The following is a 72089-nucleotide window of genomic DNA, read 5'->3' as shown; positions in this document are numbered from 1 at the left end:
TGACAAAGCCATCAGCTTTAGAACCTGGTTTCAAATTGTGAAGGAAATTTTGGAAATCCTTCACCTCCTTGAAATGAATTGCAAATGATAAGGCTCCATGGAAGATCTGTATAGTTATCTGTCTGTGAAATGCTTCAGATGAGAAATCCCAAGGAGCAGTCACAACCCACACTTTGTCAATAGGTTGTAATTCAAAATTGTCAACCACGAACTCCAACCAATGAATATCCAACATGGCATGTGTATCTGCCTTTGCAATAACTACACTGGCATTTGACTTATGAAGAGATAGAACTATATTCTTTAATTGATTGACCAGTTTATCCAGGTGAAAAAAATACTCATGTTTAGGTGTTCTCTCTGTGAAGGCTATACAGATCTCTCTCTCAAAAAGCAGATGTGTTAAGGTCTGCACAAATATTTCCCCTTTCTCATCTCCTAGGGCAATTATCCCAACCCATTTCCACTGAAAATATAACAGAAGCTGGACCAGTCCATTCAACTGATAAGTTTCACTAGGAGTCATCTGGTATAAGAAAGCAAGTCGATATTTTTCTCTTACTGCTGGAGAAAAGAAGTTATAGGTGACCTAGAAAAGATTAGAGAGATTTTCATCATTGAGTTAGCAGAGTTTATCCATTTGTTTGACACCTATATTTTTTTCTCTCATTTTCAAGAATTTCAGACATTTTTAAAGAAAGGCAATAAAGACAATATAATGTATCATACTGTATGATGTTGGATTGGCATTGAAGAGATCTAGGTTCTAATTCCTCATCAGTAATCAACATTTATTGGTAACTTTGGGACAATTGTTCTTTTTAGTCACTCTACTTTACAGGGTTGGTACTAGGGGTGGGAGGGTTAGAAATGTGAAATTCTAGAAAAGGTGGAATATATAGTCATCAATGCACACAGAATGTCATCCCACTTTAAACTTTTATTCCCATTTTAACTGAGCATTGGGCCAAAAGACCTTGTATCAAAAAAGTTTCTTTAATATATAGTTCCAAAATGGAAGAGGAATGAGAACAACAGAAATTGTCTCACTTAGGGGGATCTCAGACTTCTTTTCCCTACTAGATTTACCAAGTTTCTTTCCATTTTCTTTTTTCTTTAAGTCATTTTAATCTCCAGAATTCTGAAATTCTAATCTCTTTTCAAGAGGATTTTATATTATGTTATTAGAGAAAGATCAATGCTGGATCATGTTAAATCCCATGAAATAGCTGAATATTTCCAGTTGATCTGTGAGCTGATGTCATTTGAAGTGGGATTTCAGGTGGTTTAAGGTTTAAGGGATGAATTAGATGTTTTAAATATCTGCAAGTCTCAGTGCATCCCTTTTAAACTGAGAGCTTTTGCACCGGAGACAAAATTCTTTGTGTGTCTCATCACACTTGGCCAAATAAAGATTCTATTCTATTCTATTCTATTCTATTCTATTCTATTCTATTCTATTCTATTCTATTCTATTCTATTCTGTTCTGTTCTGTTCTGTTCTGTTCTGTTCTGTTCTGTTCTGTTCTGTTCTGTTCTGTTCTGTTCTGTTCTGTTCTACACACTATTCTACAGGCTATTCTATGTGCCATTCTACACTCTACTCTACTTTACTCTTCTCTGTTGTTGTTAGTTGCGAAGTCGTGTCCGACCCATCGCGACCCTATGGACAATGTTCCTCCAGGCCTTCCTGTCCTCTACCATCTTCTGGAGTCCATCTAGGCTCACGCCTACTGCTTCAGTGACTCCATCCAGCCACCTCATTCTCTGTCGTCCCCTTCTTCTATTGCCCTCAATCTTTCCCAGCATTAGGCTCTTCTCCAGTGAGTCCTTCCTTCTCATTAGGTGGCCAAAGTATTTGAGTTTTAGCTTCAGGATCTGGCCTTCTAAAGAGCAGTCAGGGTTGATCTCCTCTAGGACTGACCGGTTTGATCGCCTTGCAGTCCAAGGAACTCGCAGGAGTTTTCTCCAGCACCAGAGTTCAAAGGCTTCAATTCTTTGGCGCTCAGCCTTTCTTATGGTCCAGCTTTCACTGCCATACATTGCAACTGGGAAGACCATAGCCTTGACTGTACGCACTTTTGTTGACAGGGTGATGTCTCTGCTTTTTAGTGTGCTGTCTAGATTTGCCATGGCTTTCCTCCCAAGGAGCAAGCGTCTTTTAATTTCTTGGCTACAGTCCCCATCTGCAGTGATCTTGGAGCCCAGGAAAATAAAATCTGTCACTACCTCCATTTCTTCCCCATCGATTTGCCAGGAATTGAGAGGGCCAGATGCCATGATCTTGGTTTTCTTAATGTTTAGTTTCAACCCAAGTTTTGCACTCTCCTTCTTCACCCGCAACAAGAGGCTCTTTAGTTCTTCTTCACTTTCTGCCATTAGAGTACTCTTCTCTACTTTATTCTAAAAACTCAGCCCAAATTTTGAAAATTGCAAAATGGAAACCAAGTTTTGTTCCCACCTATTCCAGGCTCATGTAGTTCCTCATTTTCTAGAAGAAAATTCAGGTGTATTGCCCCAGCAACTCTAGCTTGTGTTCCATAGTTAGTTGTGTTCAGATATGTACGTTATCTCTGAAGCCATCAGGACAAGAAGCACTTAGTAGTAGATATTGTTCATCAGTTTATCTAATCCCTTAATAATGGCAGGCAATCTTACTACTCATGATAGTAAATTTTATCATTTAAAAGACATATGAATAGAAGTTACTATATTCAGATCTGAAGCAGGCACTTAAGATGTTTCCTTAAGTTTCCTTAAGGAGCAACCAACCATTAAGCAAGGGTGGTCATGCTGAATCTGAAACATTCTTTTTTCTTCAAATCCAGTACTGCACACTTTAATATAGAAACTATTTTTGTAAAGGCAAAGAAAAAAATCTATATTGTTATACTGTACCTGGAATCTCAGGGGAGACCATTAAATATTGTATAATATATTTTATAAGATTAGGCATTGTTTTCCCAATCTCTACCAAATTTGCTGGAATATCATATTGTTTAGTATCCTTGCCTGAAGATTATGCCATTCAAATGTCCCTGATCATCACTTTCGTAAATTATCAAAAATGGAATGGAATGGCATGGGAAGGAAGGAAGGAAGGAAGGAAGGAAGGAAGGAAGGAAGGAAGGAAGGAAGGAAGGAAGTCTTGTCATTGCCTCATTTCACAAGTTTGATAGGTAAATAGTCAAATAGAAAGAGGGATAGATGGATAGATGCAATTTCTCAAAGTAGCCTGCAATTCTTGCTTAATTTGAAAGTTTTCCATCCAAGTCTTGACAAGGTCCAGCTCTGTTTAGCTTTTGAGAACTAACAAAATTCACTGGGTGCTGCCAGGAGTAAGTGACTCTAGTTTTTAGCTGACACACCAGCTTTATTATTGCCTTTTTTCCAAGAGTTTGATAGGTAGCTAGATAGTGAGATAGAAAGAGAGTGTTGGATGGATACAATTTCCCAAAGTAGCCTACAACCCTTGCATACTTGACAATTTTCCACTCATGTCTCAACAAAGTCCAACTTTGTTTGGCTTTTGAAAGCTAACAAAATTCACTGAGTGCTTCCAAGGCTGAATGACTCTGTTTTTTAGTTGATATACAACTTCAGATTGGATTGTTGCAATGATCAGGATTCTTTTGCAATTCTTTGAAGCAAAGTGGTTTAACATTTTCCCCACACCAACATCAGTTTAAAAGGGTTTATTCTTCAGCTAAAAACCCAAATATTTTCTATTTTTCAATCTCTCTTAAATCTTCCTGTCAAGTGAACAAACAAATTTGAATTGCCATAATAATATTATTTTCAACTTATTACACTTTGGTTTCTCTCAAGTGGACTTTTTATTTTCACACTGGTTATTTTCATTTTACTGATAGAAACCTTCATTATCTCTATCCATCTTACCTGGGAAATTTTGTAGAGAGTTAAGATGTAGGCCATGTGTAGAGTGATTTCAGAATCAAGGCTCCCAATGGCTGCTATCAGATTTCTTTCAACATCACACTTGTAATTGGGGACATTCTTATTATGGTGAGATACAAGGTTCAGCGTATTTTGATTAGCCATGCGTGCACTGAAGTAACTTTCATAGATCTGGAACCCCAAGGTGATGTTGGGTAAAAGTTTTAGGTTCTGATTGATCTCATTCACAGCAAACACCATTGACAGGACATGCTGATAATTCTTGGGCACTGTGCTAGAACAAGAAGAACATTGTATGTATGTACACGAAATCTTGTACAGTTGCTGGAATCATGCTCCTGTTTGACACCCATAATGGGTATACATAACAAAAACAAAATGGTTGCAGCTAGAGGTTGTTGTACTTTAAAATAATTTTGTAGTTTTGAAACATATATTTAGAGTTGTATGGGCAGAATTCTGATGGAAGGAAGGAAGGAAGGAAGGAAGGAAGGAAGGAAGGAAGGAAGATGTGCTAAGGATCAAATGAGTTCCCTTACTGCACTGCATTCTATTCTTCATCAGATGTTATTTAACTAAATGAAGGAATGTCCCATCAGCTAGGATACATTAGAAAATACTGTGTAGCAGCAAGAGTTAACCTAGAGGGTATTCTATTTTTAGAATATAAGATGAACATACAGAACTGTTTTCATATGCTTAATTTATATATTATATAAAAGGCAATGTGAGGAACTATAGATAAAAATAAAAGTCATTGTGAAAACAGAAGTGGTATAAATACATTTTCAAAATTTTAAAGAAGCTTTCAGGACAAACTATCATGGAAGTATGAGAAAATGGAGGATGAAAGGCTTGGACAACAGAAAAGAGATATATCTATATATATATCTATCTATCTATCTATCTATATATATCTATATCTATATCTATCTATCTATCTATCTATCTATCTATCTATCTATATCTATCTATCTATCTATCTATCTATCTATCTATCTATCTATCTATCTATATATATATATATATATATATATATATATATATATATATATATATATATATATATATATATAAATGAATGTAGACTGCCATATGAAGGAAATTGAGAGGTCAAAATGGGAAAGATGTGAGACAAAGATGCACATTCTCTATGTAACTGTCTAACTTATATTTGAAATTGTTACAAGAGTGACAGGATTAGGCATGATGACAGTAGGATCAGACTTTGAAGTTGATCTCACTAAAATTCCTACTTGAGCAGGGGGTTGGACTAGAAGACCTCCAAAGTCCCTTCCAACTCTGTTATTCTGTTAAACAGAAGCAGCAAGCAGTCTCCAATAGAAAAACTGCACCACATGCCATATTTCAAACTGAGAGCAAATGAGGGTTTTTTGGACATATTTGTACTAAGTTTTAAGCAAAACTTCCTTCCTTCCTCCCTCCCTCCTCCCGTCCCTTGCTTCTTTCCTTTCTTTCTGAAAAAAGTGATTTTTTAAAAAAACTTCATTAGGCCAGGCTCATATTTGTTGATGGCTTTGTTTATATGAACAAGGTGAGCTTTGTCTTCTATTAAAAAGCATAACAACACATTCCTTTGTTTCTCATATCTACTTAGGGTGATTATTTAAACTTCAGTCCTTTTTATCAGAAAAGAAAAAAAAACGGTGCAGCCAGACACGTGAGGGAATCGCTCCTCACATCGCCTGGATTTCTTCATCAGGGGACCCCTGTAAAGGGGTTGAAAGTCACCCTGGAGGGGAGATGAGAGGGGGAGAAGTCTCTCCAGTTGGCGGTAGAAGGGCGGCAGCCCTCCCGTTGGCTTGGAGCTACTCTCCAAACTGAAGAAGAAAGGATCGGCCACTCCCATGGCCCATCGTTTAGCCGTTTCCTGCCGAAGCCAAAAGCACAACAAAGCACTTGAAAGCACTTGAAAACTGGGTAAGAATTGCCTTCTTGTTTTCCTAATTGTCTACTTTCCCTGCCAAAAGCTTTCCAAATTTGCTTTCCCTTGCGAGGAGAGAGGGAAGGGATTTCCCCCCCCCACCCTCTTTAATAGCGGCCTTTGTGTACATTGGGAAAGGAAAAAAAAGCCTTGTACTAAATTATACTGATTAATTGGACTTACTGCCTTTCTACCTTTGGCCCAAAGTTCCTATATTTACAGAAATGGGCTATTCTACCTATTAGTCTAAAAAAGGAAACAAAAAAAAGAAATAAATAAAAAGACACCGTCTGAAAAGGATTTGAAGTACTCTGGGGATATCTAGTGAATACTATTGGCAAACAAGCTTGCTTACATTTTGAACTGACCTTGGCATTAACATAAAACCTGAAACAGCTGGAGATGAATTTGGCTTAGACTTATGGAGGTGGACACTTACTGATTTTTGTTTGAAAAATAGCCTCCACCAAGGACTATTTATAATTATTACAAAATGGAGAAGGATCAGCCACAAACCTTGCTTGACTATAACCTTATACTTGAAACAATCTACAGAGTCACTGAGATGTCTATCTCCAGATTTAATAATTTACATGCCAACCTTAAGTCACAAATTGAAACCCAGACTGCAACTAAAGAAGTTACACTTCAGAATATAACAAAATTGGAAGATATTACTGTTGAGACAGAGGAATATAAGCAACAACATCAAAGTACTGAAAAAACTAATATCCAAAACCTGACTTTACTCAAAGAACCTACAATTTTTAGAGTACAAGGAACCACTACTATGACAGACAATGTTAAAGACCAACAACAAACTAGGAAAAAACTTAATACTCAACCTCTGATCCTCTCTAAGGAGCCTACAGTTTCAGAAGTACACTACATGCAATATAGTGATGCCAATATAGAGGAAGCCGAAGACCAACAAAGACAACCTGTGGAAAGCTTGGACAGTCAATTACTAACTATAAAACTGGATAAGATTTTCTATTCAAAACAGATCAACCCAGATGGAAGAAGAACCCAGACTGAACCGCAGACAGAGATGTCAGATCAAATAAAGAGAGTGGAATTAACATGGCAACAATATAATGACTATAAATGGTTCAACCTTTGTATATTGCTGATGGTTGGATGGCCTCCTCTGGTGAAAATAATATACATGTGAGCAAATGAAGACCTACTTGGCAATTTAAAGCCCTGGGTCTGGAAACCTGACTGGCAAAACAAAGAAACCTAGAGTTAGATTTAAAATATGAATTCCTAGAGAATTATCGTACGTCATTTTGTTAGTAATTAGTGACTTATTAGGATCTGAAATAGAAAATATTCATGAGATAGAATTAAAATGTGTTTAAGTATTTACTAAGCTTATTTCAAATGTTATAAATTTATATATTGATATAATGGAAATTTGGCTTATGGATGCTATGTTTGATGTTAAAATTTTGGTTATGTATAAGTAGATTGATAAATATAGACTCTCCAATTGGTAACTTGTGATGTATTAGGATATGAAATAAACAATGTTTATTAGGTAGAAGTTAGCTATTTAAATATTGGGTGTATGTTAGATGATACAATTTTTGGTGTAATAAGATAAGGGAACTTTCAGTTGTGAATAGTATTTGAGATGTTAAAGGTTAAACTTGGATACTATAATTAACATCAAAATTAGACAAAATTTAATAACAGGATGTAGATATACCATCAAAATTGTATTGACAAAATCTTCTTTAATTGACTATGCTATTCCTAGAAATTTGTTAGTTTAAATACATTGTATTGAATGTTGAGGGAAATAGAGAACGATGCTATGATAATGTAACCCGAACTATGTATTGAAAACTCAGTTGATGACTACCCATGATGCTTTCTAAATATATAGGTTGTAATTTGAAAAACTAATAAAACTTGTTTTTTTAAGAAAAGAAAGGGGAAAAAAGGTTTCCTTACGTATACATGTCTTCAATCGTTGTCAGTGGATTCTCAGTGAAGGAAGATGGATTGAATTTTGGCATGAAGAATTGAGAAAAGATTGCACCAATGATGAAGTTTCCGGGCTGATAATACTCATGTTGAATAGGAAGGGAATAATTCACACTACACGAATTAGGAATTGGTTTCCCCTCAATTTGTGGAAATACTAAGAGTAGCCAAAAGAAGAGCTTTGACATCTGAAAGAATTGAAGAAGTACCTTCTCTTAACACCAAATCCTTTTCCTCAATCAAGTACCCAGCATCATATTAAGTGCCACACTTAGTGCTTTCCAGACTTCTGAACAATGTCTTCAGAAAAGGATAAAAGAAACAGACTGAAATGGATTACTATTGCAGGTACCTATAGCCTCATAAAGCTTAGTCAGTCTTTCCAGAATAGAAGATAAATCACAGCACTTTGTGATAATGACAGGAATTACCATCTCAAGAGGACTGTAACCTCCATGGCATCAGATACATCAGAAATGATGAAGAAAACATGTTTATCATATCTTGTTATGGTATAACAGGATAATAGAACAGCAAAGATGGAAGAACTGGTCTTCTTGTACACCCATGTTCAAGTAGGAGACTATGCCATTCTGGACAAAGGCTGTTCTTAAAAACCTCCATCAGAAATGATGAAGAAAACATGTTTATCATATCTTGTTATAGTATCTTAGACATGGAAATCATATCTGGATTTAACATGATGGGTGGGGGAATAACATGGAGTAAGTATAGGATATAGCTAAGAAAAAAGTAACTGTGTTCCAGTATGGTAAGAGGACATATAGTTTCACAGTAAATATTACCGTCAAGATGGCGGACGTGCGGGCGGACGTGTTGGGCAGAGCTCTGCAAGTTCCAGAGATTAGGCGTCCTAGGAGCCCCTCAGGGGTGCCTTATGCCCTCTGTGTTGGGGGTGGTGGTAGTGATAGGCAATGAGTTAGGCAGCTAGACAACTGCTGTCTGCTGCCTGCTAATTTTTACCGTTTGGCGGCCTGCTGGTCTGCTGGTATGCTGGTCTGCCGGCTCGTCGTTTACGGGGTCTTCCTGCCGCTTCGGGCCGTTTTTCGGGCCGTTTTCGGCGGCGGCGCCAGCATCTTCAGGTGGTCTCCGACTGTTTGCGGTGTCGGCGGAGGCGTTTTCGGGCCATTTCAGGCCGTCTTGATGGTCGTTTCGGTCCGCTCTTGGCTACGGCGGCAACGGCACTTTCGGACCATTTTGACGGTGGTGGTGGTGGCGGCGGCGGCAGCGGCGTTCCCGGGCCGTTCTAGGACATCTTTAACAGCGTCTGCTGCGTTTTAGGCCATTTTCGGGCCGCTTGCGCCGGTGGCAACGGCATGTCCGGGCCTTTTCGGTCCATTTTCCTCCGGCGGCGTCGGTGTTTCTGGACCGTTTTCGGCTCCTGCGGCGTTTCGGCAACAACGGCAGCGGTGATGGTGCTTGCAGCGGCGTTTTTGGCAGCAGCAGCAGTTTCGGTAGCTTGGCGGTGGCATGGCTCTTAACCTGTTTCTGTCCCCTGATTGCTCCGCTTACCCCAGACGGCCAGGCATCCTCAGTGCTTCTGGTGGCCCCGAAGGGTCCCGGGTTAGCCGGTTAACCCCGGTGAAGCCCAGTGGAGCCCAGCGGACTCTGGTTGTTCCGAAGGAGCCCGAAAGATCTGTGCTCTGTGCAGCACCTATTGTCAACTGGTTGGTGCCGATGGATCCTGATGGGGCCCGGAGGAAACTAGCAGGCCTGGAGAAGTTATACTCTGCAGACCACGCTCTGGAAGGCCCCAATTACTGTATAACTGGGGGCCCATGGAGCTGTGGCCAGGAACAATCGCCTGGAGTGGTGGAGCGGCGGAGGACCTGGTTATTAGCAGAGTGGACTATCATGGCTTATTATATCTTTGCCTGTACGAACTATTGCCTATTGCCTACACGTCATCCCCAAAGGACTCAGAGGACCCTGGGTATAAGCCACCGTGAGAGGGTGGCTTGAACTTACACCTGCTGCCCCTAGAGGTGAGAGCTCTATGGGGCATGCTGTACCTAGAGTGTGTGTCCCAGACCACCCCCGGGAACAGGCTCCGCAACCGTCGTGAGAGGACGGTGGTCGGCCTGTCCTGGGGGTCTGCCCAGCTTGAGTGGCAGTGAAGCTGGGTGGAGGGTCTGGACACCCATTCATCCTCTGTTTTGGACCCTCCTTATTAATTATGGACTGCCTTTCACCTGGATTTGCTCCTTATGCCTTGTTTTCGTTATACTACCACGGACTTGTTTGCCCTCAGGGGTGCCCCCCCTTCCTGGGTGCGACCCGCCTTTCTAGCCACTTATAATCTCGATGAAGGGCCCGCTTGTTGGGACCCTGAGAGATGGCTGGGCATGGGTAGGGGCCTCCGATATAAATCTAATAAGAGGCCCCTGGTTAGTTTTTTATCTAAATTTTTTGGGGGGTTAGGGAGGGGGGTGGGAATTTCTTTTGGTCGTTTGTATATGGGGGGTAGTCCAACAACCGTTGTTCAGGCCAGGTCTGGGATTGATCGCGGGGGGGAGGAGCGGGGGTCGGTTGCCTCCGGGGCTCCAGGGCAGGTCGTGGGACTACCCATTCCCACGACGTTAGGGAATGGCAGCAGGTGTAGGAACAGAGGGCCGTATCGATCTCAGGGAAGGCCTCTCCGCTGCTTGCAAGCGGTGAGGCACTCCGACCCTCTGTCTCTGCCCCGAGGTCCCAGGAGCGAGGATGTGCAGCCTCCTGAGCTCCGGTTGGTGTACTTGAACACCAGGTCTGTTGTTAATAAAGCTCCTCTTGTCTGGGATCTGGTCGAGGGTGAGCAGGCGGACCTGGCTTGCATCATGGAGACTTGGTTGGGCCCAGAGGGCGGTATTCCTCTGGTCGATCTTTGCCCACCAGGTTTCCGCGTGCTACACCGGCCTCTGGCTCAGGGTAGGGGTGGGGGAGTGGCGGTTGTTATGAGGGAGACCTTGTGTCCGCGGGAGGCCACCGTTCCCCAGATAGTCGGGTGTGAGTCTCTCTTCCTGAGATGTGGCCCTGGTGCGCAGTTGGGCTTGCTGCTGGTGTACCTTTTGCCTAGTCACGCAGCAGCAGCCCTGCCTGAGCTTCTCGATATCTTCTCTGGGTTGGTGATTGAGTTCCCGAAACTTATAGTTTTGGGGGACTTTAATCTACCATCCCTGGGAGGATCATCTGAGCTAGCTCGGGAGTTCATGGCTTCCATGACGGCCATGGACCTGACGCAAGTAATTTCGGGACCGACTCATGTGGGAGGCCACACCCTTGACCTGATTTTCTTATCTGGACAGTGGTTAGATGATCTTGGTGGGGGCTCCCCAATTGTTACGCCCCTGTCATGGACTGATCATCATCTCCTGTGGCTGGTTTTCCGTTTTGCCACTCCCCACCGTGGGCGTCTGGAACCAACTAGATGGTACCGCCCCAGACGCTTAATGGACCCTGAGAGGTTCCAGGCAGCGCTGGGGTCCCCACCTGCCTCCTTCGCTCACAACTCGGCGGATGCCTTAGTGGAAGCCTGGGAAAGGGCAGCCACAGAGGCTCTTGACCGAGTTGTACCCTTGCTGCCCCTGACCCGATGCAGATCCCGTCGAGCTCCATGGTTTTCCGCGGAGCTTCGGGAGATGAAGCGTCGGAGATGGGGCCTAGAGAGCTGTTGGAGATCCAGCCGATCTGAATCCGACCGATTGCGACTAAGAACCTACATTAGGTCTTATCTCGCTGCGATAAGGGTGGCGAGGTCTAATCACTTTGCTACCCTTATCGCATCCGCAGATAATCGCGCGGATGCCCTGTTTAGGGTGACTCGCTCCCTCCTTAATCAAGAGGTGAGGGAGGAACCCTTGCAGGGTCGTGCCGAGGAGTTTAACCAACATCTGTCGGACAAAATCGCTCGGATTCGGACCGGTCTGGACTCTGACTGGGCAGAGTCTGACGATCAGGACACGGGCGGTCTTGTCGATATTACCTGGGAGGAGTTTGATTCTGTGACTCCGGAGGAAGTGGACAGGATTATGGGGAGGCTGAGCTCCACCACATGTTTATTGGACCCGTGCCCTTCCTGGCTGGTTTATGCAGCCCGGGAGAGGACACGAAGCTGGTTCCAGGCGGTTATATCTACTTTTTTGAGTGAGGGTAGTTTCCCCGCCGTCTTGAAAGAGGCAGTGGTGAGGCCTCTCCTCAAGAAGCCTGCCTTGGACCCAGCTGTGTTGAACAACTTTCGTCCAGTCTCCAACCTTCGCTTTCTTGCGAAGGTTGTTGAGAGTGTGGTGGCGCATCAGCTCCCTCTGGTCCTGGATGAAGCGGATTATCTAGACCCGTACCAATCGGGTTTCAGGCCCAGGTACAGCACGGAGATGGCATTGGTCGCTCTGGTGAATGATCTCTGGAGGGCTCGGGACAGGGGATATTCCTCTGTCCTAGTCCTATTAGACCTCTCAGCGGCTTTCGATACCATCGACCATGGTATCTTACTGCGGCGTCTCAGGGGATTGGGAGTGGGAGGCACGGTTTTGCAGTGGTTCTCCTCCTATCTCCTGGGACGTTCGCAGTCGGTGTTGACAGGGGGGCAGAGGTCGACTTCGAGGTCTCTCGTTTGTGGAGTTCCTCAGGGGTCGGTCCTCTCGCCTCTCCTGTTCAACATCTATATGAAAGCGCTGGGTGAGATCATTCGTGGCTTTGGAGTTGGGTATCATCAGTACACTGATGATACCCAGCTTTTTATTTCGACCCCAAACCACCCCAGTGATGCCCTCGACATGATGTCCCGTTGCCTGGAGGTGGTTCGGGTCTGGATGGGGAGGAACAGACTTCAACTCAACCCCAACAAGACTGAGTGGCTTTGCATACCGGCATCCCGGGTTATTCAGTGTCAAGGTAAAAATCACCTTTGTAGAGGGCGACGGACCGTGCTTCAGAGAATGCATGATGTGCGTGCAGGAAGGCAATAAAAACACGACGCATAATCTTTCTAAATACCTTTTACTTACAAAAATATAAAAACTAAATATATATTATAAAGAGAGCTAGCTCACTACATTCTAACGTAACAGACAGTAACAGCAAAGGTGAATAAACAATAAAGATAAACACTGGGAACTTCTTCTAGACATGCACACTAAACAGACTGAAACCATAACATAACTGGTCATATGGGATTCACTATGGTTACCAGATAAGTTATCACAACAGGTGCAGAGAGCAGGGGAAAATGTACAGTTAGAAATGAACTTTCTGACGAACAAAAAAAACGTGCAGTGACATTCAGGATATTCCATCTCTCTCTAAGGGGGGTGAACTATTACCCCCCATAGATAGGGCTCACAACTTGGGAGTCCTCCTAGATTAACGGCTCACTCTGGAAGACCACATAGTGGCTGTGACTAGGGGGGCCTTCGCCCAGGTTCGCCTGGTGTGCCAGTTGCGGCCCTATCTAGACCGGGATGACTTATGTACGGTCACTCACGCGCTCGTGACCTCTCGTCTAGACTACTGCAACACTCTCTACATGGGGCTGCCCTTGAGGACCACTTGGAGGCTCCAACTGGTACAGAATGCGGCCGCGAGAGTTGTGTTGGGAGTCTCCCGATACTCCCATGTTACACCTCTGCTCCGTGAGCTGCATTGCTTGCCAGTTGTCTTCCGGGTGAGATTCAAGGTACTGGTAATGGTGTTTAAGGCCCTACATGGCATGGGTCCAGAGTACCTTAGGGAACACCTGCTGCCGGCATCAACTTCCCTCCGCCCTGTGCGTTCCCACAGAGAGGGCCTCCTCAGGGTGCCACTGATCAGAGAATGTCAATTGGTGGCCCCCAGGGGGAGGTCCTTCTCTGTGGGCGCCCCGTAGCTATGGAATCGGTTACCGGTTGAGCTCCGGATGGCGCCCGACCTTCGCTCCTTCCGTCGCGATCTAAAGACATTCTTATTTGAACAAGCCGGCCTGGCCTGATGGGGGATGGGGGGGTTATTGTTATTTTAATATTTGTATTTACTGTTTTTAGTTGGGCATATATTTAATCCTTTTTAACTTTTGTATCTCTGTATTTTTTATGCTTGCCCTGTTCACCGCCCTGAGTCCTCCGGGAGAAGGGCGGTATATAAATAAAATTATTATTATTATTATTATTATTATTATTATTATTATTATTATTATTATTATTATTATTATTATTATTATTATTATTATTATTATTATTATTATTATTATTATTATTATTATTATTATTATATGTTTTACATCAGAGGTCCCCAACCTTTTCTGTTTGGAGGCCTGGAAGGAAAGGGAAGAGCAGGAAAATTTATTTGTGCCTTTGCATGCATGCATGCTTGCGCACATGCGCAAACAGGCTGCTCACACCCCAGTGGCACTAGTGCCTGTGCACCTGTGGAAATGGAGCCACATGCCCCTGTGGTGCACTAACATCCCATGGACATGCGCAAATGGGCTGCTAGGATCCATGCAACTCTGAAGGTGGCATTAGCCCTCCCACACAATACTGGCGGTGGTGCTAGTGCCCCTGTGCAGACAGAAATGGGGCCGCTAGCACCAGCACGCATGCATAAATGGGGCCACTAGTGCCTGTGCACATGCACAAATGGGACCATTAGCACCCATGTGGAAGCTAGCCCCCTCGCAGCAGTGCTAGCATGAGTGTGTGTACTATAGGAGTGTGTGTACACCAGGCCATGGACCGGTACCGGGTGGCGGATCATCAGTTGGGGAACCCTGTTTTATATGGCTAACAAAGCTCTTTGGCACCAATTTTTTTTTTTAAAAAAAAAACTGAAGTAACAAGGTCTATTTGAGAGAATTCTGCCTAAGGAATTGACTATTGCTAAATTATTCATATATTCAGCAAGAGAATCTGCTTTCAAATGAACTTGTAATGACCAGCATCTTAGAAAGCCATGCAGAGAATGGAGATCAATGGTTACTAGGCATAAGGCTGGTATCATGCCTTCAGTACTAGGGAGAGTTTGGTTCTTAAGGACATGGGCATATACATTTTTAAGGTTCCTATAGGCATCTCTTTGATGGAGTGCATAGTCCTTTGACTTTAGCCATTAAAAATCTTGTACTCTTCAGCATTTAACATAGTTTGTAGCATGACCCCAAAGAACCATAAAATTATTTTAAAGCATCTAAAAATACTTGGATGGGAGAGGCGACATGGGGTCCCTTTTTTGCTAATACTTTCCATTGTAAATATAAATAAATCACCCATTTTTATTTTGATAAATGATTTTTTTCTCCATTTTTCACACTCACTTTGTGAAGCAGGCTTGTCAAGAATTCAGGCAGGATGAAATATGTTAGCTTCTTATGGCTTTACATGAAGGAGTCTAGTCTGAAAATTTTGAGTCCAGTGTTTTTCAACCTTAGCAATTTTAAGATGTGTGGTCTTCAAATCTCAGAATTCTGCATCCAGCAGGCTCTAAACATCCAAACATTTTTTTCTCATCAGGAAACTTCCCCAGACCCTGAGAAAGATTGTTTTTGCCCATTGTACATTATTTTTTACTATATGAATTACAACAAAAGGTATTTGGTTTTCCTGATATTGTGGGTTTTACTTTAAGCCATGGTTAGCAGTGTTCCTTTAACCAGTCATAATAAACAGAACTTATAATTGAACTCTTTTACTTGGAGGATACACAGTATGAAATGGAGGATAAAAGTGAATTTAGCATTAGAGAAAGCATATTATTTTCTTTAAAAATCTGAAGGATTGTTATAGTTTCTACAAGATGCAGAGAATGAAATCATAAATGTTCAAAAGGTTTTATTCACAGCACTAGGACAAACTTTGTATTAATTTCTCAGATTGCATTGAGCTTTGCCTCACCATTCTATACAAGTACATATCTTTCAAAAGCCATTTTCCTTTTTGTTATTTCTTATTAATTGTCCTTTGCTATTAAGATCAGGCCTCAAAAGGATGATATAACATTTTGGAGCAAAGATACAACCCAGTAATCCAGTGCTGGAAGCCAAAATGGAGAAGATCTCCACAGCCACCATGTATTTCCCTTTGGTACTTAGATAAGTAGGGACAAATGACAACCAGACACTGCAGAAGACCAACATGCTGAAGGTTATAAATTTGGCTTCATTAAATGTGTCTGGCAACTTTCGAGCAAAGAAAGCTACCATGAAGCTGATGAGAGCCAGAAAACCCATGTAGCCCAGAATATAGTAAAACATGTTACCTGATCCTTCATTACATTCCACTACAATTTCTTCAGGCAGAGTTGTCATATCTAAATTTAGAAATGGAGGATCAGTACCCAGCCATATCACACAAATACATGTTTGAATAAGCGAGCCACACAAAACTATAGCAAACGCAAATCTTTTCCCTACCCATTTCCTTATTCCAGCTCCTGGTTTAGTAGCCATGAAAGCAAGAACCACTATGATTGTTTTGGCCAGGACAGAAGAAACAGCCACTGAGAAGATGATACCAAATGTAGTTTGTCGGAAAAGGCAAGTCAGTAACTGGGGGCAGCCGATGAACAACAGAGAACACAGAGAGCAGAGAAGGAGTGAAATAAGGAGAACATAAGTGAGAGTTTGGTTGTTAGCTTTGACAATGGGAGTCTTCCTGTGCTTAATAAAGATCCAAAGCACCAAGACTGTGGTTGTAGAAAGAGCAAGAGCCACAACAGACAAACCTATGCCTAGAGGATCAAGATAACTCAGGTAATTTACTTCCTTGGAAAGGCACTGATTTTTTTCTTTGTTAGGATATTGATCTTCAGGGCATCTGAAGCAGTCATTCATATCTTGTAGAAAGGGAGAGAAACAAAGGAGACATAAAATACATGAGAAGTGGCTGACAGCCACTGTAGATCTGATCTAGATTTTCTCATGGTATAATGCAATATAATTAATTATAAAACAATGTGATTAATAATTACGGTAATTCCAAAATACTCCTTTTGTTTAGGACAAAAGCTAGGCTCCTTGCAAGCAGAACCCTTCTGATGAGCTTTTTCTGAAATTCCCAAACTGTTTTCTAGTGAATAATTTGCTTGACTAGTTAGCTAGCTAGTTGATTCATTAAAAACACAAAACAAAACACTAATCCATTTTTCATTGAAAAACCATCCCAACCCTTTAAGCTTTGGGCTATAGTTTTAATGATTTCTATGGCATAGGAATTCTACTAACCAAAATCCAAATTAAAGGATAGTTGAGATAGGACCTCTTGTTTTTTTAAAAAAGACTCCCTTTTTACAATTAGTCCCTATTCCTGATAGAGTCAGGATGACTGGATAGAAAATTTGAAAACATTTATCATTTTAGGCATCAGTTGTTTCATCCTCTCAATGTTCTATTGCCTTGTTGGCTCTGGTTACAGGGCACATTCAACCACAAAATGAAAGTAGCCTGGTGCACTATGCGAACCATGATGATGTCACACACCAAGAAAGCACATTATATAATTGGCAACAATCACATCAAGTTATCATAATGACAGTCAATATGAAATTTACACAGAACTAACTGGATGAACAGTTGGTTCCAACCCTGTAGGTCTTTAAGTGGTTAAGATGTGGCTTTCTCCCCATGTTTGGGGATCACATTTAGTGGGGTTCCCAATGTGTGAGTTGTAGAAGTTTTCATCTGTTTATCATTTTATTGCTTCATATATTTTAATGTGTTGTTATTCTGTTTTAATTATTTCAGATACTTTTGTCTTTTATACACTATCCAGAGCTACATAATTTGGACAAGTGCATACATAAATAAATAAATTTGGGAGGATGAAAAGTAGAATCACTTAAGCAAGAACCAATGAGATTACATAACAAATAAGACAATACACATCCCTGTCTAACTCCTCTTTTTACTGCTATTTCCTTAGTGACCTATCTTTGGTTATTGCAAATGATGTTCAATCTTGTGTTTTCATGAAAATTAATAAGTGAGAAGTGTTGGGATATCTTCCTCCTCTCATCCTGCTGTACAATAAAACCAAATTAGTGATATAAATGTTTCATTTGTAGTTTATAGTATGGTGTTCTCTACCTGTCTGATTGGAAATCTTTCCTGATGGACATTCAGCACAACCATAGCAGCAAAATGGTTCCCCTTCTTTGCTTTGTCTGCTATAGCCCGGGAGGCAGTGGTGGTTGCACAGAGACAAGGGCACAACCTGCCCATGGGAAAGAAGAATCCATTTTAGCCACATTTGTTATTTAGTTAAGCCTCAATGGGTTGTTGCACTCAAATCATGATGTCATGGACTTCAGGATGTTTTTATGTTGCTAAGGAAGAAGTTATACTTAGCTCCCAGATTGTAGATATTGATTTTGAATTTTATCAGTTGCCATGGATAGAAGCAACACTCATTGAATACTCGATTCTAGCCTTCTTTATCTTGTTAAGGAAGTTGGTATTACAGTATATTGATACGTACAATAGGTAAAGTATAAATGTAAATACTCAGAGTTTTCAGCAATATCTGTTCATTACTTTGCAAAATCATAAATAAAGCTAGGCAGAACAATTCTCTATGGGTTTTTTTGAAATTCATTTAACAAAAACAAAGTTGTTTCACAATGGATTTCAAGAGGAAGAAAATTGCAAATAAATGCTCATAAATGAAATGTGATATCCTTGACTTTTTGTTATGACAAGCTATGAAGGGTTAGTAGGTCTCCACAGTAGGTCTCCACAACAGGCCATGGTGAAGGACAAAATAATGACACCTGTATGGTGATATCACAGTACAACCTCACCCTTACACACTGGTATCCCGACATATGAACAAGCATGTAAGTCAAAAGGTTTATGTTGTGAAACTATAACACAGCTTTTGTCCTTTGTGTCTCTTCTTACCTCTCCAGTGTCTTCAACAATCTGCAATTGAATTGCTTTTTCACATTTTAGTTTAGTTCAGTTCAGTTTGGTTCACACTCTCACATGAAGACTCCTTCATATTTCACCTTCTGGATTTTTCAATAGCAATAGCAACAACAATAGCAATAGTACTTACACTCATTCACTGTTCCATAGTGCTTTATAGCACTCTTTGGGAGGTTTACAGTGCAGTATATTGCCCTCAACAATCTAGGTCCTACTTTTACTGACTTCAGAAGGATTGAAAGCTGAATCAACCTTGAACTCCAAGTTGTGGGCAGAGTTAGCCTGCAATACTGCATTCTAACCACTACACCACCATGGTTCTTTTCAAGTAGCAGTGCTACTGATGCTGCCTTTCCAAAACTAATGCATGCTTTTGGGACACTGTCCAATAATCTCTTTCCTCACCTCCATTTTTTTCTAAATCTAGAACATTTAGAAAAACTATGTACACTCATTATAATTTGCCAGCATCTCAAACCAGAACCTGCTGGATCTTTGACTTTCCAACTTACATATATAATGGATGAGAAAGTTTTAAATTACATGTCACTTTGTCTTTATTCTCACTACTTGTTTAGTAACTATCTTTGTTACTGGCCATTGACAAAAATGACAGTAATAAAAATTCATTTTCTAAGCAATGAGCACATTTATGACCAGATTTTGTGTGCCTGACCATAATGCAAAATGGCCTGGTCTGCCCCCACCCTCTCCATGGGTACTTAGGTTTTAATGTCTGATTTTAATTATTTATGTTTTAATCATATATGTATAGACATATTTTTATGACTGCAAGCTGCCCAGAGTTATCCTATGATAAGCTGGGGGGGGCAATAAATTTTATAAATAAAATTAAAATAAATAATGCATGCTGGAGTGAGAGTAACACTGGCACACTTGTACAAGTGAACTTTTTTTTATTATTATTTTTAATTCCATTTATATCCCGCCCTTCTCCGAAGACTCAGGGCGGCTTACAAGCTTAGCAGTAGCCTTCATTCTATGTATATGCCTGCTTATTAGGGCTTTCACACACCCCCAAGCGGCATTATTACAAAGTCAGCTTAATTGCCCCCACTAGTAACAGCTAGTGATCTTTATCTGTCTCTCTCACAATCATGTGTTCACTTAGTGACCATGTAGCTTAATAACCTCGCTGTTGTAATAGAACATGGTCTCTAAATAAGGAGTGGACTTTATTTTGTTCTAGATTTATCTGACTTTAAAAAGAATGCCAAGTCTTATTCTACAATATCAATACCAAGTATTGTAGAGTTATGAAATTGTTTGACTTGGACTGTAGAGAGCCAGGATTATGTTCTAATCTGAGTGACAGAAGGTCACTGGTTAAGTTTGGAGAACCACTATCTCTTTTATCTTACCTCTTATGATTGTTGTAGAGAAATAAAATTAGAGAGCTACTTGCACCATTTATTGAAGAGGATGAGTAAGATAAAATACACTTAAATGAAATTTATATCAGAAAATTTTAAATGTGAAGCACTGTTTGGCCAGAAAGAGGATGTCATTTTAAAAAGAAATGATTGATAGTATTATTGCATTAAAAGTTACTTATTGAGAAATGTATGGATTTTCTTTCTCCCAAAGGTGCTTTTTTCCAAAAGGCAACTGAACTTTCTTGTGTTTTTTTTCTTTGAAAATGTTTCAAAGCAGCTCTAGTTTGGTAAGATTCTCTCTATTAGGCTTAAGCAAATAAAGGATTGAATTCAAATGATATTCATATGCTATCTCTGGTTCTTTAACCTGATGATTTACAACATATTTACCCCGTATTTACTTGTATCTATGACAAGCTACTTCTTTTGTGCCCCTTCTTGATCTTCATTTACCTCAGTGTCTCTTCTGTTCATCATTTAGTTCTGTATTGATATTTTGTTATTTGACCTAACCAATCAGAGGAGAGCTGCAAGAAATTATGAAATGGAGAAATATGTTCCTTACAATTCCCTTAGCTGACCGTTACCCTTAATGAGAATGAATGGGACCCAATCATGCATGAGCTTTAGTTAATATATATAAACTTTATATCTTGGTGTTTAGTCCTACCTCTCCAAATGTATAAGGCCAGGTAATAATCTTCTCGTTAATAGACAATTGTTTGTCCCATGAAGCTTGAGGATCCATTTTTCCGACTTTCACTTTTAAGAAAGATTGATTTGAAAAAGTTATCCAGTTGATAATATCAAATCCACCTACTAATTCACCATTCTCATTAAAAAACAAGGTGTCTCCAGCAGAATTGTTAAATGAGATTTCCTTCAGAAAAGGGTGGATCTTTAGGTGAAGAAAACCAAGGGTAGGTTTCACAAAATTGTATTTACCTGTTTATTTCTGAACTATATATAGCACCCATTCTCAAAACATCTCTGCAATATATGCACCCACTAAAAATCAAGGCACTAAAACAGTTAGATTTACAATTTAAAAGAACAATGGAGAAAAGTAGCAATAATAATTAAAATTAGCAATATGAACAATTGAAGACAGGTACACGTTTACATGTCTCCCCAACAGCTCCAAAACCAGTTCTGTCCTGTGAGTCTGAAAACTATTAAGCAGCAAGCTAATGGTAGAGTGCTTACCTATGTTATTTCTGAACTATATCTACCACCCACTTTTGAAACAGTTTGGAATAGATGTGCCCACTGAAAATCAAGGCACTAAAACAATTAAATTTATAATTCAGAAGAACAAAGGAGACAAATAGCAATAATAATTAAAATTAGCAATGTGAGCAATTGAAGAATGGTACACAAATTTAGATGACTACTCAATAGCTCCAAAACCAGTTCTGTCCTCTCAGTCTGAAATCTGTTAAACAGTAAGCTAGTGGTAGAATAGCACAATCCTCAATTAATGTCTCATTCCAAGTCCAGAATGCACATGACTGTCCTGTGTCTGATTGCCTAACTCCAGATTTTCCTCCCTTGCAGGAGGAAAACACTTCCTCAACTGCTTTTCTTTGCTGTGCAGGCTATGCTTCCCTGAAAGGTCCTAACCCCTTGACCTTGATTAATTATTAACTGTCTGAAATTGGCATGATCCTAATCAGTTTCACCCCTAATCAGTTTTCTTTTGTCTGCTAAGCAGCTGTGTCAGCTCATTCCATTCAACATGCATTCCTCACTGTGTGTTTGCTTGTTATTGTTGTTGTTGTTCAGTCAGTAAATAGTGATCAACTCTTCACAACCCTATGGACAATAGTATACCAGATTTCCCTGTCCTCCACTGTGTCCTGGAGTTTGCCCAAATCCATGTTCATTGTGTCAATGACACTATCTAATCATCTCATGTTCTGCTGTCCTCTTCTTCATTTTCCTTCCATTTTTACCAATATCAGAGTCTTTTATAATGAGTCCTCTCTTCTCATTTGGTGACCAAAGTATTTGAGCTTCATTTTCAGTATCTATCCTTCCAAGGAACAATTAGAGTTGATTTCCTTTAGGATCGACTGATTTGATCTCCTTCGAGTCCAAGAGACCCTCAATAGCCCTGCCCTAGTTACTTTGGTAGGAATGGCACATATTCTATATTCTGCAGCCCTAGGTTGCTATCTATTCATAAAAAAGTAGGCTTGCTTAATATGAAGAACATTACCTGAAAATGATGTAGTTTTGAAGACTCAACATAATGTTCATTAATCCCCAATCTGTGTTTAATTCTGGATGAATTCATAGCATGGAAAGCATGAGCCACAGCATAGATTGCATTGTAGATGCTGTAGCTTTGACCCGTCATCTGCATTTCAAAAAGAGGTCCAAGAATGTTCTCCAGCTGCTCATTTCCAGTGCAGGATGTCAGTTGATTTCCCCCTGCACCTGCATCTTCAAATACACAGTCAAATGCTTGTTCCCAGAAAAGCTTGACAAAGCCATCAGTTTCAGAACGTGGATTAAGTTTATCAAGGAAATTTTGGAAATCTCTCATCTCCTCGGAATGAATTGCAAATGATAAGGCTCCGTGGAAGATCTGTATACTAATCTGTCTGTGAAATGTTTCAGATGAGAAATCCCAAGGAGCAGTGACAACCCACACTTTGTCAATAGGCTGTAGTTTGAAACTGTTAACCACGAACTCCAACCAATGAATATCCAACATGGTATGTGTGTCTGCCTTTGCAACAACTACACTGGCATTTGACTGATGGAGAGATAGAACTATATTCTTTAATTGACTGATCAGTTTATCTATCTGAAAAAAATACTCATGACTCGGTGTTCTTTCTGTGAAGGCTATACAGATTTCTTTCTCCAAAAGCAGATATGATAAAATTTGTACAAATATTTCCCCTTTCTCATCTCCTAGGGCAATGATCCCAACCCATTTCCACTGAAAATATAACAGAAGCTGGACCAGTCCATTCAACTGATAAGTTTCACTAGGAGTCATCTGGTATAAGAAAGCAAATTGATTTTTTTCTCTTACTGCTGGAGAAAAGAAGCTATAGGTGACCTATAGGAGATTAGAGAGATGTTCATCGTTTGGTTAGTGAATTTCATGCATTTGTTTGACACCTAGAGATTCTTTCCCTTACTTTCAAGAACTCTAGAACAGTTTTGAAGAAATTCAGTGAAGGCAATCTGATGTAAGATGTTGGACTTGCACTGAAGAAATCTAGGTTCTAATTCTTCTTCAGTCCACCAACATTTGTTGGTAGGTTTGGGCCAGTTTTTTCTTTTTCAGCCAATCTACCTCATAGGGTTGTGAATTGGGATGGCAGGGGTAGGAATGTGAAATTCTATAAAAGGTGGAACAACAAACAAATCAACGAACAATACATACAAAATATTATCCCATTTTACTCTTTTTAATCTCCAGAATTCTGAAATCCTCTAGTCACCTTTCAGGGGAATTCCAGATTATGGTATTAGTGGAAGATCAATGCTGGATCTTGTTAAGTGCTTTGGATCTGGCAACCAGCCTCTTAATAAATACGTTCCTTAACTCAAATGTGTTTATTTGAGGCCGTGCAGGTACTGTCCAAGTCCAACATGTTTCCTTAAGAAGCCACCCACAGTTCAGCCAGGGTAGTCAGGCTGGATCTGAAGCATCCTTGTTTGCTTCAAATCCAAATAATGCACACCTTTATATAGAAACTATTTTTGTAAAAGCAAATAAAGAAGTCTATACTGTGATATTGTACATGAAATAGCAGGGGAAACCATTATATATAATACAGTATATATCCCCCCCATCTCTACCAAACATGCTTGGAAAGACAGGAATAGAATAGAACAGAGCTGGAAGGGACTTGGAGGTCTTCTAGTCCAACACTCTTCACAAGGAAGAGACCCTCTACCATTTCTTGTCTGGTCTCTTTTTAAAAACCTGCATTGATGAAGCAGCCACAACTTCTGAAGGTGAACTCTTCCACTGGTTATTTGTTGTCATATTAACTATTAGTATCCTTACCTGAAGATTACACCATTCAAATGCTCCTGATTATCACTTTTGCAAACTATCAAAAGTAAGGAAGTGGAAAGGAAAAGGAAAAGGAGCGTTATTTTTGCATTTTTCCAAGAGTTTGACAGGTAGATAGTGAGATAGAAAGATTCTGTTGGATGGATGAAATTTCACAAAGAAGCCTACAGTTCTTGCATACTTGATAATTTCCCACTTAATTCTTGACAAAGTCCAAAGTCTGTTTGGTTTTTGAGAGCTAACAAAATTCACTGAGAGCTTCCAAGGGTGAATGACTCACACACTTCAAATTGGATTGTTGCAACAATTAGGATTCTTTTGCAATTTCTTTGAAGCAAAGTGGGTTAACATCTTCCCAGCATCAAGATCAATTTAAAAGGGCTTATTCTTCAGCTAAATACCAAAACATTTTCTATTTTTCAATCTCTCTTGTATCTCCCCTCAGGTGAACAAATGAAACTGAATTGCCATGATAATATTATTTTCAACTTATTGCACTCTGGTTTCTCTCAAGTGGACTTTTTATTTTTACACTGGTTATTTTCATTTTACTGATAGAAACCTTCACTATCTCTACCTATCTTACCTGGGAAATTTTGTAGAGAGTTAAGATGTAGGCCATGTGTAGAGTGATTTCAGAATCAAGGCCCCCAATGGCTGCTATCAGATTCCTTTCAACATCACACTTGTAATTGGGGACAGTCTTATTATGGTGAGATACAAGGTTCAGCATATTTTGATTAGCCATGTGTGCACTGAAGTAACTGTCATAGATTTGGAATCCCAAGGTGATGTTGGGTAAAAGTTTTAGGTTCTCATTGATCTCATTCACAGCAAAAACCATTGATAGAACATGCTGATAATTCTTGGGCACTGTGCTAGAACAAGAAGAACATTGTATGTATGCACACATAATCTTTTACAGTTGCTGGAATCACGCTCCTGTTTAATACCCATAATGGGACATAACATACAACAAAACGGTTGCAGCTAGAGGTTGTCTAGAGCCATGGTGGTGCAGTGGTTAAAATGCAGTATTGCCAAAAGTTTGATTCCTTTGATCCTGACTGGATCAAGGTTGATTCAGTCTTCCATCCTTCCAAGTTTGGTAAAATGAGGACCCCAGATTGTTGGGGATAATATGCTGACTCTAAACTGCTTAGAGAGTGCTGTAAAGCACTGTGGTATATAAGAGCCCTGGTGGCACAGGGGTTAGAATGCAGACTAGTTCTGCTAATTGCTGGCTGACAGCAATTTGGCAGTTCAAATCTCACCCGGCTCAATTTTGACTCAGCCATCCATCCTTCCGAGGTCAGTAAAATGAGGACCCAGATTGTTGGGGACAATATGCTGACTGTAAACCACTTAGAGAGGGCTGTAAGTGGTATACACAGTAAGTCTAAATGCTATAAGTCTAAGTGTTATTGCTATTGTCAGACTTTAAAATAATTTGGCACTTTTGAAACAAATCCTCAGAGTTCTGAGGAATGAAGGAAGGAAGGGAGGGAGGCCTAAGGATCAAACAAGTTCCTTTACTGCACTGTATTCTATTCTTCTTTAAATGTTGTTTAACTACATGAAGAAATGTTATCTGGTCAGCTAGGATACATTAGAAAATGCTGTGTAGCAGCAAGATTTAACCTAGATGATGTATCTTTAGAATATAAAATGAACATACAGTACAGATGTTGTATGCTTAATTTATATAAAAGGCAAAGTGAGGAACTATGCAGAGAAATAATAATTATGAAAACAGAAGTGTTAAGATAAGATTCAAATTGTCCCCTTAACTGTATAACTTAATTTTGAAATTGTTATAAGAGTGGCAGGATTAGACATGATGACAGTACAGATGAGACTTGGAAGCTGATTTTAATGAAATGGAAGCAGCAAGCAGTCCACCAACTGAAAAACTGCACCACATTTTTTCCCTGAACAAATTTCTTATAATTGTAATGGAATAATGGACCTAATAATGTACTTGTTCCTTTATAAACTGCAAAGAGCCACAGTATTAATTTTTCAAATATGAATTGATGATAACTGTCAGACCATTATCTATGTCAATCTATTGGAAATTGCCTTACAGTGAAGAATTCTATGGTAGCCTAAGGAGTAACAACCTTGTTATAAAATAAACTTTCTCATGATTAGTAGCATTTCCTCAGGCGCAATGAACAATTAGACACTGCCAAAGTCCTAAATGAGAGCAAAATTTAGAACAAGCTTTTCTGAAGCATTCATACTAATTTTTAAACAAAACTTCCTTCCTTCCTTCCTTCCTTCCTTCCTTCCTTCCTTCCTTCCTTCCTTCCTTCCTTCCTTCCTTCCTTCCTTCCTTCCTTCCTTCCTTCATGCCCTTCTGCCTTTTTGCCAGCCTGCCAGCCTGCTGGCCTATCTAATTTTTTAAAACTTCATTTAGGCCATTTGTTGATAGCTGTGTTTATATGAACAAGATGAGGTCTATCTTTCTTTAAGAAGCGTAACTGCACATTCCTTTGTTTCTTATAATTACTTAGGGTGATTATTTAAACATTTTGTCAGAAGGGGCCAAAACAAAAAGTTTCCTTACGTATACATGTCTTCAACCATTGCCAGGGGATTCTCAGTGAAGAATAATGGATTGAATTTTGGCATGAAGAGTTGAGAAAAGATTGCACCAATGATGAAGTCTCCGGGCTGATAATACTCATGTTGAATAGGAAGGGAATAATTCACACCACATGAATTAGAAAGAGCTTTCCCCTCAATTTGTGGAAACACTAAGAGTAGCAGCAAAAGGAAGAGCTTTGACATCTGCAAGAATGAAGAAGTACTTTCTCTTATAGACCAAATCCTTTACTGCAGTCTAGTGCCCATCATCATACTGTCACACTTAGTGCTTTCCAGACTTCTGAAAAATGTCTTCAGAAAAGGATAAAAGAAACAGACTGAAATGGGGTTGCTATTGTAGGTACCTATAGTCTCATAAAGCTTAGTCAGTCTTTCCAGAATAGAAGATAAATCACAGCACTTTGTGATAATGACAGGAATTACCATCTCAAGAGGACAGTAACCTCCATGGCATCAGGTACATCAGAAATGATGAAGAAAACATGTTTATCATATCTTGTTATGATATAACAGGATAATAGAACAGCAAAGATGGAAGAATTGGTCTTTTTGTACACCTGTGTTCAAGTAGGAGACTCTATACCATTGTGGACAAAGGCTATTCTTAAAAACCTCCATCAGAAATGATGAAGAAAACATGCTTATCATATCTTGTTATAGTATCTTAGACATGGAAATCATATCTGGATTTAACATGATGGGTGGGGGAATAACATGGAGTAACTATAGGATGTAGCTAAGAAAAAAGTAACTATGTTCCAGTATGGTAAGAGGACATATAGTTTCACAGTAAATATATATTTTACATCAGAGGTCCCCAACCTTTTCTGTTTGGAGGCCTGGAAGGAAAGGGAAGAGCAGGAACAAACAGGCTGCTCACATTCCAGTGGCGCTAGTGCCTGTGCAAATGGAGCCATACGCCCCTGTGGTGCACTAGCATCCCATGCGCATACGCAAATGGGCCACTAGGACCCACACAACGCTGATGGTGGCATTAGCCCTCCCACACAATACTGGCAGCAGTGCTAGTGCTCATGTGCATACACAATTGGGGCTGCTAGCACCAGCACAGATGCATAAATGGGGCAACTAGTGCCTGCCTGCATGTGTAAATGGGACCATTAGCAAAAGCTAGCCCCCTCACAGCAACACTAGCATGAGTGGGGGGGGGAGTGCATGTACATCAGGCCATGGACCAGTACTGAGTGGTGGACCATAGGTTGGGGAACCCTGTTTTACATGGCTAACAAAGCTCTTTGGCACCAACTTTTTTAAAAAACTGAATTAACAAGGTCTATTTGAGAGAATTCTGCCTAAGGAACTGACTAATGCTAAATAATTCATATATTCAGCTATAGAATCTGCTTCCATATGAACTTGCAATGACCATGTCTTAGAAAGCCATGCAGAGAATGGCTGGACAAATGGCTGTTTTTAAAAACCTCCAGTGATGGAACACCCATAACTTCTGGAAGCAAGCTGTTCTACTGATTAATTGTTCTGTCAGGAAATTTTTTCCTTAGTTCTAGGCTGGTTCTCTCCTTGATTAGTTTCTATCCATTACTTCTTGTCCTGCCTTCAGGTGCTTTGGAGAATAGGTCACCCCCCTCTTCTTTATGGCAGCTCCCTTGATATTGGAAGATTGCTTTCATGTCCTTCTCTTCATTAGACTAGACATACCCAGTTCCTCTAACTGTTCTTTGTATGGTTTAGCCTCCAGTCCCCAGTTATCTTTGTTGCTCTTCTCTGCACTCTTTCTAGAATTTCAACATCTTTTTTATATTGTGGCAAGCAAAACAGAATGCAACATTTAAAGAGTAATTTTAGATATGCAAATCTTAGATATGGAAATGGTACCTGGATGTAAGATGATGGGTGGGGAAATGACAAGGAGTAACTGTAGCATATAGCTAGGAAAAAAATAATTCTGTTCCAATATACTAAGAGGACACATGGTTTCACAGTAAATATATGTTTTACATGGCCAAGAAAACTCTTTGGAAACAACATGTAAAGAAACTGAAGTAAGAAGGTCTGTTAAAAAGAATTCTGCCTAAAGAATAGAGTACTGATATATCACGTATTTAGCTAAAGAATCTGCTTCCATATGATCTTGTGATGTTCTATATCTTAGAATGCATTGCAGAGCAGTGAAGATAAGTTTATCAGTGGCTAGTAGGCATAAGTTGGTCTCATGCCTCCAGGACTAGAAATAGTTTGTTCTTAAGGGCATGATTATATCCACATTTCAGTTTCCTGTAGGCATCCTGTAGGCATTTGATCAGTTGAGGAAGTAACATGATGGAGTGCATAGTCCTTTGACTTTATCCATGAAATATGTTGTACTGCATTCTTATGACCCAAAAGAACCATAAAATTATCTTTAAAGTATCTAAAAATGCTTGGATAGCAGGGCAGACATGGGCTCTAACTAAACGAGCCATTTTCACTTTCATAATTTTGTTTTTGATGCCTCACTTTCTGAAGCAGGTTGGCAAAGAATTGAGACAGGTTTAAATGGGTTAGCTTGTTATGGTTTCACATGAAAGAGTTGACCTTGAAAATTTTGAGCCCAGTGTTTCTCAACCAAAGCAATTTTATGATGTATGGCCTTCAGTTCCCCAGCCAGCAGGCTCTAGCCAGCCAACCATTTTTATTCTTATCTAGAAATCTCCACAGACTCTGAAAAGGAGTGCCCATTATACATTATATTTTCATATATTGCAAGTTTCAACTTTAAACAATGGTTAGCAATCTGCCTTTTATCGCACTAGTCATAATGGCTTGGGTCCGGGATATCTGAGGGAACACCTGCTGCCAGCATCAAGTTCCCTTCGTCCAGTGCGCTCCCACAGGGAGGGTCTTCTCAGGGTGCCGCCGGTAAAAGATTGCCGGCGGGTAATGCCCAGGAGGAGGGCCTTCTCAGTGGGTGCGCCTGCCCTCTGGAACCAGCTGCCCGTGGAGCTGAGGACTGCCCCCGACCTCCGTTCATTCCGCTGGGACCTGAAGACCTGGCTCTTCGAGCTCTCTGGCCCAGGCTGAGAATTTTAATTTTAATTTTAATTGGGGTTTTTACTCTTTCAGGGACTGTTATAATCTTTTTAATTCTTTTTTAATTTTTGTATTTCTTGTTTTAATTCCCTGTAAACCGCCCTGAGTCCTTTGGGAAAGGGCGGTATACAAATCCAAATAAATAAATAAATAAATAAATAAATAAATAAATAAATAAATAAATAAATAAATAATAAACAGCAGTCATAATTGAACTCTTTTAATGACAGGATGTATAATATGAAATAAATACGAAATGGAGGATAAAAGTGAACATAAGTATATAGTTTATACAGTGAAATAAGTACAGTATCCTGTCTTTGTTCAGCTGGTTTAAGATCTGAAAAAGAAATATTATAATCAAATATGTTTACTTTCTAATGATATTTTCAAGTAGGTCAGGTCACGAAACTGATGCTGCAGGGATTCCAGGAATATTACTTTATTGTTATAGGTTATATTAACAGACATTTGATAGCTAATCTAAAGATTCACTTTTCCCATTTTAAGAACAGTGAGGTCAAGTTGGGGCTATTCTGAGTCTTTTTCTTATACTTTCTTCTTCACAATTGAGCAACATTTTATCTCTCCAATTTTCTTCTCAAAGCCAGTGCTAGGTTATTCAGAATCATGAACAGTAATTGTTTAATTGTTTAATTTTTCATTTTTAGATGCTCCTTTGTATTGAGTTCTGGCCTCAATACAATTATGTAACATTTAGGGAAAAATATAGATCCCAATATTCCTAGGCTGGAAGCCAAGATGGAGAAGATCTCCACAGCTACCATGTATTTTCCTTTGGTGCTCAGATAAGTTGGGACAAAAGACACCCAGATGCTACAGAACACCAGCATGCTGAAAGCAATAAATTTGGCTTCATTAAAAGTGTCTGGCAGCTTCCGAGCAAAGAAAGCCACAATGTAGCTGATAAGAGCCAGCAATCCCATATAGCCTAAAATATAATAGAACATGTTGCCTGATCCTTCATTGCATTCGACTACAATCTCTTCTGGAAGAGAATGCTTATCCAGATTTGGGAAGGGAGGGCCAGTACACAGCCACAGTATGCAAATACTTGCTTGAATGCAGGAACAACAGAGAATCAGAGAGTTGGAAAATCTTTTCCCCACCCATTTTCTCATTTTTGATCCTGGCTTAGTGGCCATAAAGGCTAGAACCACTGTGATGGTTTTGGCCAAAACTGAAGAAACAGCAACTGAGAAGATGATCCCAAAAGCAATTTGGCGAAGAAGACAGGTCAGCAATTGGGGTTGACCAATGAATAGCAAGGAACAGAGGAAGCAGAGGAAGAGGGAAACAAGGAGAAGATAAGTGAGATTCCGGTTGTTAGCTTTGACAATGGGAGTATTCCGATGTTTTATGAAAATTCCAAGTATCACCACAGTGGTCACAGAAAATGATAAAGCCAGAACAGTCAAAGTGATGCCTAAAGTTTCATTGTAGGACAAGAAATTTAAAACCTTGGGAATGCAGAGATTTTTTTCCTTGTTTGGATATTGTTCTTGTGGACAGTCTAAGCAGTCATCCATATCTGTGAAAATATATATTTCAGAATTCAGTATTTTAAATTGTATGTTTTGGTTTACTGAGAAGTGTTTACTAATTGAAATCATCCTATGTCAAAAAAATAATAATAAAAATCAATGGACAGCTATGGGTCTTGGAATGGAAATGTGCAACAATTCATTGCTTTTAGTCCTCCTAGCCAGAAATGCTGGCAGATGTAGTCTAGCAACACTAACACCCATTCACATCGCTGTTAAAGAGATCTTTATTAAATCTTGCTATTTGAGAATTTAACTAGAATGGAACTCTTATGAATAATGAAGATAACTTGTATGTGTGTGAGAGCCATCTTGGTCTGATATCTCTCTGGGTGTCTTTATGGATATACCCATTTGCACATGTACAAACATTGCAATACAATATTTCCTACCTTTTTCATTTGAAAACATTCTTGATGGACAAGTATTGCAATCATAGCAACAATATGGCTCCCCTTCTTTCCTTTTCTTTCTGGAACCTGGTGAGCAATGATCATTGCACAGAGCAAGAGGTATTGTCTATTCATTATTGAGAGAGAGAAATGTATTTTATTCCCTTGAATACATCTTCTTTTGGAAATCAGTAGATGCATCATAAACCTCTAGAAATATTCATATGCAGTCTGTTAGTTTTGTCTGTTTGTGTCTGCGTGTTTGTAGGAAATCTACAATAAAAACACCCTTTTTATGATCTGCAATCCCTTAACTGGATGTAAAATCAGGGTGACTGGATGGATCAGAGTGTTTATTGGCCAGATGCTCTTCCTGATGCCACACGTTGTTCACAGCAAATATTTTTTTCTTTGCTCTATGAGAGGGTGATAGGATTGAACTGTCAATTTTTCAAATGGAAGGCAGCGGTTTCACCAAAGGGTCACTATTCTTCTCTTGTAGGAAATCTAAAATAATCCCCCAAAACTAATTATATAAAAGGCAGGGAGAAAACAAACAAACAACAACAACAACAGTAGTAGTAGTAGTAGTAGTAGTAGTAGTAGTAGTAGTAGTAGTAGTAGGAAGGGGCCTTGGAAGTCTTCTAGTCCAACCCTCTGCTTAGGCAGGAAACCCTATACCATTTCAGACAAATCACCGTCCAGTCTTTTCTTTAAAAATTCCAGTGTTGGAGAATTCACAACTTCTGGAGGCAAGTTGTTCCACTGATTAATTGTTCTAACTATTACCCTGTAGCCTGAGGCTAATGTAACTTGAAAGTTTAGTTGAGGCAATAAGGATGGCCTAAAACCTAGTCTGTCAAGACTCAATAATAAAAATGCATCTCCTCAATCAGAGGTATTAAAGATACCCAGTAGAACCTTCTTGGGGCAACTAAGCATGAAAATTTGAAAGCTCTCTATTTCCTTGCAGAAAAAGAGAACAGAAGGCATCAATTTCTTTCAGTCCTCCTTCCCCTTGCAAACTAGCTTTACTAAACCAAAAATTTCATAAACGGGATCAAACATATCAAGTTTGTCCTCATCCAGACACTTATTTTTAAAATACTGGGAATCGTTAATTGCTGAGAAGAAAGGTATCTCTTTTAGTTTTCAAACTGGAAACAAATGTGTCCTACCTGGTTAAAATGGGTCGGCCATGTGATTTTTCTTTCATCGATGAAGAACTTTCTGCCTGAGGGTGCTTGAGGATCCATTTGTCCCATTTTTACTTTCACGAAGGATTTGTTAGGGAAAGTAACCCAGTTGATAATGTCAAATCCAGCTAGCAGATCACCCTTCTTGTCAAAAGACACCTTGTCTCCGGCACTGTTATTAAAGGAGACTTGACTTAGGAAATGGTAAAGCTGGAATAAATGAAGTTTTGACAACTATTACCAAAGTGGTGGGAAAAGTGAAAAATGTTTTGCTTGGAATAAAGTTTTGCTACACTCTGAAGCTATTTAATTATTTTATCATTTCATTATTGGTGGTCCCATTATTTCCTTCTCCAATCAAATATTTTAGTTCAGCTCAGTTTTTAAAAGGATACTAAGAACTAGCAGATAATGTTTTTCAAATAAAAAATAAATAAATTTTCTTTTGGCATAGAAATATCTTGGTATACCTAAGTCACTGATGGGAATCCAAGTATTTCAAAGTTATCATTTACTATCTGCCAGGGGAATACTGCTACTATTACTACAACAACTACTACTATTTCTACTGAATTAGTGTAAATTTATGTACTGTCTACTTCCCAGTGATGCTGGGCAGGTATCCAAGTGATTATTAAGCAATTATGTATACTGTTCCTACTATCACTTATTGTGAATTTTTTTATTATTTTCTTAAGTTAGAATATTCTGCAAAATTATGGATTTGATATCTTAGGTATAAATTCTGTATTTTGTAGCATCATGCATCTGCAAGTATAAACCTCTCATTTCTTTCAAAGCTTACAAAAATGATAGTCTCAGAAAACTTTCAGTCCTTTTATTGCACTATGGAGTCTACTTACACATATCTTATCTACATTGTTTTCAGGTAGTCCTAGACTTGGTCATTCAAGGTTACAATTGCATTGAAAAAATAACTTATGATTGGTCCTTGTATTTATGACTATGGCAGCATCCTCAAAGTCACGGATCCAAATTTGGGTGCTTGGCATCTGGTATATATTTAGATAGTTGCAGTGTCTTGGGGTCATATGATCGCTATTTGTGACCTTCCCATCCAGCTTTTGATAGTAAAGTCAATGGGAGAAGCTGGATTCACTTAACAATCATGTAATTCACTCAACAACTACAATGACTCACTTAACAATCAGGACAAAAAGAATCATAAAATTGGGCAGGACTCACTTAACAACTGACTTGCTTAGCAATGGAAATTTTGGTCCCCATTCTGATCATAAGTCAAGGAATATCTGTATAATCACTGTCTTGCCTTGACTGTATCTCCTTTGGGAATGCACAATAATGCATTATATACAGCAGGAGAATCCTTCTTATATAAATGAAAGCATTAATATTAATAATAACATTGATACATAAAAAAAATCTGCCTTTGAGCTGAGTTGTTACCTGAAAATACTGTGATTTAGATGTTCTTGGATGATCTCTAACCAACACTGCTCCATATTTCTCTTTGCATGAATATAATGTATGCAAAGCGTACACCACAGCATAGACAGCATTATAAACACTGTAGCTTTGACTAGTCATGCTCATTTCAAATAAAGGGTGTGAGAGGTTTTCTAGTTTCTCACTGCCAGTGCAGCTTCCCTGGTTCTTCATGTCTGTTGCAGAAGCTGGAAATGAGCATTTAAATGCTTGTTCCCAGAAGACTCTGATAAAATGATCGGTAAGAGAATGGGGGTCTTGGAAGAGAAGGAAATTCTGAAATGCTGACATCTCAGAGGTGTGACTTGCAAAGGACAAGGCACCGTGGAAGATCTGCATATTTAAATTATTTAAAAAGGGCTCCACTGAAAAATCCCAATGGGCTGTCATCACCCATACCTTCTGAACAGGCAGCATCATGTCTGATTCGGCAAGATTGAGCACTAACTGCAAATCTAACATCACGTGAGCATCAGCACTTATAACACAGACATTGACGCTTGCTCTACTCAGCAACAGAGCCATTTCTCTAAACATTTCATCGAAATTAATAACACCTAAAATGTTGCTTTGGAGTGGCATTCGCTCAGAGAAGGCAGTGCAAATTCCATTATCAGAAAATTTTTTCTCCAAGGTCTGCACAAACGTTTCTCCTTTATCATCGTCCATGGCCATGATTCCAATCCATTTCCATTGAAAATGAAGCAACAGCTGGACAATCCCAGTATACTGATGTGCTTCATTAGGTACCATGCGGTATAAGAAAGATGGGTGGCTTATATCATTCACTGGTGGAGTATATAAACAACAGGTGACCTAAAGAACATAATTCCATTTATATTGGGGAAGTACAAAAATATCTACAGGATCAAGTACTTTTCTATAATGCTAGTTCTTTTTCTCACGTTGACAACCTCAAATTGCCTTCTCCTCTCCACTTTAATTTCATAAAAGTGTAGTGAAATTAAAAAAAATGGCATGCTGAAGCTCAGTCAAAGTAGTCCATGTCCTAACCCTAACCTTAACCCAAAATAAACAAATGAATAAATAAATGAATGAATAAATAAGAAAATAAATAAGAACCATTTGTTCTGCATAACAGATTCCATATTACCATGACTTCTTTTACTTGCCTTTATACATATTATTTCCTTCATCATCCATTTTCCCATCTCTAGTTAACAATGCATGAAGTACAAACATTTTTCTACTTTCTCTAATTTTTCACTATTTATTTCTGACTTATAATTATTCCTTTTATTTCCCTGGTTACATTCTAAGATCAGTCAGTACCAAATAAGTGCTGTCACCTAACATAACAATTAATATGAAACTTTCCTGTCATCATATTTGTCTTTTATGTAAGTTTAAAAGAGGTTTTAAAAGAATCAGTGATTATTTATGTACAGTAGAAAGATTACTTTTGATCCCCTTCTGTGATGTTATGATATTGAGAATAAGGACTGTAGTGAGCAAAAGGAACTGAAATAAAGAAAACAAAAAAGAGAATAGTTAAGGCCAGCATAAATAGACAAAAGGGAAAGAAGATAACCACCATATTAAAGATAAACAACGGTTGGCATTGTGAGATTGTAAAACATAAATCCTGTTGAGACGGACAAAGTTTTATCCTTCCAACGAAGAACCCTTGTATAATTAAATTGAGTTTTAAGTGGTTCACTTACACTTTTATAAACAAATTTACCTCAGAGCAAATGAGAGGAAAAAAAATCTGATAACTCTCTTCCTTCCTGTAATATCACATTACCAGAGAAGGAGAATGAAATAGCATCACATTATAGTACAAGAAAAAAAAGATTACACATATTTCATGGTGTTGGCAATCAGTTCTTAAAACTTTTTGTATTCCCAAACTAAACTTAGAAGAAGTCATATTATTTCTACTCAGACCAACCTGCTTTTGTTACAACAGTATAGAGAAAAAGTAACCAATACGATGTAGATAGTGCGTTTCTTAATAAATGCAACTACTTTCTTAATAAATGCAGATAGGAAGTTTCTTAGTAAGCTTTTAGCATATCATCTTCTGGGATTTGAAGTCCATCCATCTTAAAATTGTCAAGATTGAGACACACTGTAAAAGATAATAAGGTGCTAAACAAATAGATGTGTAATCCATCTTACCTGAGGAATCTTGTAGATCCCTAAGATAGTAGCTATGTGAAGGGAAGTTACTGAGTCAGTACCCCCAATGACAGCTGCTGGTATCTTCTTGCTGCAGTTGTAGTTGAGAATAGTTGGCTTCTGATTAAAGAGCAGGTTCAGTGTATTCTGATAAGTTATCTGGGCATCAAAGTGACTATCATAGACATGAAATCCCAGAGTTCTATTCGGTAAGATCATGTTGTTTCCATTTATTTCATTCACTGCAAATGCCAAGGCTAGGGTGTGTTGATATTTTTTCAGCATTATACTAAAGTAAAAGACACATCTTGAGTAAACCATGATGTTGAGAACATTTGCACACTATTCCTGCAAGAGGCATCCTATATTTACTGGTGGAGAACACTGGAGAATGAGAAACCTACTTAGAATGTAGTTATCTTTAATTAGAAGAATAGGGTTTTTTTAATCCCATTTATATCCCGCCCTTCTCCGAAGACTCAGGGCGGCTTACAATTTTAAGCACAAACCAATGTGCTTAGCAATAGCCTTCATTCTATGTATATGCCTGCTTATTAGGGCTTTCGCCCCCCCCCAAGCGGCATTATTACAAAGTCAGCTTATTGCCCCCAACAATCTGGGTCCTCATTTTACCTACCTCAGAAGGATGGAAGGCTGAGTCAACCTTGAGCCTGGTGGGATGCGAACCTGCACTAAGGTTGTTTGCTTGTAATGGTTCTGCCCTTCTCCAATATTTCAATTCTCCTAAACTCTAAGACAGAAGTCCATTTTCAGACAAAGTATGCTCAGAAACAAAAATTGCTTGCTTCTGGCCTCTCACAAGGTCAGAGAACTATGGACCTTACTGAATTTTTCCCCAATGACTTTTGAGTAGGAAGTCTATGGGTATAAATCAGTGGTCTTCAAACCTGGCCCTTTTATGACTTGTGGACTTCAACTCCCAAAATTCCTCAGCCAGGCATGCTGGTATAAATAATGCTATGTATATAAGAGCAAGGACTTTAAGCAATAGAAGATTGAGGCAAGACTGATGCAGGTTTTCGCACTTCACACAATCAAATCTAGCATGCCTTACTGACTGATTTGATCTTATCAGATGTAAAAGATCAGAATAAACTCAGAGCATACAAGGTGGTCTGGCAAATATGATAGAATCATAGAGTTAGAAAAGAAGTTTACATCGTAATATCGTACTGCTGGAGCTTTAAGTTTAAGCCAAATAGTTGGGTTAAACCCAAGATCTGTAAGATAGAGGTTTCTGGGATGAAAAATAACAAGGTTACCACATATGTGTTTTGGGTCTGACCATTATTTCAATCTATTTTCTATTACCAGAAGAGCAGAATAAATGGATGTAGGAGTAAAAACTAATCTGACATGTAGAATCTATGCAGAGTTACTGAAAGCATATCAGTGGCACTGCCAGGAAATAGCCAAGTATTACAGAAATCAATGAGGTTTTTCTTACACAGGTTCAACATCACACTTGGGTGTAGGGTGTGAGCTGAAGTCTGTTCCTTCAGAAAAGGAGAAAAGCTGTGAAATTATCCCACCAATTATCACATCACCTGGCTGAAAATATTGGTATTGCACTTTCAGAGACTCAGGAACAGTACACATTGCAGGAGATACCACACAATCTGTTGGTGGCAGCAGCAGCAAACACACAAGAAGTCTTATTGACAAGAAATACCGTCTCGTGCAACAGGCAAGATGATTGTCCCTTAATTTAAGATCTCCTACTCCTTTAATCATCATCTTCCAGCTATTTAGTATGACATGGTCTTTCTGATTCTAGTTCCTCCCAGTAAATGTATATGCACTGGTCCACTGAATCCATGGATGAATAGATAGATGGATACATACATAGATATATACATATATTAACTGGCCCCTCCCTTTGATCAGTTATATACCTGTATGCAATTAGAATGAAAATTTTTTTTTCTGCTTTGAGAGTAATGAGGATTTCATAATTATCACCTTAGATAATGATAAGGTGCATAGTCACATATTGCAAAACACTGCAAATTCCTAGAGGTCACTTCTACTCCTTCTCTTTCTTTTCCACCTCTATTGCTGGATTGGGCCTATTAATGATTGTTTTGTAGATGTTAGACTAAAGTATTGGAGCTCCTGAACAAAAGGAGAGTTACAGATTAATTAGGAATATAACCTAATAAATAGGATATATATAACCTAATAAATAGGATATATATAAAATTTATTAGATTTATTAGAAATAAAATAGATATATATTAAAGTTATTAATTATATGTATTGGGAATAATATTTTAAGAATACACATATCATAAATTATCCTTAGATCTAATTATTAGATTTGATTTACTGGGAATAGATTTATTAGGGATATAATCTAATAAATTATTGTTACATCTATTTCTTTGATTGGATTATTATTAGGAATATGTGTGTACCCAGTTGCAATGTATGGCAGTGAAAGTTGGACCATAAGAAAGGCTGAGCGCCAAAGAATTGAAGCCTTTGAACTGTGGTGCTGGAGAAGACTCCTGCGAGTCCCTTGGACTGCAAGGCGATCAAACTGGTCAGTCCTAGAGGAGATGAACCCTGACTGCTCTTTAGAAGGCCAGATCCTGAAGCTAAAACTCAAATACTTTGGCCACCTAATGAGAAGGAAGGACTCACTGGAGAAGAGCCTAATGCTGGGAAAGATTGTGGGCAATAGAAGAACAGGACGACAGAGAATGAGGTGGCTGGATGGAGTCACTGAAGCAGTAGGCGTGTGCTTAAATGGACTCCAGAAGATGGTAGAGGACAGGAAGGCCTGGAGGAACGTTGTCCATAGGGTCGCGATGGGTTGGACATGACTTCGCAACTAACAACAACAACAATGTGTGTACCTGTGTGCCTTCAAGTCAGTGTCAACCAGAAGAATAATTTTGCAGAAAATATGCTATGCTCTCAATACTTTTAGGGTAGAAGGATGGAAGAAAATACAGCATATCTGATAAAAGACATGTTTCCTACAGAGATTTGCAACCATGAATGCAATTTTCTTCTTCTTCAATTTGTGTTTTATACTTTTAAGTGTTTTCCTCATCTTTTCCTCTTTCTTATTTAAAAGTTTGTAAATGTGTAAAGATATATTTACTGCAAATGTGAGTAAATGATATGATTTTGTAGCAACCGTTTATTTTATTAAATGATTAAACTAAGAACAATTGCTAGAAATGTTGGTCCAACAAAATAATACAATATTTGATTTAGAGAAAGTGCATGATAAAGTAAATCATCCTGAATTATGGAAGGTTCTGCTTGAATATGACACTGAAACTTGCCTGCTGAATGCACCAAGATACGTGATACGATAGAAGTAAAACATATCTGAGAAGTCATTGGATGTTTTGAGAACAGTTCAAAACTTAGGTAGTGCAGTTCTGGATTTCAGTGCAGCCAGATGTGCAAGGGAATTGCTCCTCAAGTCGCCTGGATTTCTTCATTGGGGGGCCCCTGTAAAGGGGTCGAATTCACCCTGGAGGGGCAATGAGCGGGGGAGAGATCTCTCCAGTCAGCGGTAGAAGGGCAGCAGTCCTCCTGTTGGCTTGGAGCTACTCTCCGAACTGAAGTAGAAAGGATCAGCCACTCCCATGGCCCATCGTTTAGCTGTTTCCTGCCAAAGCCAAAAGCACAACAAAGCACTTGAAAGCACTTGAAAACTGGGTGAGAATTGCCTTCTTCTTTTCTTAATTGTCTACTTTCCCTGCCAAAAGCTTTCCGAATTTGCTTTCCCTTGTGAGGAGAGAGGGAAGGGATTTTTTCCCCCACCCTCCTTAATAGTGGTCTTTGCCTACATTGGGAGAGAAAAGAAAAAGCCTCGTACTAAATTATACTGATTAATTGGACTTACTGCCTTTCTACTTTTGGCCCAAAGTTCCTATATTTACAGAAATGGGCTATTCTACCTATTAATCTAAAAAGGGGACAAAAATAAATAAATAAATAAAAAGACACCGTCTGAAAAGGATTTGAAGTACTCTGGGGATATCTAGTGAATACTATTGGCAAACAAGCTTGCATACATTTTGAACTGACCCTGGCATTAAGATAAAAACCTGAAACAGCTGGAGATGAATTTGGCTTAGACAGTGTGACAACAGAAAAGTGCATTAGAGTTTATGGGAATTGCAAACCCTGGATGACTGCAGAGGTACGAACACTCCTGAGAGCCCGGGATTCTGCCTTTAAGGCAGGGGACAGGGACACATACAGAGAGGCCAGGGCAAATCTCAGAAGAGGCATTAGGATGGTGAAACAACAATATAAGCACAAGGTGGAGAACCACCTAGCAGACAATAATCTGAGGCAAGTGTGGCAGGGACTGCAGCACCTAATCAACCACAGGGGCAATACGAGGAACATGGTTAATACCGATGCCTCATTGGCAGAGGAGCTGAATATCTTCTTTGCTCACTAAGAGGTGAAAAGATCAGACCCCGTAGCCTCTGCTGGCCAGCCTTCTGATTCTCAGCCACTCACCCTGTGTGAACACCAAGTGAGAGCTGTACTGAAAGCTGTGAATCCCAGCAAAGCTGCAGGCCCAGATGGGATCCTGGGGATAGTGGTTAAGAACTGTGTCAACCAATTAGCAGGGGTCCTGACAAGGATCTTTAACATCTCCTTGCAAACAGCCTGTGTACCATCATGCTTGAAAGCAGCTACCATTGTCCCAGTCCCAAAGAAAACAGCAGTTGAGTGCCTGAATGACTACAGACCTGTTCCATTACTGTCTGTAGTGATGAAATGTTTTGAAAGACTGGTGCTCCAACATCTTAGGACATGCCTTCCACCGGACTTCAACAAACATCAATTTGCCTACAGGGGGAACAGGTCAACAGATGATGCCATAGCTACTGCTCTACACTCTGTACCAAGCCATCTAAAGAAACCTGGAAGCTGTGTCAGGATGCTTTTTGTTGATTACAGCTCGGCTTTCAACACCATTTTGCTGAGCACTCTCATTGAAAAGCTGACTGACTTGAATTTTTCCCCCTCCATCTGCGATTGGATTAAAGACTGTCACTGCACGTTTTTTTTTGTTCGCAGAAAAGTTCATTTCTAACTGTACATTCCCCCTGCTCTCTGCACCTGTTGTGATAACTTATCTGGTAACCATAGTGAATCCCATATGACTAGTTATGTTATGGCTTCAGTCTGTTTAGTGCGCATGTCTAGAAAAAGTTCTCACAGTTATTTCTTTATTGTCTTTCACTTTCTCAAACAGTGAGGGTCAGGTCTGTTTTATCCACCCCCCTGAAGCTTTGCACCAGCTCGCCACAGGGCTGCATGCTTAGCCCCTACCTGTACTCATTGTACATATATGATTGTGTATCGTCTGACCCATCTACTGTGATAATTAAGTTTGCAGATGATACCACCATAGTGGGTCATATTACAGGTGGAGATGAAACAGCATACAGGGGGGAGGTACAAAAACTATCCATATGGTGTTCCAAGAACAACTTGCACTTGAACATCGGCAAGATGAAAGAGATGGTGCTAGACTTCTGGAGGGAAAAGAGAAACCTGCCCCACTTTACATTGGGGGGGGCCTGTGTGGAGAGAGTTTCCTCCTTTAAATTTCTGGGAGTCTACCTCTGTGAAGATCTTACCTGGACAGTTAATACAACCCAGGTGGCCAGAAAGGCCCAACAGAGACTCCAATTCATGAGGGTCTTGTGGAAGAACAGGGTAGAACAACGGCTAATGACCCTCTTTTATCGGTCTACTATAGGGAGCATCCTCTCACACTGTATTGTGGTTTGGTATGCTGGCCTGACAGCCGTAGGTAGGAAAGTATTACAGAGGGTGGTGAGCACAGCACAAGACATTGTGGGCTGTCCCCTGACACCACTGGATGACATCGCCAGGGCTCACTGCCTTGGAAGAGTGAGGAAAATTCTCAGGGATGACTCACACCCTGGTTGGTATCTCTTTACTCTCCTACCATTGGGTAGGAGATATAGGAGTATAGCCAGCCATACTAACAGACTGAAGAACAGCTTTTATCCATGGGCTGTTAGGCTCCTGAACAGGAAATAATGTTATAATTTTATGTATGACTGACTTGCGAGGCCGGTGTGTTGTGCAATTAGCTCACATGGTGTAACAAGATGGAGGGTTTGTTGTCACTGTGAGTTGTAGTAGTGGGGGCATGAAAGGAAGCTCAGCCAATCTCAATGTATACATGGTTGTAGTTTGACAATAAAGGTTCATTCAGTCATTCTAAATATATAGGTTGTAATTTGAAAAACTAATAAAACTTGTTTTTTTAAAAAAACTTAGTAGGTAGTAACACACCTCTGTTTACTTAATGTATTTATCAATAAATGTTAATGGCTTGCTGATGTAACTCATGCCATCAATATAGCATTGGATCAGGATATCTGTGGAACCAACTTTTCCCAATTGTCTCTGCCTGCTTCATCAGATCCAGCAGGAGTAGCATGCTCTAGGTACTGTCTGTAAAGGAGTGCTATCTAATAGTACCCCAGTAGTATACCTTTTATATAACTGAACCTCCCATTTCTCCAAGATAAAGTTGTTCCTTGCTGATTGTTAGGAAGGTTCTCTTCTCATGCAGGGAGGTTGAGAGGTTAGACAACCCTAGAGGTTATTGTTGATGATTATTTATGTTTGCCAATTTTTCATTGTTCTTATTTATTAGTCATTGTTATTGTTGTTTGAATATTTTTACCAATGTTTGTCCCCAAACCTGTGTTTATATAACCATGCCCCAGATGAATTAAGTGATGCCATGGTTGTCTTATTCTAATGCTCAAATGCTGTGAACATCTGTATGGGGAAAGAGAGGGTTCAACTGAACCCTGGCAACACAGAGTGGCTTTGGGATTTGGGACCTGTCAGTTCTAGGACTATGATGCTGAATGAGGTTGCACTGCCCAAACAGATCCCAGATGTAATCTGGGACTCCTCCTGGATTCCTGGCTCCTGGTTGAAGAGAAGGTAGCAGCCATTGGTGGTAATAGCCCCAGTGGTGCAGTTGTTAGAATACAGTATTGCAGGCTAATTTTACCCTTTGATCCCAACTGTTTGAGGTTCACTTAGTCTTCAATCCTTCCAAGATTGGTCAAATGAGGAGTAGATTGTTGGGGAAGACATGCTGATGTTGTGAATCTCTCAGAGAGTCCTATAAAGCACTATGGAATGTATATAACTTTAAGCGTTATTGCTATTGCTATACAAGTGAACCTAAATATACAATTTATACAGTGAGATAAATACAGTATCTTGTCTTTGTTCAGCAGACAATACAGTATACATAGGTCTAAGATCTGAAAAAGGAATATTGTAATCAAATACATTTACTTCCTAATGGTGTATCAACATTTTCAAGTAGGCCAGGTCACAAAACTGATGCTATAGTGATTCCAGGAATATTACTTTATTGTTGTAGGTTATACTAACAGACACTTGGTAGCTAGTTCAAAAGATCCACTTTCCACATTTTAAGAGCAGTGAGGTCAGGTTGGGGCTATTTTGAGTATTTTTCTTGCACTTTCTACTTCTCAACTGAGCAACATTTTATCTCTCCAACTTTCTTTTCAAGGCCAGTGCTAAATTCTTCAAGACCAATGAACATCAGTAATTGTTATTTTTTTGTTTTTAGATGGTATTTTTTGTTTAGTTCCGGCCTCACTACAATTATGTAACATTTAGGGAAAAATATAGATCCCAATATTCCTAGGCTGGAAGCCAAGATGGAGAAGATCTCCACAGCTACCATGTATTTTCCTTTGGTACTCAGATAAGTTGGGACAAAAGATACCCAGACGCTACAGAACACCAGCATGCTGAAAGCAATAAATTTGGCTTCATTAAAAGTGTCTGGCAGCTTCCGAGCAAAGAAAGCCACAATGTAGCTGATAAGAGCCAGCAATCCCATATAGCCTAAAATATAATAGAACATGTTGCCTGATCCTTCATTGCATTCGACTACAATCTCTTCTGGAAGAGAATGCTTGTCCAGATTTGGGAAGGGAGGGCCAGTACACAGCCACAGTATGCAAATACTTGCTTGAATGCAGGAACAACAGAGAATCAGAGAGTTGGAAAATCTTTTCCCCACCCATTTTCTCATTTTTGATCCTGGCTTAGTGGCCATAAAAGCTAGAACCACTGTGATGGTTTTGGCCAAAACTGAAGAAACAGCAACTGAGAAGATGATCCCAAAAGCAATTTGGCGAAGAAGACAGGTCAGCAATTGGGGTTGACCAATGAATAGCAAGGAACAGAGGAAGCAGAGAAAGAGGGAAACAAGGAGAAGATAAGTGAGATTACGGTTGTTAGCTTTGACAATGGGAGTATTCCGATGTTTTATGAAAATTCCAAGTACTACCACTGTGGTCACAGAAAATGATAAAGCCAGAACAGTCAAAGTGATGCTCAAAGTTTCATTATAAGACAAGAAATTTAGATTCTTGGGAATGCACATATTTTTTTCCTTGTTTGGATATTGTTCTTGTGGACAGTCTAAGCAGTCATCCATATCTGTGAAAATATGTATTTCAGAATTCATAGCAGTATTTTAACTTTTGCATACTTTTGTTTACTGAGAAGTTTTTACTAATTAAAAACATCTTTATGTTAGAAAAAATCAGTGGACAACTATGGTTCTTGGAACTGAAATGTGCAACAATTCATTGCCTTTAGTCCTCCTAGCCAGAAGTGCTGGCAGATGTAGTCCAGCAACACTAACACCCATTCACATCTCTGTTAAAGAGATCTTTATTAAATCTTGCTATTTGAGAAGTTAACTAGAATGGAACTCTTATGAATAATGAAGGTGACTTGTATGTATGTGATAGCTGTCTCGGTGTGATATCTCTGTGTGTGTCTTTATGGATATACCCATTGGCACATATACAAACATTACAATACAATATTTCCTACCTTTTTCATTTGAAAATTTTCTTGATGGACAAGTACTACAGTCATAACAACAATATGGCTCCCCTTCTTTCCTTCTCTTTCTGGAACCTGGTGAGCAATGATCATTGCATAGCGCAAGAGGTATAGTCTATGAGAGAGAGAGAGAGAAGGAGAGATATTTTATTCCTTGGAATCCAACCATTTTCTGAAATCAGCATTAAGTTATAAGAAATTTCCATATGCAGTCTATTAGTTGTATGTTTGTGTGTGTCTGCGGTTTTTTGTGTGCAGGTAGGCATACTGTATTATATAAAAAAGAAGTGATCCAAAATATTTGTTATTGATGAAAGGTACCCTTACTTTTTTTCCATCACTAATATGTTGCCATAATTTACTGTATACAATTAGTGTCTTGTCATTATTCTGTTTTGCTTGTATTTGACTTCAGGGCTGCTCAGTCTATCGCAGGTCTTTTCAACCAGTGGTATGGGTACCAGCTGTGGTACATTGGCACCTGGCAAGTGGTACACGACCATCCTAGAAAAGTGGTAGCAGGGGAGGGAAATGAGCTGAACTGGTGGCAGCACCACACAAACCTGAGCGAGAGACAGGTGGAGCTGCAGGGCTGTCAGGGCTCAGTAGAAGCACCAGGATCAATGCCATTGTAACTCCAAACAGTCACTAAGAGAACTATTGTAAGTCGAGGACTACCTGTACTTTATCACTTTTTTTCCTTTTTTTTGGTCAAGTTTTTGACACCTTGCTAGGTGACTGGTGGCATTCAGATGTTGCCATATCCTAAAAGTGGTACAATGAGTGAAAAGGTTGAAAAGCCCTGGTCTATAGCAACATGAAGTCAATATATACATACTATTGTAACTTTATAGAAAGATAGCGTTAGTACTCATAGAACTGGTTTTTTTGTCTGAACTACCTCCAAGGCCTGACACGTGGCTTCATAATATAAACTTCACCTCTTTTAGATGTCCATTCAATATCACAAGACAAGTAGAAAAGGGGGATCTCATTGTTTGCATCATTCTTTCCCTTTGTCTACTACCACTGAAGAAGCTCCTGAGTATATTAATTAAAGCACAGGAAGAATATAGAGAATGGGGGCTATGTGTATGTTGGAGTGTGTGTGTGAAGAATCCACAATACCCTCCCCAAAACAACAACAAGAACAACAAGAGCAACTAATTATATAAAGGGCAAGGAGAAGTCAACTATCACCTTTTAATCTGGGACTGATACGATCTTATCTTGGATGCTGAGTATACTTGCCTCATTTGCACATAAGTACTTGGAAATCTACATATGAGAAGTAGATTAAATATTAAGCATTAAATATTACTGTCTGCCTCTCACCTGGCTTAAGTCTAGAACAGGGATGTCAAACTCAATTTCATTGAGGGCCACATCAGCATTGCGGTTGCCCTCAGGGGGCCGGGTGGGTATGGCCAGGGTGGGCATGGCCTACTGGGTAGGTGTGGCTAGAGTGCGTATGGCCAGCTGTACATCGTTTGCATCAAGGGTGCCTATGGGGACCTGGGCAGGAATGGGACAGATCTGAGGGTCTCTGGCAGAAGGAGGGTCTCTGGGCCAGGGCCAAGGCAGTGGGGGCCGTTCCCTCACTGTTTCCAGGATGGCTTCGCGGGCCACATGAAACCATTTCGCGGGCCGGATCTGGCCCCGGGCCTTGTGTTTGACATGTCTGGTCTAGAAAACCAATTTGGGATAACGTACTAAAGTCTTACAATCTAGATGAAGAATGGTGATTAAGATGGGTAACTTTTAACCAAACAGATCACACAGATCTAACAAAACCACTCCCAAGAGTGCAGTTGCCTTGAAAACATGTAGCCACCTGAATAGAATCAGGAAAGGCCATGCCAGAACAAAGGCAAAGCTCTTTAAGTGGGGAATGGCCAAGAGTCTGCAAGGCAAGTGTAGTTCACCTGAACAAACTATAACACATATAGTTCAAGAATATCCCCCTAAGGAAATTTCAAAGTACTTGGGATGATCTCACCACAACCACACCATAAGCAATTAGATGGTTAGCTTCTTAGATATAGAATTATCTATTCTATTGCAATTCTATGACTCCACACTATTGTGATTTTATTATGGTTATATGCATATGCTTATGCTTATGCATATGAATATACATATGCATATACATATACATACACACACATATCCTGATGCTTTATTTAAACAAAATTTGTATATCAGTGATGGCATGACTTCTAGAGATGCCATATACTAAACAGATATATAAATAAATAATTGTTGAAAATAATTGTTGAAAACAAGGCCATCTATGTTTGTTTTCAAACCAGAAAGTCCATTTTCAACACACCTGTTTAAAATGGGTTGGCCATATGATTTTTCTTTCATTGATGGTGAACTTTCTGCCTGATGGTGCTTCAGGATCCATTTGTCCCACTTTCACTTTCACAAAGGATTTGTTAGGGAAAGTAACCCAGTTGATGATATCAAATCCAGCTAGCAATTCATGCTTCTTATCAAAAGACACATTGTCTCCAGCACTGTTATTAAAGGAGACTTGACTTAGGAAATGGTAAAGCTGGAATAAACAAAGTTTGACATGTTTTACCAAAGTGGTGGAAACAGTGAAAAATGTTTAACTTGGAATAAAGAATTGCTACACTGTGAAGCTATTTAATTATTTTATCACTTCATTATAGGTCAGGGGTGTCAAACTGCTGGCCCCTGGGCCGGATGCATCGCGTGGAAGCTGTGCCCACCCCTTTGCTGGCAATGGAGAAAAAGCTCTGATAAGTTGTGTGACGTCACATGACGTGGTGAGTTTGACATGTCTGTTATAGGTAGGTCCATTATTTCCTTCCCCAGTTAAAAATTTAAATTCAGCTCAGTTTTAAAAAAGATACTAAAAACTATCAGATGATGTATGTCAAATAAGCAGACTGCAGTGGTACCTTGGTGCTCAACTGCTTTGAAACTCATCGAATTTGATACTTGACACATTTTGAAGCAAAAGGTTTGTCCCAATACTCATTTCTTTGATACTCGACATGCAACCTAGAACTTGTGTTGATTTTCAATACATTATTCCTTGTGGGAAAAATGTGTTTGGTACTCATCCTTTTTGATACTCATCATTGATGAGTTACTACTCCGAGGTACTGCTGTAAATTTCCTTTTGATATAGAAATATCTTGGTATACCTATGTCACTGATGGGAGTCCAAGTATTCCAAGGCAAAGGTTTACTACCTGCCATGGGAAGAGTACTACTACTGAATTAAATTTATAAGTTAACTTTCTCCCAATGACTCTGGGCTGGTATCCAAGTGGTTATTAAGGAGTTAGGTGTCTGCTATAACATATTGTGCAATTTTTATTACAGTGATATATTTGATGCATTAGGTATAAATTCTAGATTTTGTAGAATCATGCATCCTCAAGAATACATCTCTCCTTTCTTTCAAAAGTTATCAAAATTATAGTCTCAGAAAACCTTTAGTCTTTTTTTTTGCATTATAGTCTACTTACACATATTTATCTATATTGTTTTCAGGTAATAGCCCTGGGGTTTGCGTTGCACTGTCTTTTTCTATGCCCTTCCCCCAGGAGAAGGAATGCAGTCTCCCTTATTTGAGAGATGGTTGGTGCTTGGAGCTTGAAGGAAATGAAAGCAAGAGAGGCCTTGAGATGCACACCAACAGAGCCAGTTATCAAAAGACTGTACCACCTGTGGATTGGCTGGAATTCAAATGGACACTGAGACTTTGAGGGCAAGAGTAATGATACTGCTTTAACTATACTGCCTACGTGGGATTTTCCCCAGATCTCACTTTGATTTCCCTGCTATCACTAGGCCCTAATAAAAGTTCCTTTTGAGACAATGCCTGTTTCAAACGTTCTGCTTTCTTGGGTGGCTTGGTTGAGGTAGTTCCTTACATTACCTGAAAATACTGTGATTTAGATGTTCTTGGATGATCTCTAACCAACACTGCTCCATATTTCTTTTTGGATGTATATAATGCATGCAAAGCATGCACCACAGCATAGACAGCATTATAAACACTATAGCTTTGACTAGTCATGCTCATTTCAAAAAAAGGGTGTGAGAGGTTTTCTAGTTTCTCACTGCCAGTGCAGCTTCCTTGGTTCTTCATGTCTGTTGCAGAAGCTGGAAATGAGCATTTAAATGCTTGTTCCCAGAAGACTCTGATAAAATGATCGGTAAGAGAATGGGGGTCCTGGAAGAGAAGGAAATTCTGAAATGCTGACATCTCAGAGGTGTGACTTGCAAAGGACAAGGCACCGTGGAAGATCTGCATATTTAAATTATTTAAAAAAGGCTCCACTGAAAAATCCCAATGGGCTGTCATCACCCATACCTTCTGCACTGGGAGTATCATGTCTGATTCGGCGAGATTGAGCACTATCTGCAAATCTAACATCATGTGAGCATCAGCACTTATAACACAGACATTGACGCTTTCTCTACTCAGCAACAGAGCCATTTCCCTAAACATTTCATTGAAACTAACAACACCTAAAATGTTGCTTTGGAGTGGCATTCGCTTAGAGAAGGCAGTGCAAATTCCATTATCAGAAAATTTTTTCTCCAAGGTCTGCACAAATGTTTCTCCTTTATCATCGTCCATGGCCATGATTCCAATCCACTTCCATTGAAAATGAAGCAACAGCTGGACAATCCCAGTATACTGATGTGCTTCATTAGGTACCATGCGGTATAAGAAAGATGGGTGGCTTATATCATTCACTGGTGGAGTATATAAACAATAGGTGACCTAAAGAAGAACATAATTCTATTTATATTGGAGAAATACAAAAATATCTACAGGGTCAAGTACTTTTCTGTAATTCTAGTTCTTTTTCTCACATTCACAACCTAAAATTGCCTTCTCCTTTCCACTTTAACTTGATAAAAGTGTAGTGAAATAAAAAAAAGGCTTGCAGTCATCCCATGCTGAAGCTGAATCAAAATAGTTCATGTCTAACTCAGATCTTGCTTTCTCTTTATTTGCAACCTCTTGTCTTCTCTGTTTTCTCTGTGCTTTGGAATAAACATTAAAGTAAGCTCCAAATAGGTATATTCTATTTAGGAGGTAATATATCAGTCATTTTATATTTCACTTCACCATTTTCATATCTTAGGATCACAGATATGAACAAGAAGTTATGAAGATATGTAGAGTCGCAGTGACGGTGATAGGGGCAGCATATAAATTTAGTCAATAAATAAATAATGAATAACCAATCTTCAAATCCCCTTCCATGCTCCAAAGTCATCTTCAGAGATCTTGGTGTAATCTCAGACTACTGTAAAGAAGTAAGTTATCTCCACTGTAGACACTAAGTTCTCCATCGTGATGAATATCAGGACCTACTTTACTCTTTTTCAACCAGTGCTAGGCTGCATTAACAGAGGGATAGAATCAAGATCACGTGAAGTGTTAATATTACTTTACAATGTCTTGGTAAGGCCACACTTGGAATACTGCATCCAGTTTTGGTCACCACAATGTAAAAATGATGTTGAGACTCTAAGAACAAGTACAGAGAAGAGCAACAAAGATAATGAGGGGCCTGGAGGCTAAAACATATAAAGGAGTTGCTGGAATTGGGTATGTCTAGTTTAATGAAGAGAAGGATGAGGGGTGACATGATAGCAATGTTCCAATATCTCAGGGGTTGCCACAAAGAAGAGGGCATCAAGCTATTCTCCAAAGCACCTGAAGGCAGGACAAGAAGCAATGGCTGTAAACTAATGAAAGAGAGAAGCAATCTAGAAATAAGGAAAAATTTGCTGACATTTAGAACAATTAATCAGTGGAACAACCTACCTCCAGAAGTTGTGAATGCTCCAACACTGGAAGTTTTTAAGAAGAGATTTGTCTGAAATGGTATAGGGTTTCATTTGTCTGAAATGGTATAGGGTTTCCTGCCTGAGCATGGGGTTAGACTAGACTTCCAAGGTCTATTATTATTATTATTATTATTATTATTATTATTATTATTATTATTATTATTATTATTATTATTGTTATTGTTATTGTTATTGTTATTGTTATTGTTATTGTTATTGTTATTGTTATTATTGTTGTTGTTATTGTTACTGTTATTATTATTATTATCGTCATCATCATCATCATCATCATCATCATCATCATTAGCATTATTATTTTGTAGATTGGTTAACACATAACTATTTTAATTGGATAAGAGAAGCTGGCATAATTTATTTAGAAGTTTCCCCTGGTCTCTATTTCCTTCTATTAAGTTTTCCAGAATATGGGAAAATTAAGTTTTGTCATCTTCATCCTAGATTGTTGATTTATTCCAATGGTTACAGCCAAGTTTAGTCTGCTTTCCCCTAAATGCCTGGCAAACTGGCACAGCAAAAGAAACTAATGAATATTAAAGGACCAAAAATTCTAAAACAATCCTCAATCTATGGTTTAACTTTAGATTGATAAAATTTATAGCCATGAAATCAGATCAAGGCAGCAAAGAGGGGAGTGTACTACTGACAGCATGAGTTCAATGAAATCCTGCGTGAACAGAGATAATGATGTTGACAGGCAATTGAGAATGATAAAAGCTTAAGATAAAAACTCTATCAAACTTGCTGACTTCACAAACACATCTATATTGTTTTCCAGTTCACAATATGGAAGTAATTTAGGGATGCCTTCTCCTGGTGTTTTGTTTTCAGCTTTCTAGTGTAATCTATAGTTTGGCTTAGACTAGCTAGATCAGATTACCTCATGATAATCTCCTTTATAAGTGCCAACCTGGTATAATATCCGTACACATTATACTATCATGTTTGTGGAGAATCTATGTTATACAGAACAGAGAAAAGGACAAGCAGTAATAAGTCAAGGAAGTTAAAGATATGAAATCAGAGGAAAAAAATAAGTAAAAGGAAATGCAGCTAACTACAGTTTAAAGGGTCAGTTTATAGTTTAGTTAACCCTATGATCTATATACTACTAAAGTTCCTGTATTTGTAACTGGGTGAAACAGTGCATTATAGGGCAAAAGGTTTTGAACCAAGGTGCCTCAAATGAGCTAATTTACCTAGAAACCAGGACCTATGACTCCAGGGGAATTAAAATTTGAGAAATTTTATAAAATGTTTTATGATATAAAAATTATCATAAAGCAATTTATGACATAATACAAAGTGTCATAAAAGATTTCTTGTGGTCAGTTGCTCATGTTTGACGGTGGTATACAATTCAAAATGTGCTATTTTTCAAGGCAGATACTTCTTTGAATGTCTCCCTGAATTTTTTAAGAACTACAATTTCAGTAGAAGCTCTGTCACTGTCAAAGGTATTGAGGAATTTGGTAAAGAAATATTTCTGAAGCAACAACCCAACATGCTTCACTAGGCTTTTTGATTCCTGCAGACTCTCCTTTTCTCTGCCATGTCCATACAGATCATCATACATTGATTTTTGTTTCTTTCAATGCCTCCTCCCTTTCTATTTCAGGATCTCATCCACAATATCCAGTTGACATTCTCAGTTTTTGCCTTCCTTTAGACCAGCCATGTCAAACTGCCGGCCCGTGGGCTGGATGCGTCAAGCCAAAACCACGCCCACCTCACTGCCAGCACTGGGAAAAAAGTCACAATACGTCACGTGACGTCGCAAGTTTGACATGCCTGCTTTACACCCTGAATTGTCCTTGATCTATTTGTTTTGTAATATGATTCTCATGTCTTCTTTGTATATGAGAAAATTGTAAACATTCGCCTCTTTCTTATTCACTTTTGTGTGCATTCCCAATTCATTTCTCACCTATCCATTCTTGACCGTATCTCTAATGTTATTACAACACATACTTCTGAAGTATTCAATATGCACTGCATTCAACTGACTTTTATGGTTCTCCTGACATACCTAATTCTCTTTTTCATAGCACGGTGTGGAGAAAAACACAGTAGTTTTTACTTTTTTAAAAAAATTAGTTTTCATCACCTACAGGCTTCTCCAACCAGAAACTGACTCTCTAAGTAGCATATAGTTTTCTGCTGTCTTATCATGGATTGAAAAAATCAAACCCATAAACAAACAAACAAATAATAAAATACACAATTTGTTCCTCACAACAGATTCCAAATTACCTTCTTTTACTTGCCTTTACACATATTATTTCTTTTGCCATCAGCAATTTCCCCATCTCTAGTTAACAATCCGTGAAGTACAAATGTTTCTCTATTTGCTCTATTTTTTTGCTATTTATGTTTAATTCATAATTATTCCTTTTATTTCCCCTGCTTTACAGTCAAAGATCAGTCATTGTCAACTATATGCAGGCCACCTACATAACAATTATATTTATCCTTTAAGTAAGTTTAAAAGACTTTTTAAATGCACGAGTGATTTATCCTGTATATACCACCCAGATTACTTTTGAACCCCTTCTGTGATTTAATGACATTGAAAGTAAGGAATGTTGACAGCAGAAGAACTGAGAGAAAGAAAAAGAGAGAATAGTTAAGGCCAAGACAAATAGACAAAAGGGAAAGAAGATAACCACCAAATATAAACACCAGTTGGCATTGTGAGAACATAAAACATGAATTCTGTTGAGAAAGATACAATTTTGTCCTTCCAAGAAGGAGCCACTTATAATCCATTTATAATCCAACCATAACTTGTATAGTTAGATCAGGTTTTAAGTGATTCAACTTTATAAACAAATTTGCCATAAAGCAAATGAGAAAAATAATGCAATAACTCTCTTCCTGCCTAAAATATCACATTACCAGAGAAAACAAATGAAATTATATCGCATTACTGGAAGAAAAAAGTGAGGATCACACATATTTTGTGATGCTGGCAATGGGATCTTAAAACTCTTTGTATTCCCAAAAATAGACATCATGTTCTTCCTGTTCAAATCAATCTATATCGCTATAGAGAAAATGTAAATAATAAGATGAAGATAATAAGTTTAACAAATGTAAATACTTTCTTAATAAATGCAGATAATACATTTCTTAATAATTTTTTAAAGGGAAACAACTGGGATTTGAAGTCCATCCATCTTAAAATTGTCAAATTGAGACATGCTGTATTAGATAATAAGTGTCTAAACAAATAATGTGTAATCCACCTTACCTGAGGAATCTTGTAGATCCCTAAGATAGTAGCTATGTGAAGGGAAGTTTCCGAGTCAGTACCCCCAATGACAGCTGCTGGTATCTTCTTGCTGCAGTTGTAGTTGAGAATAGTTGGTTTCTGATTAAAGAGCAGGTTCAGTGTATTCTGATAAGTTATCTGGGCATCAAAGTGGCTATCATAGACATGAAATCCCAGAGTCCTATTGGGTAAGATCATGCTGTTTCCATTGATTTCATTCACTGCAAATGCCAAGGCTAGGGTGTGTTGATATTTTTTCAGCATTACACTAAAGTAAAAGACACATCTTGAGTAAGCCATGAAAATCAATATTCTGAACATTTGCACACTATTCCTGCAAGAGGCATCCTATATTTACTGGTGGAGAACATTGGAGAATGAGAAACCTACTTAGAATGTAGTTATCTTTAATTAGAAGAATAGGTTGTTTGCTTGTAATGGTTCTGCCCTTCTCCAATATTTCAATTCTTCTAAACTCTAAGGCAGAAGTCCATTTTCAGACAAAGTATGCTCAGAAACAAAAATTGCTTGCTTCTGGCCTCTCACAAGGTCAGAGAACTATGGACCTTACTGAATTTTGCCCCAATGACTTTTGAGTAGGATGTCTATGGGTATAAATCAGGGGTCTTCAAACCTGGCCCTTTTATGACTTGTGGACTTCAACTCCCAAAATTCCTCAGCCAGGCATGCTGGTATAAATAATGCTACGTATATAATAGCAAGGACTTTAAGCAATAGAAGATTGAGGCAAGACTGATGCAGGTTTTCACACTTCACACAATCAAATTTAGCATGTCTTACTGACTGATTTGATCTTATCAGATGTAAAAGATCAGACTAAATTCAGAGCAAACAAGGAGGTCTGACAAATATGATAGAATCATAAAGCTAGAAGAAATACCAATGGTAGGGTGTGCTAATATTTTTTCAGCATTACACTAAAGTAAAAGACACATTTTGAGTAAGGCACAATGTTCTATGTTGTGAACATTCCTACACCACTCTTGCAAGAGTACCCTGCATTAGAATAACCTATGTTTAATGGCGGTGAACATCGGAGAATGACAAACTTGACAGAATGAAGTTACATTTAACCAGAAGAATAGCTTGGTTTGCTTATACAGTAATGGATTTGCCCTTCTTCAATATTTCAACTGTTCTAAACTCTAAGGCAGAAGTCCATATTCAGAAAATGTATGCTCAGAAACAAATACAAGTCTGTTACATTCTGAAGATCCTAAATATTGCTTCATTAACTTATGCAGTAAAACCTTTCAAGGGTGGATTGTGTTTCCTCTAGCTTACCCTTCTAGATCAGACCAAATTGTATGTAATACAGCATACTAGTCACAAAACAATCACTTGCTTCTGGCCTCTCACTAGGTCAGCGAAATATGGACCTTACTGAAGAGATTGTAAGGACTTTAAGCAATAGAAGACTGCTTAAAGGTAAGACTGATGCAGGTTTTCCCACTTCACACAATGAAATCTAGCATGTCTTAATGATTGATTTGGTCTTATCAGGTGTAAAAGATCAGAATAAACTCAGAGCATACATCAGAGCAAATATCATAGAATCATAGAGCTAGAAGAGAAGTTTAGATCATAATATCCAACTGCTTGCGCAGTGCTGGAACTTTAAGTTTAAGCCAAATAATTGGGTTAAACCCAAGATCTATAAGATAGAAGTTGCTCCAATGAAAAATAACAAGGTTACCACATGTCTGTTTGTGGACTGGCCACCATTTCAACCTCCTATTTTCTATTACCAGAAGAGCAGAATAAGTAGACGTAGGAATAAAAATATCTGACTATTAGAATCTATGCATTTGATAAAAGCACGTGAATGCTGCTGCTAGGAAATAGCCAACTATTACAGAAATCAATGAGGTTTTTCTTACACAGGTTCAACATCACACTTGGGTGTAGGGTGTGAGCTGAAGTCTGCTCCTTCAGAAAAGGAGAAAAGCTGTGAAATTATCCCACCAATTATCACATCACCTGGCTGAAAATATTGGTATTGCACTTTCAGAGACTCAGGAATAGTACACACTGCAGGAGATAGCACACAATCTGTTGGTGGCAGCAGCAGCAAACACACAAGAAGTCTCAGGGACAAGAAGGACCATCTCATGCGGCAAGCATGATGATTGTCTCTTAATTTAAGATCTCCTACTCTTGTGATCATCATCATCCAGTTATTTAGTATGCCATGGTCTTTCTGATTCTGGATCCTACCAGTAAATGCATATACACTGGTCTGCTGAATCCATGGATGGATGGGTGGATACATGTGTACCGACATACATATATACATACATACATACATTAACTGCCCCCTCCCTTTGATCAGTTCAGGTGTTATACACCTGTACGCAATTAGAATGAAAAAAAATATTTTTTCTGCTTTGAGGTTAATAGGGAATTCATAATTATCACCTTAGATAATCATAAGGTTCATAGTCACATTTTCCAACCCTGAAGTCAGCAAAATTCTCAGAAGTAACTCCTCCTCCTTTTCTTCCTCCTCCTCTATCACTGCTTTGTGCCTAATAATGATGGTTTTGTAGATGTTAAACTACTGGAGCTCCTGAACAAAATGGAATCCACATGCCATAAATTATCCTTATATCTAATGTTTAGATTTGATTTACTAGGAATAGATTTATCAGGGATAGAAATTTCATATATTTCTAATGCCACCCCCATAAGGACTGCTAGAGTCCAGATTCTTATGCCTCCTTTCTACAGGTACCCAGGCTCTTCTCCACTACACAGTCATTCATGGGGTGTCTCAATGTACATCATTCTGGACATCTGTCTACTCTGATCTCTTGTTCAGACACCTCCACTTACCCAGCTCAGGCATTCTTTGAGGCTTGACAGATATTGTCAAGAGTGAAAACTTGGCAGTCATATGACAGTTAAGGCTTATATCAGGGGTCCCCAACCTGTAGGTCATGGCCCACTATGGGGCCGTGGCCTATTTGCAACTGGGCTGCATGAATGGGGGACCAGTGTACTCGTGCACATGTGCAGCCTGACTCACATGAGCAGCGGGTGGCGGTGCTTGAAGCTCTACTTGTGTGATTAGCGACACACCCCAGTCATGTGAGCACCAACACAGCCCCATTTGCGCAAGTGGTGGGTGCCAGCTTTTGCAGCCCCACAAGTGCAATTGGCAGGCGCCAATGCCCACAGCCCCATTACACTGAGGTTATGTCTGTGGATCTGCCATGCACATTCCCCTCACAGAAAACCATTCCCTGTTCCCTCCTCCCACCGGCACTAGGCCACTAACATGGAAAGGTTGGAGAATGCTGGCTTACAATATATGACTGATTTTGTAGCAACCATTTATTTTATTAAATGAACAATTGCTAGAAACTTTGACTCAACAAAATAGTATTATGTTTGATTTAGAGAAAGAGCACAATAAAATAAATCAGCCTGAATTATGGAAGGTTCTGCTTGAATATGACATTGAAAGTTGGCTGCTGAATGCACTGAGATACATTGGTACAGTATGTAAGTATGATAAGTAAAGTATATCTGAGAATCACAGACATGTTGAGAATAGTTCAAAACTTAGTAGGTAGTAATACACCTAATAAATGAGTTACTGTATTTATTGAAAAATGTGTTATGCTTGCAATAACATTAGAAGTCTGTTAGCTGGTAATATGAATATATGTCTACCTTTTTATGCAATACAATTTATTTAGGAATGGTTTGATTTTAATCATATGGTATGTCTATATTATACGTTTGCTTTGTGAACTGCATCTCCTCACAATAGGCTTGCTGGTGTAATTCATGCCATCTACAAAGTCCTTCATGGCATGGGAGCAGATATTTGTATGACCAAACTTTTCTAGTTGTCTCTGCTTGTCCTATTAGATCCAGTAGGAGTAGTATCTTCTGGGTACTGTCTCTTAAGGGGTGTTGTCTAGTAGTAACCCAGTAGCATGCCTTTTCTGTAACTGAAACTTTCTTTGGAGTGTTATCCCAAGATAAAATTGCCTGTTGCTGATCATTAGGAAAGCAGGGATGTTGTGAGTTTAGACAACTCTGTAAGTTATTGTTGGTTATTAGTCTTGATTGTCATTTTTTTCATTGATGTTATTTATTAGTCATTGTTGTTTGGATGTTCCTAACACTGTTTGCAACCCAACTTGTGATTATACATCTGTGACCCTGGTGAATTAAATGATGCATGATTGTCTTATCCTAGTGTTTGGAGATTGTAAGCATCTGTATGGAGAAAGACAGGGTTCAAGTGAATCCTGGCAACACTGAGTGGCTTTAGGTTTGGGGACCTTCAGTTCTAAGACTAAGGCATCTTTGATGCTGGATGGATGGATTTGCACTGTCCCAAAGAGATCCACATGTAATCTGGAGGTTGTGATTATATGTAATTCTTGATTCTGATTGAAGAGAGGGTGGCAATCATTGCTAGGAAAGCCTTTGCACAACTTTGTATTGCATTGTATAGCAGTTGTATTTGTTTCTGAAGCATTGTCTAGGGCTTGATTGATTATTTCTCACAATCACTGAAGCCCTAGATATATAGAACAAAAAAACAACCTAAGGATTTCAAATTAGCATCATTGTCCTGCCTACCTTTATTAAAGAGACCCTGATGAAAAATATTTTTCTGCAAAGATTTGTAACACCAATTAAATTTCACAATTAAACAGGAAGGAATACACTGAATGATAAGTTATTTTTTCCCCTTTCCCACATCACTAATCAAGAGGCCTTGTTGCAGGTCTGTAAAATATCAGTTGTGAATAAGTTGATTGATTTGATCTCCTGGAGGCTCATGTCATTCACCAACCCAGAAATAAAAATGTGACCCACTTCATTTTACTTTGAGAATATGGATGAAAAGTTATTTGAAATGAATTAAAAGACCCAAGCAGTAGTTTATTTTGCAACTGTGATAAAAATATGGCTCTCCAAGATTTTAGAACTTTCTGTTCTGAAATTTGTTCACCTTGTAAATGGAGCACTATTAAAAACATATCTACAATGATATTTATTTATTATTTGCTTAGTTACAAGACGTTACACACTGCTCCAGTCCAAAAGGACTTTGAGAAGTGTACAGACCTGCTCCTATTAGGAAGGTTAAAATCAAATGGGTAATAATTCTATTGTTCCAGAGAATTTCATTTTTACAGCTACAGAGTTAGCAAAATATTTTGAATGATATTTGTTCATTGGAATTAGTTTCTTCCCCTTCTAGCTCCTATATAATTGTCAGTTATGGGCCCTTTGGTCCTGAGCCCATGGATATCGTTGTTCTGTTTCTGACTCAAAGTGTCTAAGGAGCTTCACTGAACATCCATTGATTTAACCTATAATTACCGACAGAGTCTTGATAATCTAGCTTCTTCTCAAATCCTTAGGGATGTCCAAGGAGCAACCTGCAAAAACAGGTGAAGACTGAAAAGTGTTATTTATCATGGAACCAGAGGGCTAGAAATGTAACAATCTGAGAAAGGATATATATATGCAGACTGTTCTAAACAATAAAAGTTTCTTTTTTGTCCATGTTTCATTGTTGCAAATGGAATTGGTTCATATTTGGTGATGAAAGTTTTCTTGAAGAAGATAGTATTTTTCTTGGCAGTAATGTCAATCCTACTGCCAGGGGCTACATGTTCTATGCCTCCTACTAAAACGTATACTGTGGGGAAACCTCAATTTATTAAGCACAAATATTTTCAGTCAGGGGATTTCACGATAGCTGGGATACTATCTCAGTTCTACATGATATCTGATCGAGCGGATTTCACAAGACATCCATCTGAAGAACTGGTTGATGACATCATGTAAAGAATTTCTCTTTTTAGCTGTAGTATGTCTCAAACCAGATATCTTTCTCTAAGAAGATGCCTGGACTGAGTTAATTAGTGGTATTGCTGGCAGCACAAATTATTTCTCCTGGTTTCTTGCTGGTTAGTTCCTTCATTCTTAAGCTAATAGAAATGGATTCTCACTGATATTTCGTATCTGGCAAATAAATAAAAATACACTAACGTACGCACACACTTAAGGCAGTTCTCACGCCAGTGCTTTTCTCATTTTCTTACAGTGGAATGAATCATCAGTGCGATACTACTGAAACATTTTTTATAGCTAATTGAATGCCAAGCTTTAACAATTTAATTGTTCTTCGGAATATTAGGGAACAATGGCACTATGTAGTACTTACAATTTGTTTCCAAATAGCTGTTCAGCATATATGGAATACAAATGTAGGGTTGCCCCAATGAAACAGTTACATCTTTTCCTAGGATAAGGGATTCCAGAAATACAGTTACATACATCATTTATATGTAACATATGAAGAATGGTTGCAGGAATTGGGCATGTCTAGTTTAATGAAAAGGAAGATGAGGGGTTGACAAGATAGTGTTCCAATATCAAAGGAACTGCCACAAAGAAGAAGGGGTCAACCTATTCTCCAAAGCATCTGAATGTAGGACATGAAGCAATGAATGGAAACTAACCAAGGAGAGAGCAACCTAGAACTAGAGAAATTTCCTGACAGTGACAACAATTAATCAGTGGAACAACTTGCCTCCTGAAATTGTGGGTGCTCTAACAACATTGGAGGTTTTTAAAGAAGAGATTGGACAGCCATTTGTCTGAAATGGTATAGGGTTTCCTGCTTGAGCAGTGGGTAGACTAGAAGACCTCCAAAGTCCCTTTCAACTCTGTTATTCTGTTTGCTCTCAAATAAGGTTCAAGAACACATGTTCTTCCTCTACCCATAAAAGTACCCATGAAGATTGAAGTGTCTCACCAGATTTCATAGTCTTTCATTAGAATATATACATTTATTTATTGTATAATTTACTTATATAATTCAATCCATATATAGCAATGGAAAATCTTTGGAGTGCTAGTGCATTTACATGATTTCCTGCACAGTACTACACCATTTCTTTCTGTATACCATTAGCTGAATTGTAAATGAAGTCTATGTAATACCAGATTCTTTAAGAGATGATTTAAGTATGATTTGGAATATATCTGTGCAGATTTTTTCTACAGAACTATCAACATATCCTGGCCTTGGTTTTTGCTGTAAAAGAGATCAATGAAAACAATTACATTTTATTCAACATGACTCTTGGTATGCACATCTCTAACAGTTATTTCATGGCGAGATGGACCTACTTGGCTTCAATGGAACTTCTCTCAACACGGGGCAGTTTCATCCCCAATTATAAGTGTGATGCCAAGGACTGGGCAGTATCTGTTATTGCAGGACCTAATTCTCACATTTGTCCCTTCATGGCAAACATCTTGAATATCTACAAGATGCCCCAGGTAAGATTTGTTCTTGAAATACATATAAGGGGCTGTGAAAATAACCTTCAGAGATAGGTAAATGATCTGGTAAATGAAATCTCAGCCCAGACCAATTTGAGAAAGCATCTCAGGATTGACTGTCAGAGAGAGAAGGAAGGAAGGAAGGAAGGAAGGAAGGAAGGAAGGAAGGAAGGAAGGAAGGAAGGAAGGAAGGGCCATTCTGCAATATAAAGATCAATATAAATATTCCCCAATATTAATACATTTAATTGCTTAATCAAGTCCATAAATACTTAATAGTATTATTAAAACATGGTGATAAAATGTATTGATGTATTTATAAGTAAGTCAAGGAATCAAAGTACATTATTAGTTTGCATTCAGATTTAGGAGTAAATCTAGGATAGTGCCTAAACATATGGCCACCACTGCATTATTTATCATGTGTATGATTTCTGTTGTTTTTTTAAATGTAACTTTGTAGATGAAACAGAGAGAGGGAAAATGCTTTCAGACTCGAAGATTGTGGTTTCATGGTCTGGAGTATCTCAAAGGATTGACACCAGTCTTACCCCTCTCAAAGTGCTTCCCCCCTCAGCTGCCTTTCCACTGTAACAAACCAGGGGGAGACAATTCTGAGATGGTTATAACATTTCCTGAATGTGTTTCTTTTAATTATTTATTAGAGTTTATTATATGATAAAATACTATGGAAACAAAAATCAGAAAAAATAGAGGAAAAAAAACAAAGATGTAGAAAGAAAAAGAAAAAATTGATGACTTCTGATCTTTTTTTAATCTCAGTAGAGTACAAGAAAAAGTGACAAACAACCTTTTGTTTACATTTCCAGTTAATTCAAATCATTTCAATAACAAGAAAGTTGACTTAATCATCTAAACCTAATATCAAAGTTTCATTTTTCTCCATTTTAAGTGATAATCTAGAAATGGTTTCCAAGTGGAAACAAAACTAGGTAATCTCGTTAATTAAAGCTGTCAATTGTGTTATCACTGCCAGCTCAGTCACAAATTCATGTATTTCTGTCCTTAGCTTTGCACTTATACTACTCCTAAATATATCTAATTATAGACATAATTTTTTTATTTATTTATTTATTTATTTATTTATTTATTTATTTATTTATTTATTTATTTATTTATTTATTTATTTATTTATTTATTTATTTATTTATTTATTTATTTGGTTTATATACCGCCCTATTCCCAAAGGACTCAGGGCAGTTTACAAGGCAAAATTTAAAAACAATCCAATATAAAATTAAAATAAATTAAATTAAGTCTAGCCACAAAAATTAAATCACAATTTAAAAACATTAAACCCCTCAGTCCAGACCAAATAGCTCAAAGAGCCAGGTTTTTAGGTCCCAGCGAAATGATTTTTATGACCATGATTAGATATCTATTAATGTTTGCAACAAAGATGATAAATGAAGAACAGGTTTTTTTAAAAAAATAATGAATATTTCATTTTGGAAAATCATGTCCCTCCCTTTTTTTCTATATTTAGCTGATATATGGATCTTCTCCAATGATAGATGACCAGGTACAAGCTGTTTTCTTTCATCGTTTTTTCCCAGATGGTGACCGACAGATTATGGGTATTCTCCAGTTGCTGTTGTATTTTAGGTGGACATGGATTGGGTTGATTGTCCAACGTAATGAGAGTGGAGACAGGTTCATTCAAAATGCTGTTCCTTCATTTTCCCAAAACGGAATCTGCTTTGAGTTCATGGAAGAGATGGCTAAGGAAACATTTTCTAATGATATTGCAGGAGCATTTAAAGATTTTGGTAAAATGTATATTATTATCATGAAGAGCACTGCCAACGTTATCATTCTATATTGTGAAAACCAGGTCACAGCAATTTTTAGAATGTTGCCGTACTTTACAGAATTTGAAGAGATACCCATCGAGTGGAAAGATAAAGTTTGGATAATGCCAGCCCAGATGGAGTTTACATCCCTTCCCTTTCAAAAAACTAGGGGTATGGACTTTTTCCATGGTGTTATAACTTTTGAAGTTTCTTCCAAGGAGATTTCTGGGTTCAGTAAATTCCTTCAGATGAGAAACCCAACTTCAGATGTGGAAGACCATTTAATGAGAGTTTTCTGGGAACAGGCTTTTGAATGTTCTTTTCCTACAGATAAGTTAGGTGAAAATACTGGAATTTTGTGCACTGGAGAAGAAAAGTTGGAGAGTCTACGTAAGTCTGTGTTTGATACCACCATGACTGGGCAGAGTTACTGCATTTATAATGCAGTGTATGCTGTGGCACATGCTTTACAAGTCATGATTTCTTCCATGTCTAAACACAGAGGAAGACCAGAACTTGGGAGAGAATTTTTTTTGACTCAAAATGCATGGCAGGTAATCAAAGAATGAATGCCCATTTCCCATTGCTCTTCTGTCTAATGCAATGAGCTGTTAGGTAATGCAATCAGATCCAGGCAATGAGTACACTGGAGTGATAATTATCAGTCTCCTGCCAAAACATTTTTCTCATCCTTTTCTGACTTAGAGAAACTTTTGCAATTGTGGATAGATAAAAAATGCCACAACAATAGGGAAGAAAATATTTAGATGTAGCAGCATTGACATTATTGACAGAGATTCAAAAGTGTGTGGTAGAGAAGAAATACGTACAAACAATCATATTGTATTAATGAACCTAGTCCCATGAAATCAATATCCCTAACTTAATTTTCTTTCTTTCTTTCTTTCTTTCTTTCTTTCTTTCTTTCTTTCTTTCTTTCTTTCTTTCTTTCTTTCTTTCTTTCTTTCTTTCTCTCTCTCTCTCTCTCTCTCTCCCTCCCTCCCTCCCTCCCTCCCTCCCTCCCTCCCTCCCTCCCTCCCTCCCTCTTTCTTTCTTTCTTTCTTTCTTTCTTTCTTTCTTTCTTTCTTTCTTTCTTTCTTTCTTTCTTTCTTTTCCTATCCACTCCCCTTTCTCTTGCCTTCCCTTCTCTTCCCTCTCCTTTTTAATTGTCAATTTTTGCTTCTTTTTAGTTGCATCGCTATTAGTACAATTTCTTTCTTCTCTCTCTCTCTCTCTCTCTCTCTCTCTCTCTCTCTCTCTCTCTCTCTCTCTCTCTCTCCCGTCCCCTTCTTTTCCCATTCCTTCCCTTCCCTTCCCTTCTTTTTAATTGTCACCCTTTGCTTCTTTTTAGTTGCATCACTATTTGAGAACCATCTCATTTAATAACACTGCAGGAGATAAAATTTCCTTTAATGAAAATGGAGATTTAGACACTGGATTTGACATTATCAACTGGGTCACATTCCCAAACAGGACCTTTGTTAAAGTAAAAGTTGTAAAAATCGACCCAACAGATTCTCCAGTTAAGCTGTTCACAAATTCTACAAAAGACATCATCTGGCCCACCATGTTTAACCAGGTATTTCTTGCTCAGATTTCAAACTGCACATTCTTTTCTTTCCCTTCTTGCTTTCAGCATTATAGATTTGAAGGGATAAAAGCATGTAATCTCTATATAGCAAAGATTAAAATAATTTACTGTATTTCCTAATTAAATCTTTACAGTGTTAACAGAACTTAATGCTATAGCTGCTGTCTATTCCTGGTGGCATTTCAAATCTGCCTGGTTTTAAAAAAATATCTGAATGTTCACTAAAGTAATTAAAGCTATTTATCATATTACTATCACACAGTAATAACAATTTGTTTCAATTTGTCAATTAAACAGTCCCATTCATCTGAAAGCTGATTTTCCCTACAAAACAGAATTTCCCCCCTAGCCTTCCTTTTCCTTGAATGACATGTCCAGATTTTCAAGTTTCCATTTGCTAATCATTTTATCTGGGGAGCAGTCAGCTTCCATTTGATCCAGGAGTTGAAAGATCTTCAAGGGTCTTTCATACAGGGATTTTGAGCTGCCTGGTTACTTTTTTATTATGGCATGGGTGGTGTTCAGCTGTAGAGTGGTGAAATAGTGTTTTAAAAAAAGGAATTAGCAGAGAAATAGTGAAATGCAGGAAACAGAGACAAATACTGCAGATGGGTTGGTTGATGGATGGGTAAATGAATGATGATTCTGCCAATTTCCCATTTATGCCCGAAATGACAGGAAAAATGGTGAAACTGTTATTCATACTTTGTTATTTTTTCCACCAGTCCTTGAAAGACATGAATTCTCAACAGAAAACAGTTGATGGTTACCTTTCTGGCATAGATGGGAAGGAAAAAAGCAAGGGGAGAATTTCATGTCAAGGTCTAGACAGTACATGGTTCAGACAAAACACCTGGTCATTGCTGTGGTCAAAGGAGAGGAAGGAATTGCAATTCAGAGGGAAAAGAATAATTCATCTCTATTTCCAGCTGATGTATACATGGGAAACGAGTTTTTCTGGATCTTTATTTTCACCTAGCTAAGCAAATTTATTTTCTTAGTGTTCCTATCTTCACTTTTGATTCCAGCTCTCCCTCCCTGCAATACTTCCACTTATTTAATATAATTGTTTTAAAATGGAAAGAAATTTGGGACATCTACATCCTACGTTCATTGTGTAAAAGTAAAATCCACACTGAAATAGGATCTTCTGAAACTTTAGTGCTTTAATAAATCCTGGTTTCACTTCTTGATAGGTCCTACCTCTTTCTGTATGCAATGACAATTGCTATTCAGGATCCAGGAAGATGAAACTAGAAGGGAAGCCATTTTGCTGTTATGATTGCCTTCCCTGTGCAAAAGGGAAAATTTCAAACCAAATGGGTAAGTGTTATATTGTGCAAAGCCATACAGTCTTCTTAAGTGTGATTCAAAATGCTAATTTTTAAACTTCCTAAAACTGATTTGTGATGTGACTAAACCAATGATATTGCTATATGAATACTAAAAATAAAAGGATTACTAAAAATAATATGTAAGTAGCAGAAGATCTGGCACATTTACAGCATGACACTAAATATAAGTAGACATTAATTAGGAAAAAAAAATCCCAATAATTAACTCTCAGTTCTGCTTCCTGAGTATTTTTAAAAATTGACCATGATGTTTTGTTTTTCCAGATGCAATTGATTGTTTTCAATGTTCAGAAGACCAATATCCAAACAATGCTCAAAATCTTTGCATTCTAAAAAAGGCAACCTTTTTGTCTTACAATGAGCCGTTGGGAATCACCTTGGTCAGTGTTAGTCTCTTCTTTTCTTTCATCACAGTTATGGTGCTGGGGATCTTCATTAAACAGCGAGACACCCCCATTGTCAAAGCCAACAACAGAAGCCTCACCTACATTCTTCTCATTGTTCTCCTGCTCTCCTTCCTTTGCAGTTTGCTCTTCATTGGGCAACCTGACCAAATGAAATGTCTCATGCGACAAGCTGCTTTTGGCATCATCTTCTCTATGGCCCTTTCTTGCATATTAGGGAAAACTATCATTGTTGTTCTTGCTTTCATGGCCACCAGGCCAGGCTCCAAAATGAGGAAATGGGTAGGGAACAGATTGGCTCTTTCTATTGTCCTATTTTGCTCCCTGGCACAATTTACCATTTGTACAATGTGGCTGACAATTTCTCCTCCATTCCCAGATTTTGATATGCACTCTATAACTGAAGAAATTGTCCTGCAATGTAATGAAGGTTCAACCACAATGTTTTATATCGTTCTTAGTTTTCTGGGATTCTTGACTTCTGTCAGTTTCACAGTAGCCTTCCTAGCTAGGAAGTTACCAGATAGCTTTAATGAAGCCAGATTTATCACCTTCAGCATGTTGGTCTTTTGTAGTGTCTGGATATCGTTTGTTCCAACCTATCTGAGTACCAAGGGCAAATATATGGTAGCTGTGGAGATCTTCTCCATTTTGGCTTCAGCAGCTGGATTACTGGGCTGCATCTTTTCCCCTAAATGTTATATTATTATTTTGAGACCTGATTTGAATTCAAAGAGACAGTTAGTAAGGAAATAATTTTGAATATGGAATTCAGTTTGCTGAATGATTCAATGCACCTTTTCCCCTACTACAATACAATAATGCAAAGTGATATTAATAGCAATCTTTATTTTCTCCAGCTTGAAATCTCCATCACTCCATTTGTTTTTTAAGCTAGAAGTTGAAGCACTTTCATGATACCCATGCTCTCTTAGTAGGCTTTTCCTACTAAGCATGCCTTCTGAAAGTAACTATAGTACAGCAGAATTCATTTTTCTTTGATTCTCAGAATCTCCTGCACATCCAGTTGCACTTGTTTCTTTTCCCCAACCATATACATTTCTTGGGTCCAGGTAATGAATCCAAATAACATTAATCCAAGTAATCCATTCCAATTCCCAAATATCTGAGTAGTTTATAGAGATTCGTACAATATTATTTCCTAGGTTCCTTAAAAACAATGATACTTATTGTTAGAACAAAATATCTAAAAAAACCAAGGGCATAGGAAAAAATCATGACTTTGCAGCTGGGCACAAAACAAACAAACAAACAAACAAATAAATCCTCTCCCCACTAAAGACTAAGAGGATAGGACTGAAGATTATGAAATCCACAAGCATATCCTTGTTTATGTCTCACTGGGTTCAAGTATTTCATCAATACATACCAATAAGAATCACAACTATGAGCAGGTTGTGGGAAAATGTACTTTTATCAAAATATTGAAAATTGAAGCAGAAAAAGAGCTAGTAGTCCATCTAGTCTGCCTTTTGAGTTTCTTTGTTTTATATTTTCTTTTTAATTTATTGCCACACATCTCTTTGTATGTGGAGATGGAGATGGCAATAAGAAATCACATAGTCCTTGATGTAGCCTTCTAAACTTTAAATAGTGGATAAATTGCTAAGCGCATTGATTTGTGCTTTAAATTGTAAGCCGCCCTGAGTCTTCGGAGAAGGGCGGGATATAAATGGGATTTAAAAAATTGATTAGCAAATAAGCAATTCATTTTGCCCAGTTGTTAAAAATGTTTTAGCTTAATCATTTTATTCTGAACTTACATTTGATATGAACTTACAATAATTAGTTGGAATACCTAAAAAACAGTGTACCGTATGTCCTTTGCATTAAAATATGTTGAAAAAAATGACTCTGATTGATTTAAATTTGTCTTTATACATGTAGTCCAATTATGAACTTAACACCCAGTACAAAATAATAAGCCAAATAGCATGATATAACTAGATTAGAAATAAAATCAACTTGGTGCTTATAAATAAAGGATGGCGGGAGCTTATAACCTTAAGAGTCTCCTTCTCATAGCCATTCAACCACAAAATTTCTATGGGTGAAAAAAACAGTTACAATTATTTTGACTTGGTGGATCTTCCTCACTGAAGATCTGCAAACAGATCTAGAAGTTGGCTACACATCTGGTGATGAGTTCTGAGCTTCTTGCAATCTTCTAAAACTTCATTAATATTCTCATTCTGTAAATTATGACATACACAATAGCCAGCATTACCAAGGACTAAGACATATTATTCATGAGCCATAAAAAAACTAAACTAAATAAGAGGTTTAATTTATTTTAAATAAAACACCTTTGCCATATATATAGAGAGAGCCTTGGTGGAGCAGTGGGCTAATGCCTCCTTAAGTAACACCAGCTGCCTGCAATTAGTGCAGGTTCGCATCCCACCAGGCTCAAGGTTGACTCAGCCTTCCATCCTTCCGAGGTAGGTAAAATGAGGACCCAGATTGTTGGGGGCAATTAAGCTGACTTTGTAATAATGCCGCTTGGGGTGTGTGTGAAAGCCCTAATAAGCAGGCATATACATAGAATGAAGGCTACTGCTAAGCTTGTAAGCCGCCCTGAGTCTTCGGAGAAGGGCGGGATATAAATGGAATTAAAATAAATAAAAAATTATATACGGTATATATGACTAATATTAGCATGTTTCATAAAAAAAGTAATCACGAAGAATGCCATTTAATGGATTCTTTTTATCAGATGATCTTTTCTATTAAAGTCAGGCCTCAACACGATGATATAGCATTTTGGAAAAAAGATACAAACCAGCAGTCCCCCACTGGAAGCTAAGATGGCAAAGATCTCCACAGCCACCATGTATTTTCCTTTGGTACTCATGTAGGCAGGTATGAAAGACAACCAGACACTGCAAAAGATCAACATGCTGAAAGTGATGGATTTGGTTTCCTGGAAAGTGTCTGGTAATTTCCTGGCTAGAAAAGCTGCAACAAAACTGACAATAGCTAAAAGCCCCATGAAGCTCAAGATGGAATAAAACATTACAACAGAGCCTTCATTACATTCCAGAATGATTTCTTTGCTAAGAGAGTTCATGTCAGTGCTTGGGAAGGGGGGAGAGGTAGAAAGCCAAACTACACAAAGAAGAGTTTGTACAAGAGAACAGGAGAAAACCAAAGAAACGGATAGTCGTTTTCCAACCCATTTCCTCATCTTTGAACCTGGCTTGGTGGCCATAAATGCAAGAATCACTGTGATTGTTTTGGCTAACATACAGGAAACCGCCACTGAGAAGATTATGCCAAAAGCAGTTTGTCGAAGGAGACAGGTCATCTTCACAGGTCGGCCAATAAAAAGCAGGGAACAAAGGAAAGAGAGGAGAAGGGAGACAAGGAGGATGTAGGACAGGCTACTGTTGTTGGCCTTGACAATAGGAGTGTCATGGTATTTCAGGAAAATTTTTAGAATGCAGACCGTGATGAAGGAAAACACAAGGGACACTATGGCCAAACTGGTCCCCAAATTGTCTTGATAAGATAGGTAACTTATAGGTTTGCGAATGCATGAATTATGGTCTTTATTTGGATAATGATCTTCTGGGCACTGAAAGCAATCATCCATGTCTGAAAAGCAAAAGTGTATGTTAAATCAAGATATTTATGATATTTATGTATATTCCCCCCATTAAGAATATAAAATAGATCTTTTATATGCATTTCCATTTGTTTTTCTCTTTTTCTTGTTTTAATAGATTATAACATACACTTGCCAGATGTTTCCCTAGATGTAGGGAAAATGCTCACAAACTTTTTTCTAATGAGAAAAATGCATTCAGTTGCATTCAGGGCATTTAAAAAAAAAATCATGTTTATATATCTATGCTTTCATCTCTTCCATTTACAGTGTATTGGTAGTAGAAATGCTATTGTCTATGGAAGATCAATAGTAGTTAATCTACTACATTTCTTTTCATTTTTCTCCTGCTACTCCTGAGATAATGTGTTCAAACCTATAATGATAAAATGTGGAGCTCCCCCTTTCTGAACAACTGGTGTTTCCCAACAAATATAGTTAAAGTATTACCTGTTTCTGGGTGGTGGTGGTTGTCGTCGTCATCATCATCATCATCATCATCATCATCGTCGTTGTTGTTATTATTATTATTATTATTATTATTATTATTATTATTATTATTATTATTATTATTATTATTATTATCTGCACAATCAGCCAGATTTTTAGACCAGATTTGGCAATATATCTACCTATCAAGTGCTTCCCAAGGATCTGGGATAGGCAGATGTTGATGTTTGATGGTGTTAAAGGTATTATCACAGGATGTAAGTTGTTCCAAGTAAAGTTGCCTTTTGCAATTGACTGATGGGTTTTAAGTTGTGCTGCAGTAGTTTTGCATTTCACCCATGGCACCTATTACTATTGGTAATACCTTTCCTTTCATTTGACATACTCATTCTATTTTTATTTGCACATCCTTGTATTTTGTTGCCTTCTTCAGGTCTTTCTCTTCTCTTCTGCTATCTCCAGGTACTGTCTACTATCCAGACTTCTCTATCTTCCTTATCAAACACTGTTAAGTCTGGTGTGTTATACGGCAGGTGCTTTTCTGTTTGAGTTTAAAGTCCCAGAGTACTTTATCTTTTTCATTTTCTATCACCTTGTCTATTTTATACTCCCATCAGTTCTTCCTTGCAAGCAAATGGTATTATTTGCAGTTTTGTAAAGCACCGTTGTTGCTAATTTGTCATGCCATTTTTTTTGTAATCAGTCTGTGTGATCTTATGTGGGGTAATTTAAAATTAATTTCATAGTCTAAAACTGGTAGAAACTTAA

At 38.4% G+C, this 72089-nt stretch overlaps 2 protein-coding genes across 2 annotated transcripts; one reads left to right on the top strand and one right to left on the bottom strand.

Moving 5' to 3' along the window:
• Positions 1-44163: 44163 nt before the first annotated feature.
• On the bottom strand, positions 44164-57022 carry LOC308676396 (vomeronasal type-2 receptor 26-like; the record flags this gene model as incomplete). Its single annotated transcript, XM_081342208.1, has 6 exons — positions 44164-45167; positions 45570-45696; positions 47914-48141; positions 49504-50358; positions 54709-54997; positions 56631-57022. The coding sequence occupies 6 exons, from the start codon at positions 57020-57022 to the stop codon at positions 44269-44271; spliced, it is 2790 nt and encodes a 929-aa protein (XP_081198334.1). The 3' UTR covers positions 44164-44268.
• A 4847-nt stretch (positions 57023-61869) lies between these two features.
• On the top strand, positions 61870-67999 carry LOC308676395 (vomeronasal type-2 receptor 26-like; the record flags this gene model as incomplete). Its single annotated transcript, XM_081342207.1, has 5 exons — positions 61870-62076; positions 63587-64447; positions 65245-65472; positions 66681-66807; positions 67104-67999. 5 exons carry the CDS (start codon positions 61870-61872, stop codon positions 67997-67999), a joined length of 2319 nt encoding a protein of 772 aa, XP_081198333.1.
• Positions 68000-72089: the final 4090 nt, after the last annotated feature.

The sequence above is a fragment of the Vipera berus genome (assembly GCF_964194415.1).
Source record: "Vipera berus genome assembly, chromosome: W".
NCBI lineage: Eukaryota > Metazoa > Chordata > Lepidosauria > Squamata > Viperidae > Vipera > Vipera berus.
This window is presented reverse-complemented; position numbering and strand designations above follow the sequence as displayed.